The sequence below is a fragment of the Delphinus delphis genome, chromosome 11 (genome assembly GCF_949987515.2).
Source record: "Delphinus delphis chromosome 11, mDelDel1.2, whole genome shotgun sequence".
Taxonomy (NCBI): Eukaryota; Metazoa; Chordata; class Mammalia; order Artiodactyla; family Delphinidae; genus Delphinus; species Delphinus delphis.
Genome location: NC_082693.1, coordinates 41,688,030 through 41,759,338, shown reverse-complemented (window position 1 = coordinate 41,759,338; position 71,309 = coordinate 41,688,030). Strand labels below are relative to the sequence as shown.

The following is a 71,309-nucleotide window of genomic DNA, read 5'->3' as shown; positions in this document are numbered from 1 at the left end:
TCTATTTCTCCATTCCTCTTGCCTAAACTGATTTTCTTCATAGCACTTTCAGGGTGTAGCCACAAAGAAATCAGAAACTGCATTTAATAGACCTCTTTTTGGTAATAGTATTTGTACTGTTATTTTGACACTATCATAGGTTTGTTGTAGGATAAAGCAAATAAGTAATATGTCATTCAGAGCTCAGCTTTTCAGAGTGAGTAAAATAAATACAGGTATAAAATCATCCTGTATTCTATTTAAATGGAAATATCAGTATAAACTTCTGATGTGAGTACTTTTAAATTATATTTTTACATTTTTCTTAGCTCTATCCATTGAAAAGTCTTCAAAGCAAGAATAACCCAGTAACAATGAACACCCATAGCATGCAAGTTTTAGCTTGTGAATATCATTTCTCAATAAAAGGTACCAGAGCTACTCACAAAAATGGCTGATTCCATGTCTGTTGCAAGATAAGTACAAGGTAGCCTTGAGACATCTCCTCCCTGTCAACAAGGGAGCTTTCAAAGTCCAATGCGTTTCTGTCAAAAGGACACAGAAGCCAATCTGAGGAGCTTCCATTGGCCTGAAATGGACAGTTTAAGCACCAGAAGGATTAATGCCTGCAATGGACTCAAACATATCAAATATATTTTTTGAACTGTGAATTTATAATTATACAAACCCCAAAAAACAAACAAACAAAAAATAACTTTCTTTATTACATTTGGAAATTGCTGGGGTCCCAACCCACTATTCTAAAATTGCAAAATAAAGAAAAAAAAAGCACTTATTCTGCCTTTCCTGTATCAATTAACTACATATTAGGTTACCTAAAAAGGAAACAATGACAATTCCTTCCTTATAGATGACTCCCAGGTGATAAATGCAGAGGCAGGACGTTAAATTAATAAGTTACCAGTTTGCAACCCCTCATGAAATGTCAATCTGGGAATTGATCAATGAATATTAAAATATTACATGACAAATTTATTGGACACTTTTTCAGGGAGGGTTAAGACTGGAACTATAGATATACCTGGATCAGTCTTCACATCACTAAATTGAACAACTTGTGTTATATGCCTCATGATCTGATGCAACATGGGGCACACAGCACCAGCTGGGACATAATCTTGCCTGAAACAATGGAACTAAATCTAATCAACTCTAATATAACTAGTACCTAGGAAAAACCGGCGTTACAAGTTACGTGGCACCAACAGAAACAACGAGCCAAATCCAGAACGCAGACGTTCTAGAGAAAAAAAACAATTTCTCCACAAATCAGTGGTATATAAAAGAAAACAATGGAATCTATTACAGAATGAAAGAAGCTTAAGAGAACCAACAGTCCAATGCAATATGTGAATCTAGTTAGGCTGTTGCTTCAAGCAAACCAGCATAAAAAGACATCTTTGAGATTATCAGAGAAGTATGAACATAAAAGAGTATTAGGTTTCATTAAGAAGTGACTGTTGCTCATGATCGATATAAAACTGTTGTACAGTTAGATTTAAAAGTCCTTAAGAACTTAGACATGCGTGCAAATATTGACAAGTGAAATGACTTAATGTCTTAATTTCCTTGAAGATACATCAACAGAAGTAGAAGATTTCAGTATAAGAAGTAATGGAATTAGATGAGACATGCTGAGAAATATGGATAAGTGTTTAATCTGGGGGATTGGTACATGGTGGTTTACATACTATTCTCTTTCATTGTATCTGTTGGGCTTTCAATGATGCAAACTGTGATTAAGCAATAAAGGAGGTTCTTCCACTGAGGAGAACACAAATATATTTTGGGATTAAATTTCTGATTATGGTAAATATGATGGCTTGTAGAAAACTTTCAGGTGACTCTTATCATGGCTCAGGGAAGGGAGAGGCCCTGAGCACAATGATGTCTTCATTGAATCCAATAGTTTCCATGCAGCATGAGAAAGGAAAATTAATATGTTGAATTTCAATTATTGCTTAATATTTTAAATGCTATATGTATTTTAAATATAAATATATGAATGGGAGACTTCTGAATGTAGCCTAATGGAGGAAAGGGAGGCATTTCCCCTTCTCAGATATTATCTTAAAACAAACAAGGAGAACAAGAAATGTAAAAGTAATCTCCACACTCAATCCCCAAAAGGAAAACATCTTAAAGTCCTTCAATCAAAAAAAAAAATAAAAATAGAAAACTCTTCTCACAGAAAGAAAGAAATCAAACACAGTTATTGGGAAACTGAGAGAGAAGATGCCCTCAGTGCAGATCTCAGAAAATCCAGTGAAGAACACTCTTGAGAGCAAACAAATCAAAACTAAACAATGTGGTAACCACAGAGGGACAGCACACAAAGTTAACCCTGAGGTTTTCCTACTGCCAGGCACTGCTGACTCATGTAACTCCTACTGTATGAATGTGAAGAACATGTCCTCGGGTGCAAATCCAAGAATCGCTGGTTTGCAACAGTCAGAAGTGGGTGTGTGTGTTCCAGGGAGGACCCATTTGCCATGAAGTTTCAAGACCCAGTGAAGGCAGGGTTGAGTAAGTGATCAGAGGCAAGGCCTATTGGCAACAGGTTGTCGGGGAAGCAAAGAAGACTGAGACTGAACTGCGAGCCATGCTGCAGCCATCTTCCTTGGCTTCGTCTAATTAAAATTAAAAGAATTATTCACACAGCCTGTGCCATAATGAGAATTCCTGTTAGCCTGGTTGCAGCCTGGCCCCTCCTCCCAGAATGCTGTCTGCAAAAGACAGGTCCAGAAGGAGCTCGCCTCTTTCAAAGATGAGCCCTTGTTAGAAAGGAACAATTCCAGGCCCCACGAAGGATACTTTACATTGAAACAGAAAAACAAAAGTCACTTAGAAAACACTCCACAGAAAAAAGTGACAAAAATTATTACCGAAAGGACAATGAAATAAACACCACGGTGAAATAAGAGAACAAAGGGGCAGTAGAATGAGAAATAAAAGATTAAAATATGAGTTGATAGAGCTCAGAAAAGGAGCAGAGAAGAAAGATAAAGCCACAATAGAAATGAAGGCCAAGCTGAAAGCAGCATAAGACGTTGCTGATGCACAGCAATGGACCACAGGTAAAGGTGGAGAAAACAGCCTGTAGAAAATAGCATGAGAACCGAGTGAAAACATAGATATGGGAGCCAAAGTACATATACCATGAGTGCAACTTCAAAAGAAAATATATATGTGTGTTTCATATATATATGTATGTATATATTCAATATATATACTCGCATGCATCACACATACCCAAGGAAAAACACAGAAACATATCTAAGTGACGTGACTACAAGGGTACACAGGGAAGTGGCAACACTGCTTTGTCTTTCTAGACAGGAGTGGGGAATGATCTTGAGCATGTAATTTTTTCCTTAACCATGTATTACTTGTTTAATTTTTCAGTTAATAGGTAGGTGTGTAAATATCAATATTCAGTATATAAATAGGCATTCTATGACATCTGTATCTGTAATGTTTAAATAGATAGCTTATTAAGCTTCTAGTTTGAACTGTCAGTTTACAGGATACACAAAGGACACGAGATCATGGTAAGTAAGACAACATGACTATGCAAATGCACAGGACAAATAACCTGTTTTTTATTTTTTTCACAAATAAACTGCAAGTGGAAAAGCGGAGGAGGATTTAAGGACTTAAATGATTTTACAGATGTATTACTTTAAAGACATATCACCGAAATACAAAATGTATGGAACTTATTAGAATCCTGATTTGGACAACCCAAACATAAAATATAAATAACACAAACAGATTTAGTTCAAGATTGAATAGATACTCCTTAATGTTAATGAATACATAAATATTAAGGATATATAAATGGTATTTGGTTATGTATTTAAAAAGCACCTCATTTACAAAATAAATGTTGAATTCTATACTAAAGAAATGATATGACCTCTGGGATTTGCTTTTGAATATTTTAAGATTGATAGGGAATTGGGTGGGAGTATAGAAAAAATAAGGCTGACCATGAGTTAATACTTTGTATAAAATCCAGTGATAGATATACAGAGGCCCATTATATTGTAAATCTACATATCTACCTGTGGGAAATTTTTAATGAAAGCAAAAAAAAGTCATGTTTAACTTCTGTAATCAGTGAAAACACTAATAATTATAGGTAAGGGATAAGCAATAGGTTATTTTATATCTAGTATTTCTGCCTTGTGGGTGAAACACCAAGGCAGAGGAGCTTCAGTACATTTCATACACGAGCGTAACATGGAGAACCTCTGTGTGAGTCAGTGACTAACTCCCAGCTAAGTGAATTCAGACTAGTCTTACTGTACTGAGAGCAGTCAAAGCTGGAAGGCAGGAGAAATTTTCCCTGACTAAAGGAAATCTAAAATGCGATCTTCAGATTTCATAACTTTTCTAATAAACCACATGTGATCTCACTCTTTGTAAAGCCCAGCCTTCCCAACCTGCAGGCTCACCTTCCAGCACTGAGCCCAGCCCATTTTCCCCATATATAAGCCACTGCTGGGAACCTCATCTCACCGATCTGCTCCTCTCAGCTCTACCCTCCACCTCTCACACGCTCCTTAGCCTCTTCGACTTCAGGAACCATGACTTCCAGATCCACCGTGAGAAGCCAAAGCGGCAGCCGCCGTGTCTTCAGTGCCGGCTCAGCCAGAGTCCCTGGGGTCAACCGCTCTGGCTTCAGCAGCATGTCCGTGTCCCGCTCCAGGGGCAGTGGAGGCTTCACTGGAGTGGGTGGAGGAGCTAGCTTTGGCAGCCGCAGCCTCTATGGCATAGGGGGCTCCAAGAGGATCTCCCTCGGAGGGGGCAGCTGTGCCCTCGGTGGCGGATATGGCGGCAGAGCTGGAGGCGGCCTTGGCTTTGGAGTTGGAGCCGGGAGTGGATTTGGTTTCGGCAGTGGAGCTGTTGGTGGCATTGGGCTCGGTGGTGGAGCTGGTGGTGGCTTTGGGCTCGGTGGTGGAGCTGGCTTTAGTGGTGGCTATGGGGGCTCTGGCTTCTCCATCTGCCCCCCTGGAGGCATCCAAGAGGTCACCATCAACCAGAGTCTCCTGACTCCCCTCAACCTGAAAATCGACCCCACCATCCAGCGAATCAAGACTGAGGAGCGGGAGCAGATCAAGAACCTCAACAACAGGTTCGCCTCCTTCATCGACAAGGTGAGCCGGGAGCACCTGCCCTCCACTGGGATTTCAGAGTCCCCAGTCGAGAGACGCAACCAATGTCCTACCAGGGGGAGTCTCGGGAGAGAGGGAGGAGGGGACTCGGGCTAGCTCTCCACTGGGATGCAGGACAGGCTCCATGTGGGCCACAGGTAGAAGGTGATGGAAATCATTTACAGCTACTGATCCCTTAAATGTCTTCATTCCTGTCTGGGAAGCATTCTCCACTCTTGATAACCCTCAAGCAAAGGAAAGGAACTGAGAGAATGGAACGAGTTAGCTTGATCTTCTGAAGGGTCTAAGAAATTAAAAAGGGAATTACAGTGGAAACAGCACTTGAGCCTTAGCTGGGGTGGCGGCGGGGAAGGAAAGAAGATAAAAAACCAAAGGAAATTACAGGAAAAAAAGACTCAGAAACATGTATATGTGCATAGAAATACTTAACTTGTAGAACCAGATCATGAGCATTAAGGGAGCTTGTTTTAGAGGGACTCATACACTAGATGGGAAAGAAGATTAAATCCAATCATCAATAGGGTTGGAATTTAACCATTAGAATCTAAACATTTGACATCCCTTTAACTGAGATACACTCTATAAAATAACTCTGCGCAATATACGAGAGAAATACTATTTTAAAGTACATTTGTGATTGTGCTTATCAAGAGGAAGAAAAGAAATGTTGAAAGTCACTGATTGACAGGCTCCGTAATTGAGAAGAGGGACTATCTGATAGCTCCCTGGGGAAACTTGGCCAGTGAGATCTGTGTGGTGTGAAGGAAAACAGTCAGGGGAGCAGAGCTGTCAGCCTGAGCCTCTGTACATGCTCTGGAGTAGCCCAGCACCATGGGGACCATCAGATCTGCTTGGGGACAGTTAACTCACCTCTCTTCCTTCCTTCCTTCCTTCCTTCCTTCCTTCCTTCCTTCCTTCTTTCCTTTGTTGGACAAATAACCATCTTGTCTTTCTCCAGGTCCGATTCCTGGAGCAGCAGAACAAGGTCCTGGAAACCAAGTGGGCCCTGCTGCAGGAGCAGGGCACCAAGACCGTGAGGCAGAGCCTGGAGCCTTATTTCGAGCAGTACATCAACAATCTCAGGGGACAGCTGGACTACCTTGTCTCAGAGAGAAGCCGCCTGGACTCAGAGCTCAGGGGGATGCAGGACACGGTAGAGGACTTCAAGAAGAAGTGAGTTACAGGAGAGAAAAGGGCTCAGTTTCCTGAAGCCCACGCTTCAAGTCTATTAGATGACCAGGTCCAAATGAGGGCATGATTCTTAGTAAAACGTGTCCATGGAAATGAAACCACAATTCTTGCCTAAACACAAACCCCAAAGAACAAAAGGGCCATACAGGTGGATGGGGAGAGTAAAGATGTAAACAATTTAGGGACCACAGAATTCATCTTTTAGGCTTACTGGCAGGAAAGCTCCATTTGGATATATCCATTGTGGGAAGTTGGGATCCCAGGCTGCCTTTTCTGTATCATCTTCACCACTGACTCAATTAGGTTTTACCCTTTCTAATTCCAGATATGAAGATGAAATCAACAAGCGCACGTCAGCAGAGAATGAATTTGTGAATCTAAAGAAGGTGAGATGAGTAAGATCAGGGGTTCATGTTTCTTTGCCGAAGGAGAGGACTCTGAGAAAAGAGTAATCAGCGAGACTAAAGGAGGAGCAGACTGGGAAGGAGGGCTTGGCTCATCTGATCCCAAGTTTTTGGCTTCTTCCCTAGGATGTGGATGTTGCTTACATGACTAAGGTTGATCTACAAGCCAATGCAGATGCTCTCATAGATGAGATCAACTTCCTCAGAGCCCTCTATGAAGCAGTAAGCATCTTTCCACACTGTTTTATTGACTCTAAAGAGATTTGCAAAGGATGGAAAATCTTAGGTTTGGGTACCTCTGTAAATGTCATGGGAAAAGAGGATCTGACGACCTCATGTTCTGCAGGAACTGGCTCAGATGCAAACCCACGTGTCAGATACTTCTGTCGTCCTCTCCATGGACAACAACCGCACCCTGGACCTGGACAGCATCATCGCTGAAGTCAAAGCCCAATATGAGGAGATCGCTCGCAGGAGCCGGGAGGAGGCTGAGTCCTGGTACAAGTGCAAGGTGAGCAGTGAGGGGGAAGCTGTTGAAGAATCCCTGTACCTCCCCCCGGAAGACCAACAAGGCTTCCCGAGACTTCACTCGGGAAATCTACATCTAGGAAGCGGGGGTCCACTCAAAGAACGTGTACCCTGAACCAACAGAGTAGATCTTTACAGTATTTATGTCCAAGTCTAGTAAGTCAAAGAACCTAAATGTAGGACAAAAGCTACCATAGATAAAGGCCAAGGGATCTTTGCTTTAGCTTCATCCTGATGCTGGTTCTCAGAAACAGTACAGAGGATGTTCTTGTCCTGAAGAGAACGAGACAGTCAGTGGTCCTACCAAGGGTGGTGTGTGATGGGTGTACAGTGTCCATGACCTTGTAACACCAATTTTCTTAAAACGCCTTGTGGAGAAACCATTAGTTTCGATTTGTGAAAACCTTGATTAGTGTCCTGTGAAGCCCATGAACACCATCCTCTCTCCCTCTGGTTTACAGTACGAGGAGCTGCAGAGTTCAGCGTGCAGATATGGGGACGACCTGTGCAACACCAAACAGGAGATCGCTGAGATCAACCGCATGATCCAGAGGCTGAGATCTGAGATTGAACATGTCAAGAAGCAGGTATGGTGGGGACCATGGAGGAGAAAAGCATCCTTTCCTTCCTAGACCACCAGGGATCATCAACCACCATGTAGGGAACTCCTGGGCACTGAGGGAACAGCAGGGAGGGGAGGACATGTACTTCCTCCCTTAGTGAGTTCCCACAGTTTGGAGAGATGGATCCCAACCCAAGAGCAGGAAACAAATGCATGACAGGACCAATCCCGACTGGTCGACAGTACAAAGGTACAGTCTTGAGGCACTGAAATGAGATTCAATAAGAGGAATGATTGATTTAGGAACTCAAGACAGTAGTTGGCAAGGAAAAGTTCAGGCCAGAAAGTGTGAGGAAGAGTGCTGCAAATATGCTCAGATTTGATGTGAAAAAGAAGCTGAGTAAAGACACAGGACAAATGAGGGTTTTCCAAAAATGTGAAGTGGAAGGAAGGCAAGGTCGCAGCTGTTTAAAGTGAAATCATCTCCTCACTGTGGGTGTCTGTGGTTTTGTGTGAGTTAGCGTGCACGCACATGAACTTACCCAAACTGTCAACATTCAGAAGAAGCCAGTGGGTCCATTTCTTCCAATGTCCCCTGGTCTTGGGTCTGCTGTAGTATCTTCCAGCACTCACCACCTCCATCTTCATTAGGGTGATTAACACAGAGGCGTATAGGGAGCTCCTAGCCTAGTTCAGGGTTGCAGAATGGAAAAAGACTGGACAAAAAGAATCAAACCTCCTTTTCCATGGAATCTGGGCTCTAGAGCTCTTCCTCACTGGGAAAGAAGAACCATGGTTCATCTCCTCAGGAGTCCAGATTGCAGGTTCATCTGCCCATCTTCCCCTCTAGTGCACCAGCCTGCAATCCGCCATCGCCGATGCAGAGCAGCGTGGGGAGCTGGCCCTCAGGGATGCCAAGAACAAGCTGGCCGAGCTGGAGAACGCCCTGCAGAAGGCCAAGCAGGACATGGCGCAGCTACTGAAGGACTACCAGGAGCTCATGAATGTCAAGCTGGCCCTGGACGTGGAGATCGCCACCTACAGGAAGCTGCTGGAGGGCGAGGAGTGCAGGTGAGTAACTCACACAACCTCCTCAAACATCTGGGTCCATCTCCAAGGTGTCCAGCCAGTGAGCACCACTGGAAGGCACTCTAGTCGTGGCCATAATGCCACTCCCAGAAAACCACGTAGAAGGCACGTTCCCCATGGGCTCTCCTCACGCCAAAGCTTCCCACGCTGGTCCAGCTCTGGCTCTGAGGTCTCATAATGGCTGTGTCTCCTCTCTCCTAGGCTGTATGGGGAAGGCGCTGGACAAGTCAACATCTGTAAGTACCTTCACTTGCCTCCCTCCCTTGCCCTTGTGCTCTTCTGACTGGACTCTGTGTGGCAGAGTGAGCTCACCATGTCTTGTCATGGCCTTGTCCCCTTGCCTCTCCAGCCGTGGTACAGTCCACCACCTCCAGTGGCTATGGCAGTGCTGGCGGTGCTGGCGGTGTCAGCAGCGGCTACGGCATGGGCGGAGGCGGTGTCAGCAGCGGCTACGGCATGGGCGGAGGCAGTGGCTACTCCTACAGCAGTGGTCTCAGCGTTGGAGGTGGCTTCAGTTCCAGCAGTGGCAGAGCAATAGGTGGTGGCCTCAGCTCCTCCGGGGGCAGCAGTTCCACCGTCAAATTCAGCACCACCTCCTCCTCCGGCAGGAAGGGCTACAGGCCTTGAACACCTGCCACGGGCTCGTGGTCCCACAGCGTCTCAGGCTCCCTCTCTGGCTTCACTGCCCTTTCCTCCAGTTGCTTCCTCTCTCCTGCTTCTTTCTTCTCTTACTCCTTGAGTTAGAACTGAAGTTGCTGAGTGCCCTCATGTCCTCTCTGCCACACCTGCTGCATCTGAGCTTCCATTGCTCACCATCGGAAGGTCCCTGTCTGGGTCCTACTCCAGAACAGGGCAATCCCCCTAGCTTTCCACTGGCCCAGTATGTCCCATCTCACAGGTGTTGTGTTCCTCCCTTGCAGTGATCATGAAAGCACAAGTGACTAGTTCTATGATGTACGGGGGTCTGTATCCCTGTGATGCTTCCTCTGCTCTTTGCTCACTTGTATTGCTAAATAAAGCAGATTTGTACTATAATGCATGGTTTCATATTGCCTTGCTTTGTTACCAATGGTTCTTGCGGTTTTCATCGGGCAAATGCCTTTTCAGGAATGAAGCATACTCCCAATTGCCATGTGCGTCGCCCCCCTCCTTTAGAGAACTTCAACAAACAGCAGTTTGGCATCCTTATGCTCAGATTTCCTTCACAGATAAGATTTCATCTAAATGTTTGGCAAGTGTAATGGGAAGAATATGGTTCACCATATTGTATACTCTCCTTTTAATTGCCCATACCAAGAAGTAATTGTTGAGTTTCTCTTCCTTCTTCTCTAATATCACTCCAGCCATGCCCAAGGGGTCAACTCTCAATGTCCAGTAGGGGAAAGATATTTCTGGTCTAACATAGCAAAATGACATTTAACAAGAGAGTAAGATGTTTGATTTTTATTTAGACTTAACTTCATGACCAACATACTTGTCTGACAAGGTGTATCAAGGGTAGTTAAAGTGGATATACTGCTGAGCTGAAATTCTATTTCTAGAAATGTATTCTGAAGAAATACTACAAATGCAGGAAGGAGTATGTACATGGATGTGAATCCCATCTTCCCAGCAGGGAAAATTAAAAGCAGGAGAGCTGGTCAAATCACCACTAAACTCAGATTCTGGTTTTTAAAGTGTGAAGGCAAAATGAGAATGGGAATATCTACCTTCTCACACCTTAAGACTCTTGCAGAGATGGATGAAGCTGAATCCTTCATCTCTCTGGTGTGCTCTGGCTACTGTGACTTCTCTGAATGGGTAATGAAAACTCAGGATATGGTGCAAGGCTCATCATTCACTAGTGCTGCCTTTTGTCCACACCATTCCCTATTTCCTCATGAGTGACCAGTATCTCCCTTGCCCCCAGGCTCTTACAACACAAGCGAAAGTTTCTTGTATTCCATAATATAAAGAGGGTGAATCTGGATCCTTTTGTATCAGTATTCTGCTGTATTCACCTATAACCATTCCCCCAGCAAAGTGGGCAGCCTCTCACATTGGTACCTCCTCACTTTGCCCAGAACTTCCCCAACAGCTGGTATGTGATGATTTGGTTCCAAAATCTAAGCCCACTTAGTATTTATATTATTATGTACCCGTGAGGAATAATGGAAAGAAAATACTGACCAGGAAATATATATAGAATATATCAATGAATAATAAACAGGTTGCAAAATAATATGTACACATGGATTTATCTTATTAAAATCTTATGGTACACGTGCTGATAGCGAAACGGCAGACTGTAAACCATCAAGCTCTCCTTTTGCCAAAGAAACATCGAAAAAACAACCAGAAGCTGTCTGAACAAACTTTGCAGGAGCTCTGGAAGACACTCAAGAGTTTACAGCAAACAAGCAAATGCCCAATCAAGAAAATCCACCTTCAAAACGATAGCAAAGCTTTGTGACAATTTTCCTAGCACTTGCCCTGCCCTATACCTGGTGTAATTGTAGTCTTGAGAAAGCAGCAGCCTTATTCTAGAACTTTCCCCCACCCCTCTCCCACCCTCCAGTCCCCTCTCAAACCCATTTGCTCCTCTTGGTCACCCTCCACCACCCAGCACATGCATCTTGAACCAGAGAGCAGATGCAGATTATTTGCAAATTACTGTGCAAGTCTCTTCAAACACATCTGGGGCATTCCTGAAGAAATAATACAGGATTCTCACCTTTGTTCCACATAAATCCAAATGCAGGCAAGAGAAGCAGCAGGTATAGTTAGTAAAAACTGTAGGGCAGACTACAAACCCACAGAGGCCTGGGGCAAAAGACTACGGGAGAAGATATACAATAGACCCTCTGACCATCTAAGGTCTAGAGGCTAAGCTGGAGTGAGAGTCTGGGAAATGAGGACATTCAGGAGCAGCTGCGTATATGAGAGAATTTAGAAAACTGTGCCTAGGTCCAGACAAGACACCTGCTCAGAAAATTCTTGAGAAGGTCTTAAGCATTAACCTTGGGCTGATCTCTAGGTTCAGAGCAAGCCCCACTAAGTGGTGAAGGAGTATCCAGTCACAGGGAGAGTTGGTTGTTCTCAGTTTGTTATTTTGGCTTTTGGTTGTTGTTGTTTTTTTAGCTCCTGGTATACAAGAAAATCTTCATCAAGACAGTAGCTGAACACAAGCTATAGGAGCAGCCTGAAGTTGAGGTTTTACTGCATGCCAGGCACTGCTGACTCATTTAACACAACTAGGTCAATGTGAAGGACAGGTCCTCAGGTGCAAATCCAAGAATCCCTTGTTTGCAACAGTCAGAACTGGGAGTAGGACCTGAGGCAGGACCACATTAGTCATGATCTTTCTAGAAACTGGGAAGTAGAATTGAATAACAAATCAGAAACAAGGCCTATTGGCAACATTTTGTTAAAAAGAGGGACAAAAAGCAGAGAGAATGTGAATTTGTCACTCTGCAGTGATTTGTTGGGCAAGGTTTTTAAGGAATAAGAGAATTATTCACACAGCCTGTTAACCTGAATATGGCCCCAGCTCACTCCCCAGAATACTTTCTGCAAATGACTGGTCTAGAAGGAGTTCACGTCATTCAAAGATGAGCACTAGTCAGAAAGGAACTGGTCCAGGACTCACTAAAGAGAATACACATTCAAAAATGAAATGAACAGGAAAAACAAAAGGCAGATAATGATCACTCATCAGAACAAAGTCACTATAAAATATTGCCAAAATAAAACCCTCTACAAAATTAGAGAAGAAAAAGTATATAATGAGACAATAAGAGATAAGCCATTACTAACAGAAGTCAGATATGAGGCAGAGAGAAAAACAAAGCCAGCAGGGAAATGAAGGCCAAGTTGATGTCAGTACAAAGGACAATAGACGTGCTGAATGCACAACAAAGGGCGCATGGGAGAATATGGAGAAAAGAGAATCAGGGGTCATAGAGGGAGTTAACGAGGGGTTAAAGGAGGGTCAAGAGGATATATAGATAAAGAAGACAAAGTAGATTCAACACAAGAATAATTGAAACACCTAAAGGAGGAGTATACACCCTCATACGCAAACTCATACACACAAATTGTCCCCCCCAAAGCACAGAAACATCTTCAATTAGGTGGCTGGGGATTTGCCCTGAAATTTATTTTGATAGACAAATGTGCACAATTTAGGCATTTTTTAAATGTGTAAATATTGTATATGGCTATAAAGAATGAAATCTTGCCACTTGTGACAACATGGATGGATCTCTAGGGCATTATGTTAAGTGACATAAGTCAGACAGAGAAAGACAAGTACTGCAAAGTCTCTTATATGTGGAATCTACAAAAGAAATTTTCAAAAATTTAAAAACTAAGCTCATAGACACAGAGATCAGATTGATGGTTGCCAGAGGCGGGAGAAGGGATGGGAGTGGGAGAAATGGGTGAACTGTTTTCATGAGGTTTTTTTTTAAGTTTAAATAAATTAAATTTTAAAAGCCCACAGAGATAAAACCACATACTATTAGAATGGCTAACAAAGTAATTGAGGATACCAAGGCAACAATATGGAGCAAACAGAACACTCATACACTGCTGTTGGAAACTCAAAATGTTGCAACCAGGGCTTCCCTGGTGACGCAGTGGTTGAGAGTCCGCCTGCCAGTGAAGGGGACACGAGTTCGTGCCCTGGTACGGGAAGATCCTACATGCCGCGGAGCAGCTGGGCCCGTGAGCCATGGCCACTGGGCCTGCGAGTACGGAGACTGTGCTCTGCAACGGGAGAGGCCACAGCAGTGAGAGGCCCACGTACTTCAAAAAAAAAAAAAAAACAAAAAAAAACAGAAAAGAAAATGATGCAACCACTCTGCAAATATATATATTTATGGATGTATATAATGTAATACTCAATCTTATACACTTTCAACTACATCTACTTCTGGAAAATAAACTTATTATTCTTCCAGATTTAAGATTCCAGATTACAGGAATATAGAGGAGAGAGTAACATATGGAATGACATCAGAGGATGCAATCACAAAAGCCAAAGAATGGAAAACTCTACAGGACAGTTAACCTAGTCTATTTAACAAATAAATGGCCAAAAAGATGAACAGCTAAATGATGTAAAGGATGTATTATTTAAAGGATGTATCATCCAAATAAACATGTATGGACCTTATTTGGACCCTGAATTAAATTATAAAAATAAGTAAGAATAAAGGGAAATTTGAATGTTCACTAAACTTAGTGATGTTAAAGAATTACTGTTAAATTTTTAAGATATAAAAATAGCATTTTGGGGACTTCCCTGGCAGTCTGGTGGTTGAGACTCTGCACTTCCAATGCAGGGGACTAGGGCTCCATCCTTTGTTGGGGAGAACTAGGATCCCACATGCCGTGCATTGTGGCCAAAAATAATAATAATAAAAATAAATGTTTAAAAAAATAAAATAAAGTAAAAAAAGCATTTTGGTCATTTTCTAAAGAGTCTGTTATTTAGACATAAATACTGAATTGAATATGAAATCATATGACCTTTCTTCTGGAATTTCCTTTCAAATAACTTAAGGTGGATGAAGAAAGTAGGTGGAGCTATGGATAAAATAAAGTCGGCCTTAAGATAATAATTGCAAAATCTGGGTGATGTGTATCCATCCTTAATAGACAAATAGGGGTCTATTATGTTGTTCTACTTTTCTATCTGTTCAGATTTTTATATACAGAAAAAACAAGTCAACTTTAACATATTTGTAATCATTAGGGAAATGGTAATCTTTCTATTAGGGCATAAGCAATAGATTGCTGTTAGATTTCTAAATTCTCAGCTGTTACAAAAGATCAGATTGGAATTATGGATGAAATAAATCTGGCCTTGACATAATAATTGCAAAATTGGGATGATGGGCACGTTCATTCTGATACACAAGCAACCCATATTGAACCTTTGTTTGAGACAGTCTAACTCCCAGCCTCAGTGAATTGAGAATAGTCTTGTTGTATTGATATAAATCAAAGATCAAAGGCAGGAGAATTTTTCCCTGGCTAAAGGAAGCCAAAAAGCATTCTTCATATTTTATATCTTTTCTAATAACCCAGGTATGATCTCACTGTTTGTAAAGCCCAGTCCTTCCCAACCTGCAGGCTTACTTTCCAGCACTGAGCCAAGCGCATTCCTCCCTGTACACTGGCTGCTGGAAACCTATCTTATACTTTTCATCTCAGCTCTACCCTCCACCTCTCACGCCCTCCTCAGCCTCTTCGACTTCAGGAACCATGACTTCCAGATCCACCGTGAGAAGCCAAAGCGGCAGCCGCCGTGTCTTCAGTGCCGGCTCAGCCAGAGTCCCTGGGGTCAACCGCTCTGGCTTCAGCAGCATGTCCGTGTGCCGCTCCAGGGGCAGTGGAGGCTTCACTGGAGTGGGTGGAGGAGCTAGCTTTGGCAGCCGCAGCCTCTATGGCATAGGGGGCTCCAAGAGGATCTCCCTCGGAGGGGGCAGCTGTGCCCTCGGTGGCGGATATGGCGGCAGAGCTGGAGGCGGCCTTGGCTTTGGAGGTGGAGCCGGGAGTGGATTTGGTTTCGGCAGTGGAGCTGGTGGTGGCTTTGGGCTCGGTGGTGGAGCTGGCTTTGGTGGTGGCTATGGCTCCCTCACCTGCCCCCCTGGAGGCATCCAAGAGGTCACCATCAACCAGCGTCTCCTGACTCCCCTCAACCTGAAAATCGACCCCACCATCCAGCGAATCAAGACTGAGGAGCGGGAGCAGATCAAGACCCTCAACAACAGGTTCGCCTCCTTCATCGACAAGGTGAGCCGGGAGCACCTGCCCTCCACTGGGATTTCAGAGTCCCCAGTCAAGAGACGCAACCAATGTCCTACCAGGGGGAGTCTCGGGAGAGAGAGAGGAGGGGACTCGGGCTAGCTCTCCACTGGGATGCAGGACAGGCTCCATATGGACCACAGGCAAAAGGTGATGGAAATCATTTACAGCTACTGATCCCTTAAATGTCTTCATTCCTGCCTGGGAAGAATTCTCCACTCTTGATAACCCTGAAGCAAAGGAAAGGAAAAGAGAGAATGAAGTGGATTAACACTTACCACTAATGGGTCTACAATGGGATACAAAGAAAAGGCCAGTCACTACCTTCTCTGAGGTTCTGGCCTACCTTTCCAGCAGGAAGAAAAAAAAAGAAAAACAAAGAGAAGAAAATAAAAGTGGAATTATTTTCCATCCAGGTGAGAAAAAGAAACATTTGAGATGTGCAAATATTTATAATTTGTTGGTTTTGTGTGTGTGTGTGTGTGTGTGTGGTACGCGGGCCTCTCACTGCTGTGGCTTCTCCCGTTGCAGAGCACAGGCTCCGGACGCGCAGGTTCAGCGGCCATGGCTCACGTGCCTAGCCACTCCGCGGCATATGGGATCTTCCCGGACCAGGGCACGAACCCGTGTCCCCTGCATCAGCAGGCGGACTCTCAACCACTGCGCCACCAGGGAAGCCCCTATAATTTGTTTTTTTAAAAAAAAGTTATTCTAGAAACAGAGTACGACCATCTATCAAGAGTGTTTTAGAAGAGATATATGCACTAAATGGGAGTTTAGATTAGAATCTAATCATTAGATAACATTTAACATCCCTTTTATTTTAGAAAATAAAAGCTTTGTATAATACATCAGGTAAAAACTATTTTAAATTACATTTTTGATTCTGCTTCTCAAGAGAAAGAGAGGAAGTGATGAAAAAATCACTGATAGGCACAATAACTTATAGGGCAGGAACAGCTCAAAAGTCTATGGGGACATTTCATCAATGAGATCTGCCGGTTGAGAAGGAAGAATATCAGGGGAGCATACCGCCCAATCTGAGCCTCTGTATATTCCCTTAGTAGCCCAGCACCATGGACACCACCCCAGCCTACTTGGAAACCTGGTAATACAGACACTTGTTCCTTTCTTTCTATGTCTAGCAAACGACTCTCTTGCCTTCCTGCAGATGTGGTTCCTGGAGCAGCAGAACAAGGGCCTGGATACCAAGTGGACCCTCCTTCAGCAGCAGGGATCCAAGCCCATGAGGCTGACCCTGATGCCTACGTTTGAGCAGTACATCAACAACCTCAGGGGGTGGAAGGAATCTCTCCTCTTCTTTAGTGGCTTCCCGGATTCATAACTCAGACACATGCAGGATCTGGTGGAGGACTTCAAGAACAAGTGAGTTACAGGAGAGAAGTGAGCTCAGTTTTCTGAAAACCACACTTCAAGTCTACCGAGTGACTAGGTCCATTTGAGGGCATCATTGCTTAGGAAAAATATCCAATGGAAATGAAAATTTCCATTGGCTTTCAAAATCCTTTGCTCACTGGCTCAAGCGTCTTTCAGCAGCCTCTCCGGAAATGAAGAAGAAATCAATAGGCCTGCAACCGCACCGAATGAACCTGTAACACTGAAGGTGAGCTTAGCGATATTAGGTGTCCCCATTCCTTTGTCGAAGGCTGGAAGAGCCCACACATGGGAGGAGAAGATATTGGGTGGGCTGGGAGTAGGGGTCGGCTGACTCTGAGTTGTTCCTCCTTTCCCAGGACGAGGATGCCGCATGAATGAGGTTGAACTGCACACCAAGATAAATACCCTTAACGATCAAATTGATCACTTATATTCTTACTTTGAGATGGAGAGAACCTTACCCTGTTTGTTCATTGGTTTGTTCATTTTTCTACTTAAGAGTCTGAGTGGATGGAATGTTTGGGAGTTGGATCTCATAGATGTATCACTGGAAGCAGAGGTACTAACAATCCATATCTGGTAGGAGTGCTCTCAGATGCAATCCTACAGCTCAGACATTTCTGCGGTCCTCTCCGTGGACAACAACCATAATCTGGACCTGGACAGCACCATTTCTGAGGTCAAAGGCCTATATGGGGAGATTGCTCAAATGAGGCAGGCTGAGGCCAAGTCCTTACACCAGACCAAGGTGAGCAGTTGCCAGCAGCGGGAGAGAAATCCTGTGCCCGCGCCCCAGGTGGTTACACTCAGCTGCACCAGCCTACCGCAGTTTTTTGAGTGGAGTTTGAAATACAAAGACCCTGGATGATTTCATAGGAGGTCTGTCATTGCTCAGTTCATGTAGACAATTAAAGAATTTACAATTGGGCCTATTGAATAAAAAGAAAAAAGAGTTTAATGACATTGCCCTACTGAGTTTTGCCTTCAACCTCTTCCTGATTGTGAAATCCCGTAGATATCACTAAGAACATCACTAGTTTATTGAAAAACTAGGTGCTCAATGATCATACAGAACTATTCAGTTGTGCAGCAGCAAATAATCTTGTGCCATCTACTATTTCTAGAGATGTTGCATCGTTTGGTGTGAGTTTATTAGATGGCTGGGAATTGAAAGCCATTTTTGGCATGTGAAAGCCCATAAACACTGTATCTACCCCAATGCACACTGCTTCTCTATTCTTCTGGACTACAGTGTAAAGAGCTGCAGGTCAAGGTACATAGACAAAGGGATGTCATGTATAACACCAAGCAGGAGACTGCTGAGCTCAACCACATGATCCAGAGACTGATCTGAGACAGACCATGGCCACATGCAGTCTACCATCTCTAGTGGCTATGGCAGTGTCAGTGGTATCAGCAGTAGCTTAGGCCTGGGCAGAGGCAATGGCTATTCCTACAGCAGTGGTCACAGCGTTGGAGGTGGCTTCAGTTCCGGCAGTGGCAGAGCCATAGTGGGTGGCCTCAGCTCCTCCAGGGACAGCAGTTCCACCGTCAAATAAACCACCACCTCCTCCTCCAGCAGGAAGAACTACAAGCACTGAAGTCCTCCTGTTGGTACTTGGTCCCACATTGTCTCAACCCCCCATCCAGCTGCATTGCCCTCTTCTTGGGTTGCTGCTTCTCTCCTGTCTCCAACTTCTCTTGGCCTATGAGTTAGAGCAGAAGTGGTAAGTCCTCATTTCCTCTGTCTATACTGGCTTCACCCAAGCCTCCATTACTCACTATCAGAAGGTCACCAATCAGTGTCATGAACATATGTAGACATCCTATTGATGTTCCCATCTTATTATCAGTGTCATCAGTCTACCATGATTCTAGGAAGAAAATGACCTATGTCCTCCTTGAAAACTGACAATCGAGATCATGAAAACAGAGCAGGGAATCTTCCCTTTAACTGTCCTGCCCATTCTAGCTAGACTCAGGAGTTCCCCACAGAACAAATAAGTTATCTTCCCATGCAGTGTCCCTAAATGGTATTGACACCACCCTCTCAGCAGCAGTTATATCCCTACAATGTTTTTCTCTGCTCTCTTTGCTTTCTTTTGTTGTGTTGAATAAAGCATATTTCTAATATAAAGATTCTGTGTTAGATTGTAGTGTCGATCGTGTACTGGTTCTGAAACTTACTCATCCCATTCAGTGATCCTCATCTTTGGAGAACTACCTCTCAGCCCCACTGACAACTTACCCTGCTTCATACCCAACTCTATCAGTCAACATCATGTGATACTCAGTTATTCTGTGGGTGGATTACTACCAACTACTATTCAGCCCTCTTCCACTCAGGGTTTTTTCTCAAAATGGAGTCTTTGAGAGAGTCTCTTCAGCAAGTAGTGTTGGGAAAGCCGGACAGCTGCATGTAAATCAATGAGGTTAGAACACGCCCTCTCACCATACATAAAAACAAACTAAAAATGGCTTAAAGACTTAAACATAAGACATGACACCATAAAACTCCTATAGGAGAACATAGGCAAAACATTCTCTGACATAAATCATACCAATGTTTTCTTAGGTCAGTCTCCCAAGGCAATAGGAATAAAAACAAAAATAAACAAATGGGACCAAATCAAACTTACAAGCTTCTGCACAGCAAAGGAAAACATAAACAAAATGCAAATACAACCTACAGAATGGGAGAAAACACTTGCAAACGATGCGACTGACAAGGGCTTAATTTCCAAAATATGCAAACAACTCAACAACAAAGAAGCACACAACCCAATCAAAAAATGGACAGAAGACCTAAAGAGACATTTCTCCAAAGGAGAAATACAAATGGCCAATAGGCACATAAAAAGATGCTCAACATGGCTAATTACTAGAGAAATGCAAATCAAAACTGCAGTGAGGTACCACCTCACTCTGGTCAGAAGAGCCATCATTAAAAAGTCTACAAATAACAAATGCTGGAGAGGGTGTGGAGAAAAGGGAACTCTCCTACATTGTTGGTTAGAATGTGAGTTGGTGCAGCCACTGTGGAAAACAGTATGTACACTCCTCAGAAAACTAAAAATAGAATTATCATATGATCCAGCAATCCCACTCTTGGGAATATAGCCAAACAAAACTATAATTCAAAAAGATATAGGGTGACTGTGGCCTCATAGAACGAGTTTGGGAGTGTTCCTCCCTCTGAAATTTTTTGGAAGAGTTTGAGAAGGATAGTTGTTAACTCTTCTCTAAATGTTTGATAGAATTTGCCTATAAAGCCATCTGGTCCTGGACTTTTGTTTGTTGGAAGATTTTTAATTACAGTTTCAATTTCATTACTTGTGATTGGTCTGTTTATATTTTCTAATTCTTCTTGGTTCAGTCTTGGAAAGTTGTACCTTTCCAAGAATTTGTCCGTTTCTTCCAGGTTGTCCGCTTTATTGGCATATAGTTGCTTGTAGTAGTCTCTTATGATCCTTTGTATTTCTGTGGTGTCAGTTGTAATTTCTCCTTCCAGGATACAAAATTAATGCACAGAAATGTCTTGCATTCCTATACACTAACAATGAAAGGTCAGAAAGAGAAATTAAGGAAACAGTCCCACTTACTATTGCAACAAAAAGAATAAAATACCTAGGAATAAACCTACCTAAGGAGGCAAAAGTCCTGTATGCAGAAAACTATAAAACACTGGTGAAAGAAATCTAAGATGACACAACAGATGGAGAGATATACCGTGCTCCTGGAGTGGAAGAATCAATATTGTGAAAATGACTATGCTACCCAAAGCAATCTACAGTTTCATGAAATCCCTATCAAATTACCAATGGCATTTTTCACAGAATTAGAACAAAAAATTTTACAATTTGTATGGAAACACAAAAGACCCCAAATAGCCAAAGCAACCTTGATAAAGAAAAATGGAACTGGAGGAATCAGGCTCCCCAGCTTCAAACTATACTACAAAGCTACAGTAATCAAGACAGTACTGGCACAAAAACAGAAGTATAGATCAATGGTACAGGATAGAAAACCCAGAGATAAATCTATGCACCTATGGTCACCTAATCTATGATAAAGGAGGCAAGAATATACAATGGAGAAAAGACAGCCTCTTCAATAAATGGTGCTGGGAAAACTGGACAACTACATGTAAAAGAATGAAATTAGAACAATTCCTAACACCATACACAAAAATGAACTCAAAATGGATTAAAGATCTAAATGTAAGACTGGACACTATAAGACTCTTAGAGGAAAATATAGGAAAAACACTCTTTGACATAAATCACAGCAAGATCTTTTATGACTCACCTCCTAGTGTAATGGAAATAAAAACAAAAATAAACAAATGGGACCTAATGAAACTTAAAAGCTTTTGCACAGCAAAGGAAACCATAAACAAGACGAAAAGACAACACTTAAAAGGGGAGAAAATGTTTACAAATGAAGAAACTGACAAAGGATTAATCTCCAAAATATACAAACAGTTCATGCAACTCAATACCAAAAAAACAAACAACCCAATCAAAACATGGGTGGAAGACCTAAATAGACATTTCTCCAAAGAAGACATACAGATGGCCAACAAACACATGAAAAGATGCTCAAGATCACTAATTATTAGAAAAGTGCAAATCAAAACTACAATGAGGTGTCACCTCACACAAGTCAGAATGGCCATCAACAAATAATCTACAAACAATAAATGTTGGAGAGGGTGTGGAGAAAAGGGAACCCTCCTGCACTGTTGGTGGGAATGTAAATTGATACAACCACCATGGAGAACAGTATGCAGGTTCCTTAAAAAACTAAAATAGAACTACCATATGACCCAGCAATCCCACTACTGAGCATATACCCAGAGAAAACCGTAATTCAAAAAGACACATGCACCCCAGTGTTCACTGCAGCACTATTTACAATAGCCAGGACATGGAAGCAACCTAAATGTCCATCAACAGAGGAATGGATAAAGAAGCTGTGGTACATATATATAATGGAATATTACTCAGCCATAGAAAGAAACGATATTAGGTCATTTGTAGAGATGTGGATGGACCTAGAGCCTGTCATACAGAGTGAGATAAGTCAGAAATAGAAAAACAAATATTGTATATTAATGCATATATGTAGAATCTAGAAAAATTGTATAGATGATCTTATTTGCAAAGCAGAAATAGAGACACAAATATAGAACAACCATATGGATACCAAGGGGAAAAGGGGGGAGTGGGATGAATTGGGAGATTGGGATTGACATATATACACTATTGATACTATGTATAAAATAGATAACTAATGAGAACCTACTATATAGCACAGACAACTCTACTCAATGCTCTATAGTGACCTATATGGGAAGGAAATCAAAAAAAGAGGGGACATATGTATGAGTATAGCTGATTCACTTTGCTGTACAGTAGACAGTAACACAACAGTGTAAAACAACTATACTCCAATAAAAATTAATTTAAAAAAAAAAGAAAGATGGTCCCGGTTAACAGATGACACTCAGATTAGCATGGAGGCGGTTATGGCTGGGAACATTCTCCTTTTGTGATAGGATATCCAAAAACCATTTTCAGTGTAAAATTCTATACAAGTTTTGACAAGCAAAACAGACATTAGAGGTTTATTCACATCTTCCCAGATATCAGTGTCAGGGTTATGATTTTGACTTTTAGACAGAAACAGATTTTTAGGCCAAGTTTACACAAGCTTTTTGTAGAATTTGGCTCATCAGGCTTTCCAACCAGATCCTACCTGTATGCAGAAGAATAAAAAGCAAGGAAAAATTCCATAAGAACCACAATTACCAATTCAATTATAATAATTGTTGCTTATTTGGAGCCACAGCAGAGACCCTCTGCCCTGGATCATAGATCAAGTTGCAATCTAGCCTTATGCCATGGTGGTCCACAGGTGTGCAAGGGTCTTGCAGCTGAGCTGGTCACTAGGCAGAAGTTTTGGATCTGGGGAAGACTTCTGAGAATTAGTGACCTCCCTACCCTACTATTACGCAGCTGTAGGGTTTGAGTCAAGGGAATGATGGAAGCAGAGGTTAGCAACTACCAAGCTGTACAAAATCCCAAAAGCTGGTGGGGAAACATCCCAATGAGCCGGGCACAGACTCTGGTTCCCCCTCCCCATGTGAAAAGCTCCATGACAGCAGGTTACTTACAGGCTTCTCTCATCACCCTGGGATGAAGGCCAGATATGTCCCCAGTCCTGTGGAGGCCAGCTACATGCCAGCAGCTTGACCTTCAGGGCAGGCATTACTATGCCAGTCAGCTATGAATCGGGCCACCAGAAAAAATAGAGGCTGCCTAGTAGAACTTGAATTTCACATAAACAACAAAAACATTTTAACATAAGCATGCCCCAAATATTGTATGGAACCCAGCTATATTAAAAAATTATTTGTTGTTATATCTGAATTTAAAATTGAACTGCACATCTTATATTTTTATTTGCTGAATATGACAACCCTACCTATGAACTACAGATATACTGAATGACAGACATTGAACTACAGACAAGGGCACTGGTGGTTGGGCTGCTGCTCCGTATTTCTATTGTAAAGCGGCAGACAATGGGCAAGGACCAAACCCCCGCATAAGTCAGCTCAAACAGCCTTGAGATCCCCTGGAGTTTCTCAGAGTTATGTGTCATCACTGGTGATTCCTAGTATCCCTGACTTCCATGTTTCTATCATTTCTCAGGCTTGATCCTGGGAGAAGGAGACAGCAGTACACCTGGCTGGCCATTTTAGACAGAACATAAGCCATGGATTCTAAAGGACATTGTGCTTATTTATTACGTATGTGATTTATTAAACGATGTTAACACGGAGAAAAGGGTGAAAGCAAATACATGCGTCAAAATATTAATAGTGATTGATTCTGAGGAGTGGGAATTTGGGTCAATGTTCTTTTCCCTTTTGTACTTTTTTGCTGCATAAAAGTATATCCTCCTTTTCCCCCATTGGAATACTACTTTTATTACATTGAATTCATACATTCTCTGTCCTGATCCAGTCATCTCTTTGTGCGATCACACCATTGTCATTACTAAAGCTTTCTATTCCATGATGTTTTCTGATACAGTGATTTCTACTCATTGCTTGTTTGTTCTCAATGTTTTCTTCTTATTCTTGTGCATTTTGTTTTGTGGTTGCTGTTGCTATTAGGTTCCCCTAGGGATCTTACAGTTTTTTGTTGTGAATTAGAACCTCTTCTGTCATATTTTCTAATCACTGGAAGGTAGTGCACGAGAGTTACTGATTCCTGTACCAACCACCTTGCTAAACTTTATCCCAGTTCTAGTGATGAAGTGACAAGAAAGAGGCAGAGCCAGGATGCAAGGACCGACCTGCCTCCTTTCGTAATCTTCGCTCTTCCCCAGTGCTAGGGCGGTGCGATCTTACCCTTGGACTCTGGCTCCATCAGTTCCCCCTCTGGCCATGGGGAGAGGTGCAGGTGTGGACCAGGAGGGGCCGACCTGGTCTCCTCCATCACTCCAGCCCTTCCTGGCTGTGCTTGCCCTCCGGTGGAGATGCCATTGTGCTAGGGTGCTAAGAGTAAACACAGGAGTGGGCTCCTCTCCTCAGTGGGACATCTGCTGCCTCATGACATCAGCTGGTGTCACATACCCCACACCGAGGGCAAACACCAAGGAGTGTTGCCCTTGAGCCTGAGAATGCCAGCCCACACTGGGAGGATGAGGAATGACTGCTTTTGCCCAAGTTGGTACAGCATCCCCTTCTCTCCTCCCCCAGCTCTGGACTCCATCCAAGCTTTATTTTGTCTTTCCTCCTCCTGAGAACCTTACCAGTCTCTGCAGCCTTATTTTCCCCACTCTGACCTCTCGTCTATTCCTTGTTGATGTAGGAGTGATGAGTGGAGTATGACTGTCTTTAGCCTGTATTACCCTCATCTAAAAACATGTTTTCCAAACCTCATTATTTGCTCATATATGCTCTATGTCACTCAGCCACCCAGCAAAGTCACTCAGCAATACAGTGTCAGGTTACCTGTGGCAGAGCCAGCGTCTAGACACTGCAGATAATTGAAAGGCAGGTAGGTGCATTATTAAGCTCATGTTGGATTCAACTGAATGATGTGCCTACCCTTGAAGAAAAATCCCTCTCACTTGACAGAGCCAGAACTACACCCATAATCATACACACACACACACACGCGCATAAAGGTACGTGAACAGTGGCGGGTCCAACATCAGAGAGGCTGAGTGACTGTCAATTCCTGCAAGTGAAGGGCAGCTTTTTAAATGTAGGGAAACCACATTTTAGAACTAAATCCATAAAATACCATGATACCTAAACAACCTTATCAGGGTACAGCGTATAGGTACTAATCTCACAGAGACATTAAATGCTCCAGAAAAACAAAACAAAACAAGCAAACAAAAAGAACTCCATTTATTGCAGAATCACACCCTCTCAATCATTCCAGAAAGAATCAGAAATCTCATGACTTCCTGGAGAGAGGATTTCCTTGTTTACCATTGGACAGTAGAAGCGCTTTGTTACTGAGTTGAACTCCTCTTGCTGAGTTTAAGTGTATTCTATTCCCTGGTGGCTACAACAAAGCCAAAGAAACAGATTGGCCTCCTTGCATCATGCCTTTCCCCTCCCCTCACACCTCCTATTTCCCAATACCTTCATCATTTTCACCTCTGGGCTCACTCCAGGCTGGCCAGCTCTTGCTTAATAAACCAGCGCTCGGGGCAAGTGGAAAGCACATTGAAGCATTCCTTTAAAAGGAATTAGTGTCTCTCATTGGCCTGATGGGAGCATATCCAGAATGTCCACCGGAGGAGAATCATCAGAGGGCACTGAGGCGTCTGGCTGTGGGATCATACACCATTTTAGCCCTTATCCCGGAAGTAAGGTGAGAGCAGTGCCCTGGCCGCTCAGTGTAACCTGCAGCACAGACATGGCGCTGGTCGTTTCGTGAAAACGATTTCATCCCATCAGATCCCAGAAATACACGTGGTTTTGCAGAGGGCTTTTCCTAGAAGCCCTCCAGGGAAGCTGCGTATCAGTCAATCACACTTTGAGTGCACGCAAGAAGAGCTGACCAGTGGGAAGGGTCCTCTGCTGAGTCCTTCTTCAAAGAGAAAAATTCTTTTGCGGTAACAACTCACAGATCTTAATTTTTCATCCCTCTGTCTCTAGGCGTTTGAATATTTACCCTCTTAAAGCAGAGCATGGAGAGCTACCTGCTCTCCAGTTACCTGGGGCCAATCGCTCCCAGCTTAATGGCTCTTGGTTTCCCAACACCATCATCGTTGTCACCATCCTCATCAACAGCGTATGCTCACAGGGTGCCCGCAGGTCAGCTGGGTGTCAGGCAGTCCAGAATGAGACAGGGACTCCGAGGCCAAGGCGGAATGCTCCGCAGGCCCGGCCCTCCAGGGGATGGTGGAGAACACAGTCCCCCACCCATAAACTCCTGTCCGTAGAAATACCCAGGTAAATAATATGTCACCAAAAGGTTTTAGACAGAAATGCAACGTTACAGACAAGGTACGTGTGCGTTCAGCAGATCAATGCAATCCCATCTCAAGGATCTGTGAATGGAATCACTCTGATTTATCAGTGAGAAATGTTAAACCAACCCAGCTCCCCCAGACTCTCCTGCCACGCTCAGGAGGTTGCGTCCTCTTGTGTGCACCCAAAATGTGGTCCTCGGAGCCAGCAGGGAGAGCAAGGCTCGTCTGCAGCCTTCAACGTCTATCCTGCATTCAGTCATGCCGCTCACTGTCTGAATTTCACCTTTTTAAATTCTGTTGTATGCCACTTTATATGACTTTTATTGTTTCATATAAGTACGTCAATTTTATCTTCCTCACAGCCCAGCAAGCCCCTTGGGGTGGGAATCGTGCAGAACCTCTTATCCAGCAGGGATCAGGGTGACATGGGCACAAGTCCTGTGCTAGGGGACAGGGGACAAGAGTCCTAACTCCAGATTTACTCTCAACTTCCTGTGGGACTCTAGGCCTCACTCTCCTCATCCATAAAATAGGGACCTCTGTAGCACGTACTTCATGAACTTTTCTGGAGCTGAGGTGAAAGCAGGGGCCTGGGGTCTACACCCCAGTGTCATGGCCTGACTTCCTAGACACGTGGCAGCTATGTCAGAGCTCCTCGTGCACACCCTATGCCTACTCCTATCCATACGGTGGCACTATCCTCATGGTCTGTTCCCTGGATGGGTTGGTAATGGGACCCCCTTCACTCTGGTATCCCAGTGCTGAGTACACTGTAAGTTCCACAGATATTTGTTGAATGAAAACATGAACAACTGCATCTTGTCTGAAGGCTCAGGTCAAAATAACTGGGGCTGAGAGGATGAGACTAGAAAGCAGGAAGGAAGAAAGCGTTTCCATGACATCCAAGCCCACGAGACACTGGGCAGTGCCCAGCCCAGCACAAGGGTGAGGCTGACACATCTGGCTGTTTCTTCCCAGCTGGTGACACACACACCCACCCTCAACTGCTACCCCCAAGCCCAGTAACGAGCCAATGGGATGGTGTAAAGAGCCTCCCTGGGTGCTCGGGTATCGTCCAGCCCACCCAGCCTGTGCCCACAGACCATGACGATGTTGCACGTTTACCTCGCCGGGATTCCTAGGTAGTGTGTTCCTCTGTTCACAGATGGCCCAGGAAGAGCCCAGGGGCATCCCATTGCTCCCCCACTTTCCTCTCCCAGCAGCATCCCCGTTTGGCAGCTCCTCCTCAGCACCAACCAGAGAGACTTGGTGAAGCGCCCCCTCCTGGGGACACGGGAGGACATTAAGATGGTCAGAGGCAGATGGCCAAGACACATCTGAATCCTTCCAGATGCTTTCTGGGGGGGGGACACTGTGACAGCCCTTGAGACGCTGGCATCATACCACCCCCTCCCTCCAGGAAGAGCCCCAGCTGTGCTTCCCAGGCAAAGGCGGCTTTTCTCACTGGCTCTATGACCTGAGGGACGTCCGGGGCAAAAGGCATCAGAAGGGATCGGGAGCTCTGGCTTGTCTACCAGATGATTGTGTGGACTTCAGTGGTTCCTATCCTTGGTTTCGTCCTCTCTGAGCCTCCCTCAGCTCTAAAGATTGACTCTGCTCCTTTGCTTCACCTCTCTATCCTGATGCACCCAGTCAACACTACACTCGTGTAGATTATCGTCTCGTGAATGTCCTTAGGACGTGGGTGTCCATGTGTCCATCCACGCTTTGTACATGCACGTCTGCTGGGTGTGTCTGAAGCTCTTGATCACGGAGGGAAGGGGCTGCTCCATCTCGCTTCTCTTAAGCACAAGCTTGAATGGAAAGAGCACCCCAATTTGCTGCTAAAATTGAGGAAAGGGCCTTGAGGGCCACCTGCCCACCTGCACCAGGCTCTGTACCTGCCCATTGAATCTGGACCTGAGTGAAAGCCCTGGTTATGTGGGCAATGGAGTGAAGCAGATCAGGTAAGTTCTGGCCGTGTGCAAGTACACATCCCAAGTCCTGAATCTCGGTGGTTTCTTGTGGTCAATTGGCACGTTTAGTCCCTTTGGAGAGGAATTGTTGCCACTGAATGCAGGAGCAAAGGGGCCATGTGGTGGAAGGTCTGACCCCTGTACAGGCAGGCTGGGTGGTACCTGTTAGAGATGCCAAGTGTTGAGGAAGTCGGCTGCCCCGGCAGGAACAGTCAGGGTTGAAAAGTGTTTCTGGTGGGATGTCTCAGGTACCACTGCAACAGAATTATCATCACTGTACTCAGTCCCCAGAAGCTGTGAGACTCAGGTTGTGACTGAACCTCCAGATGGCCCCACCCCCTTTCTCTTTCAATGTGAGCTCCGGGAGGGAAGGGGTTGTCTGCCTTGTTCACTGCTATATCTCCTGTACCTCCATCAGTGAACACCTGGCGTATAGCAAGTGCTAATAAATAGTTTTTAACTACAAGCAGAACTCCTTGAGACAGTAGGAGAGGGCTGTCTGGGATGCATCTAGCATATTGAGGGATTGGGGGTGGGTGGCTGAGGCCTGGGGACTCGGACACTGTACCCAGGGACCCTGGCTCTGAGCATCAGCCAGCATGCTCTAGAGGATGACCCAATCCCCTCTGCCCCCTCCAGCCTGCCCTACTCTGGCCCTGGCCTGGTTGGAAGCCAAAACTCCTTGGTGTGCCCCCAACCCCCATGGCCTTGGGAGGTGCGCCTCCATGTTTTCCTCCCCTCTTCCCATGACTTCAAGCCCTGGTTGCCACCTCGGGTCAGTCTCCTTGAAGTCCACCACAACCAAAAGCCTCAGTATCCCTCTAAGGATGGGAGAGACCAACCCAAGCAGAAGGTGCAGGAACGGGGAAGTGGAGGAGTTTGAAACTTCCAGCCTTGGGCACCAGAGCCCATACTACAGCTTTTGCATCCATGACTCCTCAAACCTCAAGAAAACTCCTCCCAGACAGACCCAACAGTACAGTGTTGGAGAAACTCAGGAGATCTGGAGAACAGAAAGGAATATGTTCCTAAAGCTCTTCTTTAAATTAGACAACCTATGTCCAGTGAGCTGCAGTCACAATTCTCTGTAGGGTGCTACGAGGCAGGGCAGGGGAAAGGGGACACACCCCAACCCTCCAGACCACCAGGAAACCAAGGCAGGAGGAACAATACGCCGATGTGCAAGCCACACACAGGCCTGCTCAGGGAACAGGTGTGAAGGGGCTGGTCTTGGGCACAGTTTATCTGAGAAGGCTTCTTGCAGGGAGAGTTCAAAGCAGAATTATAAAGGAGGTTAAAAATCGAAAAAGAAACCTCGTTGGCAGGAAGGAAAGCAGAGATGTCATAGTCTCTAAGTTCTGAGGTTTTAAAGTGGGACGCCAGGGTGTCCTAGGCATTCAGGTAGACATTGTCCACCAGGGTAAAGGTCACAGTGAAGGTCAAAGGTCACAGGAGGGGGGAGTGAAGGAGAAAGAGAGGTAAGACATATCTGTTTCCATCTACTTCGCCAAAGTCAACGAGTAAGACAATCTAGCTTTGGAAACAACGGTCCAGGTAGGAAAATTAGAGAGAGGAGGGAGGGAAGGAAGGAAGTGGGAAACCCCAGACAAGAGGTGATGGCCAAGGGAAACAAGATTGGAAACAAGATGAGACGGCAATGCCTGGAATAGGGTCCCAGGAGAGGGTGTGGGAAAGAAAGGCATGACCCAGGAGGGAAAGCAGCCTGGAGCATCCTCCACACAGGAAGCTTAATGGGCAAGAGCTGCGGTGACCCCCATTCCCGTGGACGGGCCAACAAAGGCTCTCCCAGCCTTGACCCCTCACAAGCTTCTGTTCCCTGGAAAGCTCTGAAGAGTTTCCTCAGCATGGCTCAGGAAACAAGTGTCCCTTCTGGGAGAAAGATCATCATGCCATGAGTACAGAGAGCAAAGACGATTATTCTTTCCACTGCAGACGCATTCACCACGCCAGCTGGGATCTGGACGCGTTGGCAACCAGGCAAGAGAACTCCTGTGCTCCTCCTGGTCTGTATCAACAAAAGCTATGATTCACGGGTTCCCTGCGGAAAATGAGACTCTGAAGCAATTTCTCGATGGAGGAGAGGCCCGTTCCCTGGCCTCAGCCCCGAGGAGGAAATAGCCCAGAAAACAGAACTGCCGCTCCAAGGGCCAAGCTGCTGCTTGAGGCTGGCGAGCGTCTGCCAACCCATCACGTACACCTCTGAAAGGACCCCTATGTGGAGAGACCACGGAATGGGGCTCTGCTTCTCTCTAGCTCGGCAATGTTGGTCTCCTTCATTTACCAAGTGGGGACTCAGTTTCCTCATCAACAAAACAGAGAAGGAATACATTTCAGCTTCTCCCATCCTCCAAAACCACTGCAAGAAGCAAAAAGTCAGCAAGACAAAAGAAGATCTAAGGATTTCTCTGTCTGACTCCGCCCCCACCCCCGCCCCCGGGATGTGAGATGAAGACAAAAGGGAACGAGAAGCCTTGGAGACTCCTTATCAATTTAGATGGATAGGGGCTGGAGGACACAGTCAACAAGACCTACAGGGATCACTATAAACTTCCCTCTTAGAACGGCTTTTGCTTAAAACTGAATCACTTCGCTGTATATCTGAAATATTGTAAATCAACTATACTTCGATTTTTAAAGAATCAAAAAAAAAAAAGAAAAGAGAACTGCTTTTACTGCATCTCACAGGTTTTGGATCATCATGTTTTCATTTTCATTTGTCTTTAGGTATATTTTAAATATAAATTTATTTTTAATTTTTGGCTGCATTGGGTCTTCGGTGCTGCATGTGAGCTTTCTCTAGTTGCAGCGAGCGGGAGCTACTCTTCCTTGCGGTGTGCAGCCTTCTCATTGCAGTGGCTTCTGTTGGTGTGGAGCATGGGCTCTAGGTGTGCCAGCTTCAGTAGTTGTGGCACACAGGCTCAGGAGTTGTGGCTCCTGGGCTCTAGAGCTCAGGCTCAGTAGTTGTGGTGCACGGGCTTAGTTGCTCCGTGGCATGTGGGATCTTCCTGGACCAGAGCTCAAACCCATGTCCCCTGCATTGGCAGGCAGATTCTTAACCACTGCGCCACCAGGGAAGTCCCATGTCTCTAAGGAATTTTTGATTTCCTCTTTAATTTTTTCCATGATCCATTGATTGCTTAGTAGCATATTGTTTAACCTCCATGTGTTTATGTTCATTGCAGCATTATTTACAATTGCCAAAATATGGAAGCAACCTGAGTGTCCATCAACAGATGAATGGATAAAGAAGATATGGTACATATATGCACTGGAATACTACTCAGCCATAAAAAAGACTGAAATTTTGCCATTTGCAGCAACACGGATAGACTTGGAGGGCATTATGCTAAGTGAAATAAGTCAGAGAGAGAAAGACAAATACTGCATGATATCACTTATACATGGAATCTAAAAAATACAACAAACTAGTGACTATAACAAAAGAAGAAGCAGACTCACAGTTATAGAGAACAAAAACTGGTTACCAGTGAGGAGGGTCAATATAGGGGTAGGGGAGTGGGAGGTCCAAACTATTATTGAGTGTAAGATAGGCCACAAGGATGTATTTTACAGCATGAAGAATATAGCCAATATTTTGTAATAACTGTAAATGGAAGGTAACCTTTTAAAATTGTATAAAATATTTAAAAAAAATTTTTTAAGACTAACAGGGAAAAAAACCCAAAAAACAAAAAGCAAGTCCTCTACTCAGTGTAGCCACTGGGGCTTTTTGATGAAGGATTAAAGGGTCAGGATCCTTGGCCATCTATAGGAAAAGCGGCCAGTCAGGGAGACTTCTGGAATAAGGCGACCTGAAACAGAGCCAAGAGGTGGTGTTTTACCACGTACCACCTTTTCATAAGTTACTCAGTGTGTTTTCATTTTGTCTTCCCAACAGGACCACAAGCCTGTTATTAAGGAAAAAGAACGTGCATTGTGCTTCTCTCGAATCCCCACAGGACTCGCTCAGGACAGACGCCTTGATAGCACTTCCTTCACACATGCGTGATTATATCAGGAAAGAAGACACAACAAACATTGGCTCAGCATTTACATGTCCTCAGTGTTGCAGAAGCTGTTTTGCCATGAATAATCATCACAAACCCCACTTTACAGACACCCACACCGAGGCCCAGAGAAGTTTCATGACTGGCCCCATGTCTCACCACTAGGAAGCGGCAGGGCCGGGATTCAAACCCATCTTCCCACTCTCTCAACTGCTCTCCACGCAGGCAGAAGACCTGGCCTTGAGGGTCACGTTATACAGGAATGGACAGGACATACATGCGTGCACGGACGCACACACTGATGCCCCAGAATGTCGTGTGCGACCCATGCAATAGAGTTGGCAGCTTCGGAGTAAAATAAAGAGGCAATCAAAATGGCTGGATTCCTGATAAAGGTGAGTGTAGAGAAGGATTTTCAAGATCTGCAGGGACTGCTTGAGCTGGGGACGGGGTCGGGAGGGGGGATATTTGCCCAGAAAGTGCTCAGGAATAAGATGCACACCTAAGGGATAGGAAGGAATGGGAAACAGTGAACTGCAGTCACTGGGGTTGACACAAGATGTTTGGACAAGAGGGAGTTGGTCCCAGGCCTAAGAGAGCGGTTTAGAAATGAGGCAGTGTTTTCTGAGTCCATTATAAGATCATGATTAGGACGTGACTGAAAGCTATTTACGTGCTTCTCATTCATCTGCTGATCAAGTTGCGACTAGAAAGGAGTTTCCACATGCGGGAGGGATGTCAGGGAACCAACCAGTGGCTTTTACACTGTTTCCAGAGGGGAGCTGAGTGTGGGCTCAAGGTTGGTGGATGCCAAGGAGATGCCATCAGAGGCCTGCCTGAGCACACCCCGCCCCTCCCAGAGGCCCATAAAAGCCCAGGGGGCAGGGCGCCCCAGCTGCCCTGTCTCTTCCATCCCCCTCCACACGTACCCACATCAGGAGCTCTCCTCGCCAGGCTCTCCCAGCCACCATGTCCAGGCAGTCCACTCTCACCTTCCAGACAGGCAGCCGCAGGGGCTTCAGCATGGCCTCAGCCACCACCCTAGCCACCAGCCGCTCTCGCTTCAGCTCCGTCTCTGTGGCCCACTCCCCGGGGTGGGCAGTGGAGGGATGGGAAGGATCAGCGGTGCTGGGACCAGCTGTGGAAGCCTCAGCCTCTACAACCTGGGGGGGACCAAGCGGGTCTCCATCAGTGGGTGCAGCAGCTTCCGAAGTGGCTTTGATGGCAGGGCGAGCAGAGAGATTGAGGTCAGTGGTGGGTTCGGCTATGGGGGCAGAACTGGAGGGGGCTATGGGGGCCCCGGCTTCTCCGTCTGTCCCCCTGGAGGCATCCAAGTGGTCACCATCAACCAGTCTCCTGACTCCCCTCAACCTGCAAATTGACCCCACCATCCAGCGGGTACGGAAAGAAGAGCGGGAGCAGATCCAGACCCTCAATGACAAGTTTGCCTCTTTCATTGACAAGGTGAGCCGGGGGCTGCATCTCGTCCATGCGGTTGGGTTGGCAGGAAGTTTTGGAGAGGCCCCGGCCAGAGCGCAGCAGTCACCCAACGACCTCCCTGTGGGAAAGCACATCCGCTCGGCAATCCCGGGGGCAGAGGTATTTACAGGTGGGGCCCCGAGGGCCTGTGGGAATTCCCCCTCATCCTCCTTGGGAGCCATGCCAGCTGGTTCAGTCAACACAGAGGGAAGGGTGAAGCTGTTAAATTCCCTGGGCAAACTAACTTAACCCAGAGCAGGTGTTGTAGAGACACTTACCCCAGGAATGGAGGCCTCCAAGGCCCACTGCACTAGTTCTGTGGAGCCCCAGAGAACATCGGGGTGGCATGATGGGCTTTTCCATTTTGACGTGGAGTTGTCAGTTATATCACTGGCAGATGGGCATACTTTTCCTCTCTCCCGTATTAATTGGGGTGTCTGGCTCTGTCTCCCCAGTTTCTCCAGACTTCACTCTCTTCTTCCCCTATCCAGATGCGGTTCCTGGAGCAGCAGAACGAGGTCCTGGAGACCAAATGGAGCCTGCTGCAGGAGCAGGGCACCAAGACCGTGAGGCAGAGCCTGGAGCCCATCTTCAACACCTACATCAACCTCCAGTGGCAGTTGGACAGCGTCACCACCAAGAGGGGCAGGCTGGGTGCTGAGCTGAGAACCATGCAGGATGTCGTGGAAGATCTCAAAGTCAGGTGAGAGTGGGAGACCCTTAGATCACATGCAGTCATCCCAGAACTCCTCTTTATGAGGACCAGAGGGGTGCGAAGGAGCAGATGCCCATGTCAGGGAGGTTTGGACTTGCAGTCATTATCTCATGAGAAGAAGACAGCAAAGTATGGGGTAACCAAGGGACCCTCATCTCATGCATCACTATTAACAAGAAGCCTACTCTGTCTGTCTCCATGACTGCCAAGGGACATCTGCGTCATCTCACAAAAGATTCCGACTCTGGAAAGCAATATATTATTTTATAATCGGCTTATTATTTAACTCTGCTGGACATGGGCTCTGTTATTGAGACACCTGCATTTCCCAGATGCACACTAGAGTATAAACCAGTCCATCTGATCCTCCTCAGGGGAGGCAATTTTGACTTGCCATCACCCAGGCCACAGTAGGTGAGGTATCTAACAGAAAGGATGGTCCTCGCCAATCCCTTAGCTGGCTCACCCTTGGTTTCTGAGTTAGAGCAACACCTACTCACTAAAAGCACACTACTTAAATGACTGCCCTGAGGTTCAGTGAAAATATATCAAAATCGACCGGAACAGTGTCCTGAACAAAGTTTACCCCACAGTTCCAGCAGGCACTTGAGGCAGCAAAAATGTTTTTTCTTTTTTGTAAAGCAAGCATCTGCCTTTTTTTTTATTATTTTATTTTTATTTTTTGCTGTGTTGGGTCTTCGTTTCTTGTGCGAGGGCTTTCTCTAGTTGTGGCGAGCGGGGGCCACTTTTCATCGCGGTGCGCGGGCCTCTCACTGTCGCAGCCTTTCTTGTTGCAGAGCACAGGCTCCAGACACGCAGGCTCAGTAGTTGTGGCTCACGGGCCTAGTTGCTCCGCGGCATGTGGGATCTTCCCAGATCAGGGCTCGAACCCGTATCCCCTGCATTGGCAGGCAGATTCTCAACCACTGTGCCACCAGGGAAGCCCAGCAAAATTTTTTAAAGATTGGAATTGTGCATCTCTAAGAGGATGGAGTTGCATAAATATGCATTTCTATTCCTATCAGTTGCACGCTCACCTTCTAGTCTTACAAAAGAAAAAAGGGAAAAAGAAACTCTGGCAGAAGAAATTATTCCCCTTTTACAGGGGGAGAAATAGAGGTTAAGTGAATTACCCAAAGTCACACACAGGTCAGCGGAAGAGCTGGGAAGAACTTAAGGTTTCTTAGCTCCTGTTGCACCAGTACAGTCCTCCTCGGTCTGGGAAGAGTTCAATCAAACACTCACTCATAAATGCTGGAGAGGGTGTGGAGAAAAGGGAACACCCTTGCACTTTTGGTGGGAATGCAAATTGTTACAGCCACTATGGAGAACAGTATGGAGGTTCCTTAAAAAACTAAAAATAGAATTACCATATGACCCAGCAACCCCACTACTGGGCATAAAACCTGAGAAAACCATAATTCAAAAGGAGTCATGTACCAAAATGTTCATTGCAGCTCTATTTACAATAGCCAGGACATGGAAGCAACCTAAGTGTCCATCAACAGATGAATGGATAAAGAAGATGTGGCACATATATATAATGGAATATTACTCAGCCATAAGAAGAAATGAAATTGAGTTATTTGTAGTGAGGTGGATAGACCTAGAGTCTGTCATACAGAGGGAAGTAAGTCAGAAAGAGGGAAAAAATACCGTATGCTAACACAGGTATATGGAATCTAAGAAAAAAAAAGGTTATGAAGAACCTAGGGGTAACACGGGAATAAAGACACAGACCTACTAGAGAATGGACTTGAGGATATGGGGAGGGGGAAGGGTAAGCTGTGACAAAGTGAGAGAGTGGCATGGACATATATACACTACCAAACGTAAAATAGATAGCTAGTGGGAAGCAGCCACATAGAACAGGGAGATCAACTCAGTGCTTTGTGACCACCTAGAGGGGTGGGATAGGGAGGGTGGGAGAGAGGGAGATGCAAGAGGGAAGAGATATGGGAACATATGTATATGTATAACTGATTCACTTTGTTATAAAGCAGAAACTAACACACCATTGTAAAGCAATTATACTCCAATAAAAATGTTAAAAAATAAAACAAAAAATAACCCTTACTCACAAGCACGCCCTCTCTCCTCTGTGCTTACGGGGACGAGGATGAAGTTAACAAGCACACGGCTGCTGAGAATGAGTTTGCGGCTCTGAAGAAAGTGGTTGGGAATGTCTCTCAAAGGAGAAAATTCAAAACCGAATCCTGGAGTGTGGGGTGATGGACCCTTAGGCCGCCCAAGAAAAGTGACTTCAACCTTGAGAATATCTGGATAGCTCAAACCTGCCAAAATCCTCCCTCTGTATTTATGGCCCCAATGACCCTGCTTGGGTTTCGGTTAGCCCAGGAGATTCGAGCCTGCAGTTCCCAGCAATCACCCACCCCCAACCCCAAACTCCAGATACAGAGTTTGCTAAAATCCAAACTGTAAGGGCCATGGAGGAAGAGTCTGCCCAGCTTCTTTTGGACTTGCTGCCTGGTGCCAGGGTCTCAGAGGAGAATTCTGTGCCGTCTTTCCAGGACTTGGATGCCCCCTACATGAACAAGGTGGACCTGGAGGCCAAGGTCAACTCTCTGACCAACGGGACCAATTTCTTCCGGGTGCTCTTTGAGGCAGTAAGAGCCTGCAAGTGTGTTTGTCCCTCCTATGTCTGGACTCTGAAAAGAAAAGGATGTGGCAGGGTGTTATCCATATAGTGCCTCTACCCGGGATGGAGGGCTTAGGAGGTCATGGGTATTGGGAAGAACTGCTTGAAATCCTGCCACATTCAACCCCACCCCACCTCTGAGGCTTCTGCCCCCAACCCCATGGTCTAGCAAGGAGGGAGTGCTGATTCCTAAAATCCCATGTCGTTGGGTAACATTCCCAGGGAATTAAGACCCACGTCTCCCTTCTCCATCCCAGAAAGTTCATAAGGCAAGCTGCCCCTCAGCCTTTTGGTCAGGGTGTTTCTTGGCCCCTGAAGATGCCTCTGTCTGGGCACTGCCACTCTGATGGCAGAGACCTGGGTCTGTGGAAGGGGAGAGAGGGGTAGAGAGTGATGAACTCACACTGTGCAGGGGGAGGGGAGCAGGGTCCGAAAAATCACCCAATCCCGAAGAAACCTTTAATGTTGGCATATGAATCACATAAGTCGTATTCAACCTGATATAATTTGGATTCAGAGAACACTTACTCATCCTTCATACTCAGGGAAAATACACAGAAGGAAGCCCTGAGAAGGGATGCTGAGGACACACTCCCATCACACTGATCTATGACCCAGAAACTCCTCAGAGGTTGACATGGGACCTCGCCCTCCATCAAATGCCTGGCATAAGAAGAGCTGGGAAATCCCTGCCGGGGTTGCCAAAGGATTCCTGACTTAGATGGGAGGTCAACTGCATGATTTCGAGACCCCTTCTTTTTTTGCTGTAGTGATGCTGAGTTAACTGGCTCTGCAGGAACTGTCCCAATGCAGACCCGGGTCAGCGACACATCGGTGGTCCTGTCCATGGAAAACAACTGCAGCCTGGACCTGGATGGCATCATCGCCGAGGTCAAAGCCCAGTACGAGGACATCGCCAACCGCAGCCGGGCTGATGCTGTGTCCTGGTACCAGACCAAGGTGAGCGTGGGCACCTCCGTGATAGGCTCCAGGGCTAGTGTTCTCTGAAGCCCCAAATCATTGTTTAACTACTAGCCACAAGCCTCAGGAATCATGTGAGCACTCCTGTTTCTTTCAACTTGGCAGGAGCCAAGTTGAAAACTATGAAAACTAAGCTTGAAATGCATGCGGAAACCCTAATACACACACACTGATATGTGGTCAAGAAATGCTGGGTGCTCAAAAGGACAGCCACAACCCCCACACCACTTACAACTGGTTGGGGGTTGGATGAGACTCAAACAACCAAGAAACGGTCATAAAACTCTTTCTAAAGGGCTTGTTTATTTACGGAGCTCCTACTATATGACAAGCAGGGTTACAAAGTTGTAAATGAATGAGCTACAAAAGGAATCCAAGGTCTGGGAGGCCATGAAGTGAATGAACAGTCACAGAAAGGAAAAAGCACTAATAAAACACTTCCAGGAAGGGTGGGTTTTCAGTCTGTGTTGGAAGCAATGAGAGGAAAAGATTGCTAAGGAGCAGGGAGGGGTTCAAGGCTGAGCAAGCGGTCCCGTGGGGCTGCAAGGCAGAAATGAACACTGCTGAACAAAAGAGTTTGTACTGGGAAGAGGGAGGTTGGAATAACCACAGAGAGCTACTATCCAAAGACGCAGATGGCCAGAAGGTTTGGCTTTGGAGGGGTGTAGTAACATGGATGGTCCAACCCATGAGATCAATTCTCTGCCAAATGCAGGTGCTTTTCTGGGGCAGCTGCTCACCTACAAACTGGCTCCCATCCCTTGCCCTGATCTGGGCATGGACTTAGTCCCTACCACTGCAACGTGGTAGAAAGGAAGCAGGGTGTCAGGTGCCAGGGGTGCAAGGGCGAGGCAGCCCCTTGGTGGTAAGTGGAGGTGGGATGCACTTAACTCCAGGTGGGATGGTTGAAATGTATAGCGAACGATTCCCTTTGCTGGCAAGGCTGCTGTTCCCTTTAACTGTGTGTGTCTAGAAACGAAGAAGATGAACTATTCAGCACTTTCAAAACTGGACAGATCTTCACTCAGGCAGGGGCTCTTCTTCTGTTGGGCAAGGGCGTGGGTTTTCTTCAGGCTGCTGGAGGACATTGGGTGCATTTATTTCTCCTAAATGAGTGTGTCCTGGATACGCACTATTAGACAGAGAGCCACCTGAGATGGAGGATTCTGTTACAAAGTCTTCAGAATGGGGTACTCTACAGTCTGGACACCGTCCAACACCGTTCCCCTGCATCTCCTCCCTGTTTCCCCAACACCTGTGTCAGGAGGGCCACCAAAATTCATGGTCACAGTTGGTCTGGACGTATGCCCCGTGACCAAGAACCACCCCCACAAGGACAATGCCAAGTCACCTGTTACTCCTAGAGCTCTGCGTGCGCTTTCCTATCCCAGGGTGTTCGCACACAGGCTGTTTCCCGGTCTGGAATATTCTCCCCCAAGCCGGTCACTTAAGTCAATCCTTCCCAGCCTTCAGCGCCCGGCTCAAGTATCCCCATCTCTTGAAGGACTTCCCTGCCCATCCCCGCAGCCACTCCCATATCTAGGTCAGATTCCTTTATCACACCCCCATAGCCACAGTTCAATTCCTAAGGGACTCATCTCAGTTCGGAACCATAAACTCGATAATATGCTGGTTTGACTGTTGCCAGAAAACTGTAGGCAGGGCTCTGATTATGCTCTTCATGATATTCCCAGAGCCCAGGACACACCTGGCGAGTAGATGTGCTCAAGAAACAAGCGAGGGAATGTGCGAACGATCAGTGAATGGATGGGCCCGCTCAGGGCACCGAGGGCCAGGCTGGGTGCACAGTGCCCTTGCCAGTGTTTGATGGAGTGACTGACTCTACTCTGGTGGCATCAGTATGAGGAGCTGCAGGTCACGGCAGGCCGGCCCGGCGATGATCTCCGCAACACCAAACGAGAGATCTCTGAGACGGACCGGATGATCCAGAGGCTGAGAGCCGGGATCGACAACGTCAAGATGCAGGTACATTCTGGCAGGGCCCAGAGCTCCCCACACACTCATTTCTTCCGGGTCATTCTGCCACTCTTACAGGACTCCTACCCAAGAAGCACCAGATCTCCAGAGGTTAGCAGTAAGGCTCACGGCTTCCTCCTTTCCTTACAGTGTGCCAGCCTGCACACAGCCATCGCCGACACGGAACAGCACGGAGAACTGGCCCTCAAGGATGCACGGGCCAAGCTGGTGGACCTGGAGGAGGCCCTGCAGAAGGCCAAGCAGGACATGGCACAGCTGCTGCGTGAGTACAGGAGCTCATGAACATCAAGCTGGCCTTGGACATGGAGGTCGCCACTTACAGGAAGCTGCTGGAGGGCGAGGAGTGCAAGTGAGGGCAGATGCACCAACTCCATCCCAGCTGCCTGGGCATTCCTAGGGGCTCAGGTGCTGCAGGCCCCTCCTTGCCTGGAAAAGGGAGCAAAATGCAGGTGGAATTGGACTATGACAAAGAATACAGGTGCAATTTCTTTCCAGGGAAATCATGAGCAGATTCCCACATTTGAGGTGTAACTTCTTTTAGCACCCCATAGAAATTTAGGAGCTGATTGGATCTCCGTAATCAACTTCTATCAAAGGAGAAAGTTGGTTACACGGTGAGTCTGGATATGTGGTATGAACTGAGAATAAATTGTCCTAGGATTTGGGCTGACAGGTCTACCACTAACTAGCTATGTAAGCTTAGGAAACTCAGCATCCCCTCCCCTGCCCAACCCCAGCCTTCAATTTCTTTAGTGATGGAATAAAGAGGCCAGGTCACATGATCCCCAAAGCCCCATGGGAGCTTTGTGCTCACCAGTTACCAGCTGTGTGACCAAGGGCCAATTACTTCATCTCTCCAGTCCTCACCTGTAAAATGGGGATAACCACAGTTTCTATCTTATATGTTATTAAGGGGGCCAAAGTGAGGGACTATATATGAAGCTCTTAGGACAATGCATGGGACACAGCAAATGGTCAATAAATGTTAGCTATCTTTCAGTTTAATGGCCAAAGATATGCGCTTTGGAGTCAAATGAATCTGACCTCAAATCCAGCTTTGTGATCATGGGCAAGTTAATTAACCTCTCTGATCTTCAATTTCGCCATCTGTAAAACTGAGATAATAAAACCTACTTAATGGGGTTGTTGAGAGAATTAAGTGGCATAATGTAGGTAGTAGGTAGGTAGCCCTTTTTAGTGTTCTGTCTGTGTTTATAATGAATGCCACTTCTGTCCTCAAGATGCTAAAGCGAAACTACTCTACTTGCTACAATGATAGACTTATTATTGTTATCGTTACACTTATGACTCAGACTCCTCTCCACACCTGTAACAGCCTCAGTGCCTGACAAGAGTCCATTATTGAAAGAGAGCTCTTCTTGTTCTATGACAGCCCTACCTTTCCAGCTGACAGTAGCATATGATTAGCTTTAATTTTCTTAAGGTGTCTACCTCATTTACACCAAAAAATGTGTTTCTGAGATTACAGGTTTGACTCCTATGAACCCCAAACTCTGCATTATTTCATTCATTAGATTATTATTTTTAATACTACTAGTATTTAAATAATTTCAACCTCCATTACTTCTGCAATAAAAAATAATTCAGGTTTTTCTAAATACATTTAAAACAATTGCAAAAACGTCGCTTCCAATGGCTGTAAGCTGCTGGACACCACAGTAACCTTCCTTCTCCCCCCTCCCCCCCAATCAGGCCGAGCGGAGAGGGTGTTTCTCCAGTTAACATCTGTGAGTATGACATCCTCTTGTATCGTTTGGAGTGTATGTGGCTGGGGTCTGGGGAGCTGGTGGGCATGCTGGAGGGTGGCAGGGATACATGGGGCATTGGAGGGGACCCCACCTATAGGGGGTTCATTTTGAGAAGGTTTGAGGTTCTGAGTTCGTTAAAAAGAGCTGTATTAGGAGGGTCTTTGAAGTCACCATTCTTACCTCTTTGCAAGTGAGAGAGGGGCCACAGAGGGGGCAATGGGAGGTTTGATGTAATCCTTCTGCATGGGTTTGGAAGAGCCATCGGCTGCACCTCCCACCTCCCCGAATTCCACACCTTTCTTTTTTTTTAACATCTTTATTAGAGTATAAATGCTTTACAATGTTGTGTTAGTTTCTGCTGTACAAAAAAGTGAATCGGCTATATGTACACATATATCCCCATATCCCATCCCTCTTGCGTTTCCCTCCCAGCCTCCCTATCCCACCCTTCTAAGTGGTCACAAACCACTGAGCTGATCTCCCTGTGAGATGCAGCTGCTTCCCACTAGCTATCTGTTTTACATTTGGTAGCGTATATATGTCATTGCTACTCTCTCATTTCGTTCCAGCTTACCCTTCCCCCTCCCCGTGTCCTCAAGTCCATTCTCTACGTCTGCGTCTTTATTCCTGTCCTGCCCCTAGGTTTGTCAGAAACTTTTTTTTTTTAGATTCCATATATATGTGTTAGCATATGGTATTTTTTCTCTTTCTGACTTACTTCACTCTGTATGACAGACTCTAAGTCTATCCACCTCACTATAAATAACTCAGTTTCATTTCTTTTTATGGCTGAGTAATGTTCCATTACATATATGTGCCACATCTTCTTTATCCATTCATCTGTCGATGGACACTTAGTTTCCTTCCATGTTCTGGCCACTGTAAATAGAGCTGCAGTGAACATTGGGGTACGTGACTCTTTTTTTTTTTTTTTTTTTGCGGTACTCGGGCCTCTCACTGTTGTGGCCTCTCCCGTTGCGGAGCACAGGCTCCGGACGCGCAGGCTCAGTGGCCATGGCTCACGGGTCCAGCCGCTCCGCAGCATGTGGGATCTTCCCAGACCGGGGCGTGAACCCGTGTCCCCTGCATCGGCAGGCGGACTCTCAACCACTGCGCCACCAGGGAAGCCAAGGACTTTTGATTTTAAAAGTGGGGCAATGGGAGAAGGATGAGACCAGATGGTATTTTAACAATAATAGCAAATACACAGTACCCTGTGCCAGGCATAGGCGTGGTGCTTTGCAGACGTTAACTAGTGTGATATTTGTAACACAGCAGCTCTGTGAGGCAGGACCAGTGTTATCCTCATTCTACAGATGATGAAACTGAGGCCCAGAGAGGCCCAGTCACTTACCCAAAGTCACATGACTAGCACAGGACAGAGCTGGGGTTGAAACCCAGGTGGCAGGCTCAGTGTCCTGAGCCTGCGCAGCGCCAGAGTTATGCTGGAAAACGGAAGGACAGGCATTAGGAAGCATGGGGAAGCTTTAAATGCATCGATGTCACTCATCAAAGTGAGTCATTCGGCCAGACTAAATCCCTGACCCTGATTCCGTTGCCTTCGGGGGCAGTGAGTGGGTGAGGAGCTCCTTGGGGGCCTAGAGGAAATAGGCGGGCTGTCTCTGAGGATCTGGTAGAGTGAGTAATTGCTGTCTCTGCAAGTGAGCTGCAGGCAGAGGCCAGGCTCAGAACTCTCTTGGTGAGGAGGGGCTCGGGGTCAGCTGGGATTTCAGTGACTACAGCCAACTCTCAGAACAACTCAGAAAAGACAGCTGCGCCAGCAGCAGGCAGCCAACTCTTCACTGCCCTCCAAGAGGGAACGCCTAGATGACGTAAGCTTCCTCAGCAGCAAGATAGAATAAAGGTAGCTTTAAGAAGGACTTCCCAGAGAATGATTCGACACAGGAACAGGCTACTGGGCAGTGGCATGGAAGGTAAACTTGCTAATGAGAAGCAATGATAAAAGTCATCTGTGTTGAGTGGATGGAGGAGCCAGACGTGTCCAGAGATGGGGCTGGACCTGGTGCCTCCCTAGGGCATTCAGTCGGTGAGACACGGATTTGCCCCCAGAGGTTCCTACCCTCAGGCCTGATACCAACTCCCTTCCAAACCCCACAAGCCCAACTAAAACATTTTCCCCTGCCCATTCCGCCAGATATGAAGAGGAGCTCTCCCTGCAGCCCTCTGCTGAGAATGAGTTTGTTGCCTTGAAGAAGGTGAGGGAGGATGGCCCAGGGAAGGAGAAGGCCCCCTGAGCTGGCCCACTGGGCCTGGGGACACTCAGCCCCTGGACCGTGTCCGAATGTGCCTGCAGCCCGCCCACCCCACAGACCCTGGGAGAGAGGAAGGCCAGCCTCCCCCGCCCCTTGCAGAAGGACAGGGACTGACCTGGCCTCCACCTCCCAACTCATGTTAAGGGTTGTATTTACACCTGCCCAAGAAGCTGGAGATGTTGCAAACGCCAAATCAAAGCCAAAACAAAGACTCTGACTCAAACTCCCAGAGATGAAAATCATCTTGTTGATCCCTCACATAGATAGCGATGTATTTTCTGGCCTGAGGTCCATAGGGAGCTCTGAGGAATGCATTCAAGGCTCCTTTAACCCCTTTGTCTTCAGATGCTTCCCCATCAGAATGCCAGGCCCAGGCACGGGGTCCTGGTGCTGGGGACCCCTCACTCCATCCTTGGCTTTGTCACCCCTTCCCTTCCACATAGGCCTAAGTGAGGAAAGGTGGGTCCCACACCCGCCACCTGCTACCACCTTGCCTCGTGGCCCAGCTGGCAGAGGGGTGGCCCCAGGTTACGACTGTCACTTCTCTGGCTGCAGGATATGGACACAGCCTTCCTGATAAAGGCTGACCTGGAGACCAATGTGGAGGTCTGGTCCAGGAGATCGACTTCCTGAAAAGCTTATATGAGGAGGTACCTGCAGCCATGCTGCCCACAGGTGGTCAGCCAGGGGCCAATCTCCCAGGATCCCCACACCCAGGAGATCAGCCTGCTGCAGTCTCAGATCTCAGAGACCTCCATCATTGTGAAGGTGGACAAAAGCCAGGAGCTGCAGGCGGGCGGCATCGTTTCCCAGATCGAAGCCCAGTACGACAAAATCGCCAGCCGCAGCAAAGCGCAAGCAGAGGCCTGGTACCAGAGCCGGGGGAGGCCCAGACGGGGCCCGGGGGACCCCAGGCCCACTATCCCCCAGGAAGCGGGTGAGGAGAGACTGAGGGCCATGCCACACCCAGGCCCTGGTGTGGCAAGGAATGCTAACTGGCAAGGAATGCTAATTGGCAATGATGACAAAGAGGACTCTGGGCTTCCGGGCATGGGAGGAGGCTAATGGCATGGGGTGGTTACTAATAGTGGAGCAGAAACCGTGATTCAGGTGGCCCCAGACTTAGGTAATTAGGGCCTTGCTGGGAGGGCAGTTGGTGTCCCTGAGTGCAATTTGATTTAACAAATATTATCATCTCAGTCTTGCCCACCTTATCTGTGAAAGGCACCATTATTATTCACTCATTCATTCATTCATTTATTGAGCATCCGTCGTTTGCCAAGCACCGTTCTAGGTGCTGGAGGTCCAGCAGGGAACAGCACAAACAATCCCTGCCTTCGTGTCACTTTCATTCCGGAGGCAGGGGCAGGGGCGGGACAGGCAAGACGAATAAGTACAGTGGATGTATGTTAGATGGACACGTGTTATGGAGAAAATAAATCAGGGTGAAGCGTAGGGAGTGTGGTGTGAATACGGTTTACAACAGGGTGGCCAGGGAAGGAGGGCCTTACTGGGGTGTGTGGAACCATGAGGATACTAAGAGTCACAGCATCCCCATCCTCAAGGAAATTACAGTCCACGGGAGAGAAACGTGTAACCAGCCAAACTGAGATACGAGGTAGCATGAAGTGACCGCTAAGGTCAAGCTGCAGGCCAAGGGAATAGGATGATGATGCAAGTAACAAATTGTGTCTGGAAAGGCGGAGGCGCTGGGGTGTGGTCTGGATCTCGAAGGCCAAGTATGATTTCCATAAGCATGGGGGAAAGGACGTCTGGCTGAGGTGAGGCATGAAAGGAAGCACCATGAAAGAAATGCAGCTGGAGACACAGGGCCAGATCACAGCAGATCTGCAGAGCTGCACTGAGGCCTTTGGACTTTTTTCTGAGGGCAATGGGCACCAATCTCCAGGGAGTGTCCCAAGCAATGCTCTACCCTTTTTCTGGAGATCATGGTGATCAAGGTATCAAACCCCGGCCTGGCGTCAGCTCCCTGTGACTCAGTCTGTGGCTCACCCACGGCCAGGTTTTGCTCTGGCCGGCCCCTCCTCCAGTTGCTCTCCCAGGCCATTCATCAGTCAGGTGGGCTCAGGAAAGATAACCACAGTTTCCCATCCTCCTAAGTTAGAACCAGAAAGATAACTCTATTATTTAAAAATTGTATTTAGCCATGAGGATCAGAAATCAATAATAATAATGACAGTTGAAACAAATTTGATTTTTACTTTTTTCTCAAATAATTTGAAAGTAAAGAAGTAGACTGCCCACAGATGACTCTGGGGTTCTGTGTCACCATCAGGAACACAGGCTCCTTCTAGCTTTCTTTTCTGTCATTCTTAGCATAGTGCTTTAATCCTCATGGTTGCCCCATGTCCCAAGATGGCTGCGACACCACCAATCTCACATGTTCATTCCAAGCAGGCAGAAGAAGAGAGGGCAAAAGGAACATGACAACTGAATCATCTCTGACTTTAAACAGCTTTCCTAGAAGCCCTACCCAGCAACGGCCGTGCACCTCGTTGATGAGAAAGCTGAGAAATATTCTCTTATCTGGGCTTCTGTTTGAAGAAGAGGAGAATGGGTATTGATTGGGCAACTACAGGCTTTTTCACAATAACCAAAGAGAGTGACTTGCGCTTATCTTGTTTTGCATTTTCTATGCAAAACGCTCCCATCCATTATGTGCAGAAAATACAAAGTTGGCTAAATGTTTAATCTATTAATGTAATCTATAACACACTATTCAGAAATCAGATTCAATGTACAAAAGTTTAATAAAAAAGTGTTAAACCAAGATCGGAAATAATATTGCATTTTGTTTTCAATTGTTTTGAAGGAGAATATACAAACATATTCACCCTGGTGGGGGCAGATGTGCTGTGTCCTCAGTCCTTGGTCTGTTACGTACCCCAGGCTGAGCACAGATCTCTTTCCAAGGTCCAGAGCAGGGATGGAGAAAAAAAGGAGGGAAATCCCAGGGCGGAGAGAAAAGGACAAGACACAGAATCACTAAACAGAGAGGAGGGGAGTTTGGAGCTTAGAGGAGAATTTAATAAGCCTCAAGATTCAGGGCTGGAATATGAGAAAGGAATAAGGAATAGCCCAGAAAAGGACCAGAAATGGATAGGGGATGGGGAACAGAACAAGTATAAGAATCCAAAAGCACCTGACCCAGGAAGTTAGGAGAGGAGACACGGGGGACAGTGGGAAAGGGGGCTGGGAGGGACAACAGTGTGGGTGCCCAGGTTCTGACCTCCCTGTGTGGTAGTATGAGGAGCTGCGGCTGACAGCCGGGACCCACTGTGACAACCTCCACAACTGCAAGAACGAGATTCTGGAAATAAACAAGCTGATTCAGTGGTTGCAGCAAGACATTGAGAATGTCAAAGCCCAGATGAGGCCATCACAGGGTAACCCGCCATCTGGTCTTGGTCGTGATGGGGGAGTCCATCCTCCCTGGGGGCCCAGTCGAGGAGGGAATAAACTTGCGCTGTTTCCCACGAGAGGGAGCGAGCCCTTTCTACAGAAGAGCTGACCCACAGCAGGAGGAGCAGGCTCAGGAAACAGTGAGGCCCCCAACAGAAGCTAGGCAACCTACTGCATCAAGATGGAATAGCAAGGATTCTTCACTAGATGGGAGTATAGAAAAGATGTTCTCCAAGGCCCCTTCCAACCAAAGACTCTAATTCTATGATCCTGAAATTCAAGGTGACCCCGCAGAGTTCATAAACTCAGACTCACTCTCTTCTCCTAGGCTAGTGAAGACCAGGCAGACACTTAAAATCTATTAGTCACAAAGAAATTGTTTGGCTTATCTAGAGGAAACTCACAGATCTCCTTGAGGTGTTATAGACAAGAGAACTGGTCCCCATCCCCCAGAGGAACCAGATGTCGCAATCCTAGGATGAAACCCACAGCAGATTTGAATCTGACACATAACCATGACTGTAGGAAAAACTCACTCTTCCTCCTGTGTCCCTCCTTTACCCTCCCACTATCACATTCACAGCACTTTCTGATACCAGATATGGGGGAAGGGTGTTTCCATACTAACCAGTTCTGCAACACCAGCTGGGCGTTCTGCAACTTAACGCACTTCTGACACTACCTACCTGGAGATAGCATCAGATCCCACAGGTTAGGGACTGCCCCCCAAGTCCCACAAGGCTGCCCCCAGTTCAGATGCTAATCACAAGTCCAGGTTGTGTTTCTGAGCAATCGGCTATATATTGGAGGTCTCCATGACCCCCCTCCTCAGGTTCGATTAATTTGCTGGAGTTGCTCACAGAACTCAGGAAAATAGATTCCTTTACATCTACTGCTTTATTATAAAAGCATATGATGAGGGATACGGATGAACACCCAGGTGGAAGAGATGGATAAGGCAAGGTATGTGGGAGGGGCGTGGAGCTTCCTGCCCTCTCCAGGCGTGCCATTCTCTCCACACCTCCGCCTGGTCGCCAGCCTGGAGGCTCTCTGAATCCTCTACTGTTGGGATTTTATGGAGGCTTCCTCTCCTAGGCATGATCAATTATTACCTCCGTTCCCAGCCTCTCTCCCCTCTCGGGAGATGTGCGGGGTGGGCTGAAAATTCCCAGCTTCTAATCATGGCTTGGTCTTTCTGGTGACCAGCCCCCATCCAGGAGCCTACCTAGAGCCACCTTAATTAAACAAAAGACATTGCCAATACCCAGGAAGTTCTAAGGGGTTTAGGGACTCTGTGTCAGAAACCAGGGTCAAAGACCAAACGTTAGAACAAAGGATGATCTTAGTGTGCTTATCACTTAGGAAATTACAAGGTTTGGGGGCGTTCTGTCCAGAAACTGGGGGAAGAGACCAATATATATTGTTTCTAATTGCCTCACAACGACCGTGGTCTCTGTTCTTCTAAGAGTCAGCCCAGGGCTCCAGGGCGCCCCGTAATGCCTTTCTGTGCCCTCTCCTCCCAGCGCTGCAAACTGGAGGGTGCGCCATGCCCGAGGCAGAGCAGCAGGGGGAGGCGGCCCTCAACGACGCCAAGTGCAAGCTGGCTGGGCTGGAGCAGGCCCTGCAGAAGGCCAAGCAGGACATGGCCTGCCTGCTCAAGGAGTTCCAGGAGGTGATGAACTCCAAGCTGGGCCTGAACATCGAGATCGCCACCTACAGGCGCCTGCTGGAGGGCGAGGAGCACATGTCAGTCAAGGATGGGCACCAGGTATGTCTGTTCTCCTGCCCTCTGCCTGCTGTTGCTGCCATTGCCCATCCCACAGTCGTGGAAAATCTAAAACAGCACGCAGACCACAGGCCCTCCTCGCTGACAGGGTCCATGGAGCAGGCAGAAGCGGTGGGGTGCCGCGTGCCTCTTGGCCTCATTCTCTGATGCAGTTCCCTTGTGTCTCCTTTGCCTCCCACCCCCAGCCTGCATGAAGGTGTTGGGCCCGTGAATATCTGTGAGTAGATGAGCCCTCCCCAGCGGTTCTGGGGTCTTGGGAGCTGATCGACCCATAATAGACCACACTGGCCTCTGCCCAAACCTCAGCGTGCTTCCCCCACCCCAAAGGAAGAGTTCTGTTTGCCTGGAGCTCCTGGAAGATGGAAAGGCTCTCCCTCAGACCACCCAAGTCTATGGGAGTGAGAATCAGGGGCAGACATGCAGCGTGGTCCCAGTGCTTCAGGGCCCAGAAGCTGCAAGGAACCATATAGACAAGGGGATGCTTTTCTGGAGAAAGAGGATTTGAGGTAGGCTCAGACAAATAGAAACAGAGAGGGTGAAGCAGAAGATACGGCTCTGGGGCAAGAGGAGAGACACGTGGGGAACTGCTAAGCACTTTATGTGGCCAGAGTGAGAGACATGGAAGTTGGTAGCTGGGATGGGAATGTCCTTGGAAGTGAGCTGCAGCAGGTGGGGGCCTGGCCTGGCCGAGATGTTTCAGGGCAGGGCCCTGAGTATCCTTTCCTGTTCCCGCAGCTGTGAAAAGCTCCAAAGGCACATCCTCTACGAGCCAAGTGTGGTCAGCACACCCGTGTACTGTCCAGGGGACACCAGCGTCCTCAAGAGCAGCAGGGGCTGCAGCATCATGGGTACGGAGAAATCTTCATCCCCTGTGAGCCCCAGGGGCTACCGGGCTGTGGAAGCAGGTGGAGCTCCAGCGTGAAGCTAGGGGCTGGGGGTGGCTCCTCCTGCCACAAGTGTTAGTACAGCCCCAGAGGCTAGAAGCCCAGGGGACGGGGCACCAGCCCCCAGCCTGGATGTTGTCCCCCTGCCACCAGGGTTGAAGACAAGGCTGTTCCAAAATCCCACCTTCCTATACTGATCGAAGTTTTCCCTTGGGTTTTCTCCGTGAGCCGCCCGTCAGGTATCTTCAAGAGTCACCTTTCACTTAGCTGTGTGCAGACCCTGCGCTAGGTCCTGGGGTGGGGGTGGGACGCAAAGAACGAAAATGCATCCGCCGTATATCTGGACCACTGACAGTCAGGCTCTAGTGCGGCCAAGAGAATGGCAATGGCCCCCAAACACTTCTCTTCCCCATGAGAAGGCCAAATGGGCACATCACAGCTCTGCTTTGTGGATCGTCCCATGGAACCTTCCCCACAAAGCCAGCCTCCCCCGACCCCGGGACATTCCCCTCCTCTCTTACCTCGGTCTGTCATGCGCCTAAAAAGTGAACTTTTAACACCCACCTAATCCACGCACTATTACAAATATCAAAATACCCCCAAATCCCATTCCAAATTCCCAAGCCAAGTGCCAGGATTTCAGCTTCGCTCGGGACCTGTCCATGCTCCTCTCAGTTAGCACACAGAATCAAGAGGTGGTCTTTGGGCAGTAGAGTTACCTGCTCAGGTGTGTTGAACTGGCGCTATAAAAATACATTTTTTCCTGAGCTCACAGTGGCAGCTGACGGCTAAGAAATGCCTAGCACAAAGGCAAGGGGACATGAAGTGTTTACTGAACAAAGGGACAATGGAATCAGCCCCACCCCTACCCTCTGCACGTAGCCAGCCCTGCCCTGCTCCCTCTCCTTTGAGTTCCTCTTGCTTTGGGTCGGATATGAATGTGCTCTCCTGGCTGCAGCGATACGGGGCTGCCTCAGCACACTTGGAGGCCCTGACTCAGGGGCTGCGAGGGGAGGGGAGGTGCTGAGCTGACCCCACCTCCCCAGAGCACAGCCCCTCCTCCCGAATTGTGCTGCATCTGCAGAAGCCCTGCCCACCCAGGGATCCACGTCTCTGCCGTGAGCCTCTGGGCTTGTCTATTGCCAATCAACTGACTGTTCCCAGGCTACGGGAATCAGGATTATTGGCCCTGCTCTGTGGAGGGCAACGAGGCTGAAGGGGAACTGATGGGCAGCTTTGGGGAACTGGGGGCTGGTGCGGAGTGCGGGGTTGGGAGTGGAAAGAGAGGTTATTATACAAAAGGGAAAACTACATATGAATGATTGGCAAGTGGCCTGTGGAGTGAGTGCGGAGCCATACAAATTCCCCTTAAAACCTGCACATCACACCCCAATAGTTTGCAAGTCACCTGCCACGTTAAAAACCACAGCCCTATTCCCCACAGACCTCCTCACCACATGGTCCCCTGCATATGTCCTAGAGAAAGTCTGTCATGTCTGTACTCGGCAGCCTCAAAGCCTGGGCTCTGCCTCCCCAGCCAGGTCCCCAGGCAGGGCAGGTGCAGACCTGGGGAAAGCAGGGAAGATAGGCAGCAGACTGGCTAGGGCGGGGCACCCCCTAGCCTCCTCTCCCTCTTGGGAGCCCCAAGACCTGGAAATGAGACTTGGTGGCAGCGGTTCCACCCTCTGCCTGACCGTGATACCCTCCCTGTTGCCTCACTGATCCCCTGTAACAATCCCCCCACTACAGATGTCCCCTTGTGGCTCCCCTCTCCTGAGCACTGGGGTGCATCTCCTCTTCCCCCACAGCCCCGTGTAGGGCATCTCTTCTGTGCCAAGCCCTGCATTAGAAGCTGGTGATACAGAGGTGACTACAACATGCTCGGAAACCTAGAGTGACTCTCAGCCTCACAGAGGAGTCATGAGCAGTGACAGCCAGAGAGAATGGAAACGACAAGGAGAAGCAACTTGTGATTATGCCAGGCAAGGAGATCAGAGAGAAGCTCACAGAGAAGATTATGAGGACAGGGTCTGAACGGACAAGGGTTACTGACTTATGGGCAGCATATTAAAAAGAACCCACCCACTTGCTTTTTCATTCACTCAATATAATATTTATCAAGCACCTGTCATGGGTCAGACCACCCAGGGGCTGGTGTCTCTGTGGTGAACAAGGCAGCCCCAGTCAGGGCTGACCTACCAGGAGGGACAGTAGACACAGTTCCTAGAGCCCATGGTAGGGACCATAAACTGGTGCAGCCACTTTGGAAAACAGTCCAGCAGTTCTTCAAAATGTTAAACACAGAGTTACCATGTGACCCAGCAATTCCACTCCTAGGTAGATACCCAAGAGAAATGAAAACATGTCCACACAAAAACTCGTACGTGAATGTTCATGGCATCACTATTCACAAGAGCCAAGAGGTGGAAACAACCAAAATGTCCATCAGTGGATGAATGGATAATCAAAATTTGGTCTCTCCATACAATGAAATATTATTTGGCCATAAAAAGGAGTGAAGTACTAATACGTGCTCCAACATGGATGAACCTTGAAAACATGAGGGAGAGAAAAGAAGCCAGACACAGAGACCACATATTCTATGATTCCATTCATATGAAATTCCAGATTAGGGCAATCTACAGAGACAGAAAGCAGATCTGTGGCTGCCCAGTGGGCTGGAGGGAAGAGGAGATGGGGTGGCGGGGACAGCCAAAGGTTTCTTTTGAGGCGATGAGAACATTCTAAAAGGGACTGGAGTGACGGTTGCACTTATCTGGGAATATACTAAAACCGCTGAATTGTAATTTTCAATGAGCGAATTATATGATATGTGAATTATATCTTAATAAAGCTATTTTTAAAAAATGAGGCCCTGGCCCCAATCCATGCCCCTGGGGTTTACAGCCTACCTGAGAGTACAGACCTGGAACAGGAAATTACAGATGTCAGGCTTGTTGTGAAGGAGGACATAACTGAGGGTCCTACCCTGGTCACGGGCCTCGGAAAGATCCCCAGGGGAGGGGGCAGGCAAGCTGGATCCCAAAGGCCAGCAGGACTGAGGGGAAGCAAGGAAGCCCAGCAGGGGCTCCAGGCTGAGGGATCAGCAGCCGTGAACCAGAGTGTGCGGCGTCAGAAGGGTGAGGGCCGGTGGCTTTAGGGATGCACATCCACACCCGGGAAGGAGGGGATGGGACAACGGGGGCCTCATGGCCTCCATTCCCACTTGAAGCCCTGTCACTCTGGATCTGGCCCTAGAGCCAGCTAAGCTCCTTGCTGATTAAGCACTCAAAGCTCTGAAAACTACAGGAATGCTCGGCCTGCAGTCAGCAGAAACAGAGATGACAACAGGCCACCCACCTCTGTCCCAAAGATGACTACCCAAGGCCCAGGAGGCACCCCAGTGGAGTAAAGGAGGAGGAGGAGAGAAGATTCCCCCACCCTCACAATGAGGTGGGCTTGAGCCTGGCGACCATCCCTTTGGGAATTCCCATCCTAGAGTGGCCCAGGCCCCAGGGGAAGGGAGACTTGTCTGGAACCGTCCACTAGGCAGACTCATCCCAGTAGTGAGGGCACCCCAGCTCAGTCCTGGACACGAGCTACAGGCCCCGGCGCATCCCCCTCAGTGCTGTGCAGCCATGCCCCCCTTCTCCCCCTCTCTCCAGGGAGGAGGTGACTCTAGGCAGGCAGGACAAAAGTGCCTCCCGGTAGTTCCCTGGGCGGTTCACCTCCATTACCTGGGCAAACAGCTGAGTTTCTCCCAGGACCCACCCTGCACCTATAGGGAGGATCAGGCCCCGCCCTGCCCTCGGAAGGAAGGGGGAGCTGACTGCTGGAAGCCAGAGCCTCCCTGCATTCCACTCGGCCTCGGGAATCCAAATCCCAGCCCTTCCCAGAGCGCCCCCGTGAGGACAGGTGGGGAACAGCCCAAAGAGGCCTGGCGCAGGTGGGAGGACCCTGAATGAAGCCCCTTGTTTTTGTGTCTGTCCCCCCGAATGTCTCCCATTTCTTGTCCCTCTTCTCTCTAGGAGAGCCTTCCTTGCCCCACTGTGCCCTCCCTCAGATGCCCTCTGCCCTTCCCCTGGGTCCCCCAGGATCCCTTGCTCATCCAAGTCCCATCAGCGGCCCCAGGTGGACCCACTACTGCCTCTCTCCCCTTGGGGCTCGGATTGGGGGAAATGGCTGCAGAAATGGAACTGGGGGCAGAGAAGGGGAACTTAGGATCACTGAGTCTGGTAAAAGGAAGAGGGCTGCACCCAGCAAGCATCCCAGCACCTAATCTTGATGTCGGCTCACATCACACCCAATAAAGGTTTGTTGAAGCAAACCGACCTGCACGCCTGCGAGCAGGTCACCTGTCACATTTCACCCTCACAGGTGATAACTGTGGGCAAGTGAAGAATTTGGGCTAAACCTGAAAAAAGTCATTCTGCCTGAAAGGGTGGGGACGGGCTCAAGCAAGAGGGGTGCTTTGACTCTCCTCGGAGGTGTTTAGATTCTATCCAAACATCACTAGTCTGACAGGGCAGAGGGCTCTCTCCTCATCGCCCCCCTCCTTCTGCTGGGGGACCCCTGAGCTTCCCTTCCCACCAGGGCAGGTCTCAGCGTGAACACCTCCCGGTGAGTGCCTCTCTCCTGTGCAAACTTGTCCCTAGGCAAAACGGAAACATCTGAAGAAGATGGCTTTAGCAAAGCCTTCTCACCATCTGGATTTCCCTGTCACCCTCCACCGCTCCCACAGGCATGCGCGCACACACACACAATCACACACACACACACACACACACACACACACAGTGCAGTCACTGTGCACCCAGGGTTCACAGGCTCTGCTCAGCCAATCAGGATGGCCCCTTCCCCTCCCAACCCCTCCTCCCTGCCAAGCCCTCATCAGCAGTTCCCCCTCCGCCCCAGGCAGTTAGCATCGAGATGAGCCAGCAAACTGCCTACACTAGCTCAGCCAGCAGATCTCAGGATTACATCCAGACCAGCTCCCAACAGGAAGCAGAAACTGTCAGAGCAGCAAAAGCCCCAGCCCGGAGTTTCCAGGACAACTCCCCTCTCCCCACCTGCTGAGGACTGTGTTTTGCATTGTCTGATGAAATAATGCCTCAGAAGTATAAACTGCTGATGGCAACAGCCCATCTCAGAAAAGGGGTTATGCGTGACTGGTCTCAATTACTGCCACCCCGCCTGGGCTGTTAAGGTTGAAGGAAGCTGCTGAACCACAGGACAGCCCCGGGAATGGCTGGTGGGGTAATGATGCCACAGCCACTGGAGTGGGAAGCAGGTGGGGTGCTGGACGGGAACAGAAATGACGGCTTACCAGTGAAAGGAGGATTGTGCAAAAGAGAGGGGAAGGGGGCAGAGAGAAAAAGAGGGGGACGGAGGGGGGAAAGAAATGGATGACAATAACCACACCAGGCTCCACACAGCATACACCCCAAACATTTTCACATGTAACCCGCACGTACTGTGCAGTAGGTATAATTCCATTTTACAGATGAAGAACCTGAGGCTTAGAGAGGTTAAACAATTTCCCCAGCTCATTTGTATACCATGGAGGGCGAATGTTGCACAGTGATAATAAAAGGCAAGCAGACTTTTAGTTGGGTGTATTGTTGTTTTTAAGTTCTCTACAGACACGCACCCCTGACTGCCTGCATCCAGGGTGTGCCACTACCGTGCCCTTCCCATGCCACTGCCCAAGGTCACACTGCTGACTGATGGCAAAATTGGGACTGAACCCAGTTCCATTTGACTCCAAGGGCTGTGTCAAGTCTTCTGTTCCCGGCCTGGCACACTCACTGGTGTCCTCTATGCCATCCCTCCTGCTCCCCTCCCCTTTTCTCCTCCACAGGGGTCCCCCATCCCCTTCCCAGTCACCTGGATCCCCTTGCCTGGCCTCAGTGGAGGGGGATGCCCTTTCCTCCAAGCAGCCAGGCTCACACCCCAAGAGGCTGGAGCTGGAGGGCAAACTGAGCTCTTGGATTTCTGCACCATCCTCCTCAGGGTCATTCCTGTCCATTTTGGAGACTAGAGTCTCCTCTTCCTGAAATACTTACAAAGCCAAATGCCCAAATTCCTCTTCTTTCACCCCCTGTCCTTTCTCCCTTTTTCCTCCTGCTTTTAATCTTTGCGGTGTCTTCATTCATTCAACAAAACCATATAGCATGCCTCCCACATGTCCCCGCTATCCTAAGCAGGAGACACAGAGGAGGAAAAAAACACACAACAGTGCCTGCCTCCTGGAGCTTATATTCCAGCCTGGGAAGACAGGTGATAAACAGGCAAACCCATGCAGGAAAGGACCTCAGACTGTAAGCACTGCTAAGGAGAAGAGGAAGCGGGGAGGGGGAATAGAGAGTACACAGGGGAGGGGGCTTTAAGGAGGGGGCAACCCATGAGCAAAGAACTGGAAGAGTTGAGGGACCCGGCCATGTAGCCATTTGCAGGAAAAGAGTTCCCAGCAGAAAAACAACAACAACAACAACAACAACAACAAATGGGAAGGCCTCTGAGTAGGAGTTTTCCTGCCTGTCTGATGGACACACAGGAGGCCAGGGTGGCTGGAGCAGGGTAAGCAGTAGGACGGATACAGGGAAGTGAGGTCAGTGAAAGAGGAGAGCAGACTAGGTAGAGTCCTGTATGGCATTTACTCTGAGTGGGATGGGAAACCACCAGAGGCATATGAGCTTAGAAATGGCATGATCTGACATGTTTTTAAAGGACCCTTCTGACTACGGTGTTAAGGAAAGTCAGAGGGGGCAAAGGAGGAAGCAGGGTGACTAGCTGGAAGGAGACTTCAATAGACCCTGTGAGGAGTGATGGGCTCGGACCAATATGGTAGCAGTGGGGTGATGAGAAGTAGTAGGAGTCCAGGTATATTTTGCAGGTAGGACTTGCCAATGGATTGAATGTGCGATATGGAAAAAGCTGAGGAATAAAGGATGACTCCCACATTTTTGGCCTGAGCCACTACAGGGATAGTGAGCCTGGCAAGTGGAACATATTTCATAGGAACAATCAATCGGGAGAACAGCTTTGGATAGATGAAGGCTGAGATACTAATCGATATCCAAGTAGAGATGTGGGGGCTTCCCTGGTGGCGCAGTGGTTGAGAGTCCGCCTGCCGAGGTAGGGGACGCGGGTTCGTGCCCCGGTCCGGGAGGATCCCACATGCCGTGGAGCGGCTGGGCCCGTGAGCCATGGCCGCTGAGCCTGCGCCTCCGGAGTCTGTGCTCCGCAAAGGTAGAGGCCACAACAGTGAGAGGCCCACGTACCATAAATATATATATATATGTGTGTGTGTATATATATATATATATACATGTGGGGCACAGAAGGGATGCCCGGGATAGAGATACACCTTGGCAGTCATCAGTGCAAAGATGGTATTTAAGGCATGAGGCTGTATGCTGTCATGAAGTGAACAAGTATAGATAAAGACATGAACAGGTACAAGGGCTGAGCCCAATGATGCTGTGGTGTGTAGAGGTCGGGGATATGAGGATAAACTGGTTGAGAAAACTGAAAAGAAGCAGTCAGTAATATGTATAGAAAATCAGGAGAATGTGGTGTCTGGAAACCAAAAGAAGAAATTGTTTTAAGGAAAAGGGAATGATCAACTATGTCAAATCCTGCTAAGTGAAATGAGAGCTGGGAATGGACCAGTGATTTTAGCAACCTGGAGGTCACTTGCAACCTTCACAAGAAGTATTGTGTTATTATTATTTTTCTGCTTCTCCCTTTAGACATACACCTGATAGCTGGGTCTGTATAAAACAGTAGTAAACTAGGAACAGAGGAAAACTTCCTCAACTTGACAAAAAATATATATATCTACAAAAAAACTACAGCTAACATTGTACTTAATGGTAAGAAACTTGAAGATTTCCCACCAAAAATCAGGAATAAGGCAAAGATGCCCCCTCTCACCACTGCTTTTCAACATCAAACTGGAAGTCCTAGCTAATGCAGTAAGACAAGAAAAAGAAATCAAAGATATAGAGATTGGGAAGGAAGAAAATAGTGAAGACCTGAGATGGTTAGCTCCAGAGAAAAGCACATATCCCCTTCCAAGTAGAATCCCAAGTGAGCATGTAGTCAAGCACAAGTTTCCCCAGGCACAGACGAGTAGGACAAATCATGTCACTCTCTAGAATAGAAAAGGCAAACATCTGTCTCTGGGTCCTGAAATACCTGCGATATTGATTAACAATGATAATGATAGCCAGTGACTTAGAACTTTTCATTTCCTACCCAGATGCTTATTGCTTGGTTTCTCTCCCTCCTAACCAAAGATTCATCAATAATGCAAGGAACCCGCATAGGCAGGACTATAGATCAGCCCTAATGTGTATTGTGGGGGCTCAAAATCATGTGGTTAACTTTCCACACAGATACACGGCCAAATCATACATAATTTTGGCCTCAAACTATGCCACAAAAGTATTGGTTGGTAGAAGTCCTCAAGATTAATCTCCCCCCAACACCAGGAGGATAGAGACCGTCTTTTTATCTCTGTACCCTCGGCACCAAGCACATTACCTGAGCGAGAGTAACTGGTAATTGTCAAATGAATAAATGAACGTATGAATGAATGGATCTCCTTTGAGTGTCTCAAATCAGACATGTATCTACACTACCCCAAATGAGCTTTAGTGACGATTCAATTTTTATGTAAACGGTCAAATCAGATCATAAAGGTTAGATAAAACACTGCAAAATGTTTTTGGACTATTTAATCCATCTACAGGAATGCAACAAACTGTATTCTCACCATATCATTTCTTACTTAGGGCTATGAAAACCCTGCCTGTCTTCTGCACACCCCCATCTATTGAGGGGGTTATCTGTATAGCTGCATCCCTTGCAGCCTCTTGCTGGAGCAGTTACCATCCTAACTTTCTGGTGGTTAGCCACGCTTACTGTGGAAATTCTATTGGATTTATGACCAAAGCAAATTAAGGTCCCCATAATGGCAATAGTGGTGGACTTGTGGAAAAAGTAGGACCATAATGTTTACGTGTTTATATGTTTTTAATGTTTATAGGTTTGATGTTATGGCCCTGATTCTGAGGAAAATAGGTGTGTCTGAGACTAGCTCATTGGGAAGGAGGTTACAGGCTGGAAGATTTTCTGCTAACTACCCAAGCTCATAAATGCTTCCAAATGGCTTTTTCCATTTTTAGGGGGCCAATCCTCAGATCCCCACACACATAAAGTGCTTAGAGGGCTCCACCGGCCTCAGAGGGCCTCCCAGCTCCGGCTCCCCCTGCTCTGCAGTCGCTGCTCGCCTCTCACCCAGGACACCGTTACACCTTGCCGCTCCGACAGTCAGCTCTGGTCGCCGTGTGGGCAGCTTCAGCTCTTGCTCAGCAATGCCCCCCCAGAACCTGAACCACTTCCGGGCCAGCTCTGTCTCCTGCAGGAGTGGGCCCCGCTTCCAGGGTCTTAGCAGCTTCGGCAGTCGGAGTGTCATCAGGTTTGGATCGTGCTCACCCCGGATAGTAGCTGTGTGCCCTCGGCCCATCCGCTACGGAGTTGGCCTTGGTTCTGGCAGTGGGATGGCCTTTGGCTTTGGTGATGGGAGTGGTGCTGGTCTGGAGTTTGGAGCTGGCAGTGGCCTCGGCCATGGCTTCGGCGGCCCTGGCTTTGGCTACCAAGTTGGAGGAGCTGGAGGGCCAGCAGCCCCGTCCATCACAGCAGTGACTGTTAACCAGAGCCTGCTGACCCACCTCAGCCTGGAGGTTGACCCTAATGCCCAGAGGGTGAAGAGGGATGAGAAGGAGCAAATTGAGACCCTCAACAACAAATTTGCCTCCTTCATCGACAAGGTACTTATGACAGCTCAACCTCTGGGTCTGGGAGGATGCGAGCTAAATGCATTGAGATGTTCTTTCCCTTAAGAAGAACGGGTCCAGACCTAGGGCGTCGACCTTGAGCCCAGATCCTTCAGGCACCAGCCAAAAGCATGGCGGTATGATTTCTGGGTCACTCTGCTGCGGAGCCAGGACGAGCCCAAGGAAGCACTGCATAGAGGGATAGATTAAGACAGTGGTGGTGTCTTCTGGGGGAAGGAGGAACATCCAGCCAAATCTGAAGACATCTGAACAAACTAAGACCTACCACCTAGTCGCTTAGAAATGTCTCCCAAACAGGCTAGAAACACTAACACCTCCACCAGCTGTTGGCTGGTACAGGTTTAAGAGGTTTTATCCTTTGAGATCCTCATGCTCTCTTTCAAGTTTCCATGGTTTCTGAGGCTGAGTGGCCACACCTACTCAGGCTTAAAGAAATGGAGAATGGAGTTGAGTAATTTTTGTACAAAGCAAAGAATTCATACCCTTCCCCCACCTGGGATATCCAGATTCAGCTGAGTCACCTAGATTGAGGGAAACAGTAGGGAATGACCACTGGTGGTCACTGGTCTTCAGGCTGATGAGAAGAACAGAGAGGTGGAACTGACACAGCCCCAAACCCCAGACCATGTCTCCATGAAGTGGGGATGCTCTATTGTGTCTGAGATTGGAAACTCACCTCTGTGAGCTTCATTTCACTCCGAAATGAGGGGTTGGAGCAAATGGCCTCTATGTTCCCCTCCAGCTCTATAAGTCTCAGCTGATGGAATTTCTGAGGTGATGGGTATGAATTATGACCTGAGAATTCCCACCTCCTAATACCACATCCCAGCCCAATGTACTTTACTCTGCTCCTCATTCCCTGCTAGGGATGGCTGAAATCAGTTTTCAGATATAGGCAAACCCCAGCTCAGGTAGAATCGATCTCCAGCTTACCAGTGAACCAGCCCTCACCTTTCTCAGAGGGTTGAAAGGGAAATGGTTGAAGAGCTTTGGTTCCAAAGCTTCTGTTTGTAGATAAGCCTGGTTGAGCACGAGGAGGGGTCGCAGACCTGCTCTGCAGATTCTACTGAGTTAGAGGAGGAGCTAAATTCAACAGAGGGGGGAACGATGTCACCACAGGTTTAAGTCACCTCTGGCCATCTGAGCAACGTTGACATACAGGTGACTATATCAAGCACTTCAATTGCCATGTCTTTGCCCCTGTGGATTTAGGTGCGGTTCCTGGAACAGCAGAATAAGCTCCTAGAGACCAAGTGGAACTTCCTCCAAGATCAGAAATATGCCAGGAGCAACCTGGAACCCCTCTTCAAGAACTACATCACCAACCTGCAGAGACAGCTGGACGTAGTGAACAGCGAACGGGCCCGGCTGGAGGCTGAGAGGAACAACGTGCAGGATGTCCCTGAGGGTTTCAAGAAGAAGTGAGTGGCTGCTGGACTGCACTGACCTAGGATGGACACGGGCTGGTCCCCAGAGCAGCAGCCAATCTTGGATGAGAGCTGCCGGAAGGATCAGGGTTGAATGCTGGTTTCAATTCCCAGCCTGAAGACAGGGGTGGGGATGTGATATGTATGGGAGGAGGAGGCCCTCCATGGGTCCTGAGGAGAAAGGAGACTTGGAATTGGGCATGGTTGTCCCTAATCCTGTCTGTGAGCATGGGTGAGTTGACCCCAGGAAAAGAAACTCTCTGATTTTGAGAACAGTGCCTAAGTCCAGCCACAAATAAGGTCCTACTTCCTCTAAGTGCAATGACCCTAAGGCTTTTCCAGCAGAGGAGCACAGCAAAGGACCAGATTTTCAGACCCCACATCCAATTTGAGAAAGTAAAAGGGATTCGGAGAAACCAAGGGCTGTGGACTCATAAAAGGTCTTAAAGATGGGACAGAGTGGATGAAAACATGCAGGGAGCCAGGCTCCTGGACGGAGCAGAGAGGTCACAAGAGGTGATAACTGGGGAGCTGGGAGTAATCGGCTCTCAGTTCAGAGTGAGAACTCACCCTCTTCATCCTTATCATCCACATATGAAGAGGAGGTGGAACTCCTGGCCAACGCTGAGAATGAGTCTGTGGCTCTGAAGAAGGTAAGGAGAGCAACAGGCCCAGGCAAACTTCTCCTCCAGACAGACAAATGTTCTCGCAACTCCAGGACACTGCCCGGACAGCCCTGTGAATACTCGCACACAGTGGACCCCCTAAGGTCACAACCGCTTCCCTTCGAAGTTCTGACTTGGCTTCCAGTGACTTAGGATTGGGTCTTCATGAGAGCAGAGGTCTGAAGGGACGACATTTGAAGAGTCTTGGATTATCCAGACTCTTCTTGCCTCTAAATAAGCATCAGAAAATGTCCAGCATCCCTGGGGGTTTCATGCTATATAAGGGAGAAGAACAAGAGTCACTAAGCTGTATTTCCACCCAATGACTTTCCCATCTGTCCCACTTGGCCTGGCCCTGTGGGAACTGGCCTGGTCTTCCCACCCACCTCCAGAACCCGCCAAGGCGGTGAGGTTAAACAGTGCGCAAATAATGAGCATTTTATCCTTCTCTCTTTGATACAGGATGTGGATACAGCTTTCTCAAATAAGTCTGATCTAGAGGCCAACGTGAATACCTTAACTCAGGATATCAACTTCCTGAAAACCCTACACATGGCGGTAAGGGGTCATCCCCTCTGAGCTATCCAAGGAGCTCAGTGTGTGGTCTGGACTCCCTGGGGGATTCACTGAACTAGTGTATTTTCTAACCTTTGGTATCATACCTCTTTCCTCCCATCAAATCTATATCCTCTATAGTTGATGCATGTACAAGCGGAGAAGGTAAGGGGAGCAGGCTTCTCGGCAGCCTGACTCAGGTCTGTGAATCAGCTCCTTGGATCCATGAGCCAACTTCTGTTGACCAATCTAAAGACTGGGGTCTAGGAATGTCACTTCCTATCTACTGATGAGAAGACCCTGGAAAACTGATTTTCTAGGAGATGTAAGAAAAATTGTGTTACCTAATTAGTCAAATGAACTAGCGATCTTTTGCTTCTGTTTGGTCTGGAACGATCCCAATCAGAGCTAAATGGCTGGCTCTGAGTGGAAAGGCTGAAGAAAGCTCTCTCTGGGGCCCTCACCTTGCAGGCCAGTTCCCAGCCCTCCCCCAGCCCCACCCCTGGTTCTATTAAGGACGTGGGATATAGGAATTCCTAGACCACCACGTCCTAGACCAGCTCTCAATGATCCAGACTGGCACAGCCACTGTGTGGATAAACCAAAGAAAGTCTAAGCTTTAGCATGGTCTCGCTCCTCTCCGCCAAGTCCTTAGGCTCCCATGGTTTTAATAGTCACCTAAGAAGTTAAGATGTTAAAGGAATGTCTCCTAGTGTATAACAAGGGTTTAAAGTCAAACTGAAACGGTTCTGGGCCACCTCTTTTTCTTTGCTTTTGGTTTGGATGATCTGCCCCATCGCTGTGCTCTGAACAAACAAGCAATGCTCTCTCCCCCGACTCCACATCCTGGGGACCCTGTGGCAGAGCCCCAGCCACTGACGGGACTCTGAACCCATCTGTCTCGCTGATCCTACAACACAGGAAATCCAGTTGCTGCAGTCACACATCTCTGAGACCTCGGTCATCGTGAAGATAGACAACAGCCGGGACCTGAACTTTGATGGGATCATCGCCGATATCAAGGCCCAGTATGAAGAGACTGCCAGGCGCAGTCGGGCTGATGCAGAGGCCTGGTACCAGACCAAGGTGGGCAGGAGGGCACTGGGGAAAGGGTGTAGGCAGCCCTGGGGTCAGACTCATGGATGACAAAGTGGGCTGTGATCTTGACCCAATCTTCAAGCCCTCGGAATACCCCTTTCTCCCCCACCCGCCAGTATGAGGAGATGCGGGTGACAGCTGGCCAACACTGTGACAACCTGCGTAACACTCGGGATGAGATCAATGAGCTGACCCACCTGATCCAGAGGCTGAAGGCAGAGATCGAGCACGCCAAGGCTCAGGTGGGCGAAAGAAAGGAGAGAAAGCCCCACAGGGAGGACAGGCAGGGCCCCAAGCTTTGGGGAGCCCAAGTCTGAAGATGTGGGGGAGGCCACCAGGACCCAGAAACAGAGGAATAAAAGAATTAGTCCAGGAAGACTTCCTGGGGGAGGAAAATGTGGAACCAGGGAAAGAGTCTCCCATGTAGAAGGAAAGACCTGGGGCTGACTTAGAGGGGCAGGTGAGGCAGAAAGAACGGCTTTACTCTCTGGACCCCATTGGTCTTAGAGCAGCAGAAATCAGTAAGTGCAAAATCAGTGAGGATAGAAATGGAAGATAAGCAATGTTCTGCTCCCTGCTGACGTCAAACTACAGGATGACAATCCCTGGGGAAGCATCCCCCACAGGCTCCACCCCTGGCTTAGCACCATGCCATGTGCCCACTCACAGGGGGCAGAGTTTCTAGTCTGACCTGAGGATCCCCTAGTCCCTGCCAAAGCCCACCTGCAAACTGCCCTCCCCCCAGCACTGCAAGCTGGAGGCCGCTGTGGCCGAGGCAGAGCAGTGGGGCGAGGCAGCCCTCAGCGACGCCAAGTGCAAGCTGGCGGAGCTGGAGGCTGCCCTGCAGCAGGCCAAGCAGGACATGGCACGGCAGCTGAAGGAGTACCAGGAGGAGATGAATGTCAAGCTGGCCCTGGACATCGAGGTCGCCACCTATAAGCGCCTGCTGGAAGGCGAGGAGAGCCACTAAGTGCTCTCAGTGCAGCAGGTGGGAGTGGGTCAGGAGGAACGAAGGACTACCTTTTTTTTTTTTTTTTTTTTTGCGGTAGGCGGGCCTCTCACTGTTGTGGCATCTCCCGCTGTGGAGCACAGGCTCCGGACGCGCAGGCCCAGCGGCCACGGCTCACGGGCCCAGCCGCTCCGCGGCATGCGGGATCCTCCCGGACCGGGGCACGAACCCGTGTCCCCTGCATTGGCAGGGGGACTCTCAACCACTGCGCCACCAGGGGAGCCCAGGACTACCTTTTTGATGGGCAATGTGGGGACCGCCAAGGAGCATGATATCATTGGAAGAGAGAAGCCCTGTGGCTTCATGCAAGCTACTGACGCAGCTGCTGGGTAATCCAGATCGCTACCCGCCTCACTCAACCCAACCTGACTTTGGCCGTATATAAATGGTGGTGGACTTATGGCTATAGGCCAACACCTGGGGAACTGGCTGAATTCTTCCATTTTAGTCCGAATGTTTGACTTCAGTGGAGTCACAGCCTTTGAGACACCCAGACAAGAGAAGGGAAAAGTGGGTACTGACTATGTAGACAGTAGGAACTACTCGGACCCAGGCCACTTCCCCTGATGCCACCGCCCGTCCCTCCCCCCACCCCCAGTGGGAGGGGGAGGATGAGGCAGCCTCACTGAGGGTTTCATCCTCCCACAGCGGTGAGCAGCTCCCGGGGCGGCCCGGTGTGCGGGCCCGAGCCTCTGGTCACCACCTGCAGCCTCTCCGGCGGCGGGGTCACCATCTCGGGCCGCAGCAGCAACCGGTCCAGCGGCTTCTGCAGCTCGAACGTGGGCGGGGCCCAGGTCGTGGGCGGTGGGGACCCGCTGAGCGCGGGCTTCCAGGGAGAGGAGCTCCGTGCTTGTGGGCGAGACCTGCGCCCCCAGCGTCCCCTGCCCGCTGCCCACCGAGGGCGGCTTCAGCAGCCGCGGTTGCAGCGTCCGCTTCGTGTCCACCACCACCTCGAGCCGAGCGCCGACCAGCCACCAACCAGGAAGAACCATCTCCACGGCTTCTGCTTCTGTCCCCAAAGTGCCCGGACTCTGGGCCGAGGGCGCTCTAGGTACCCATCCTGCCAAGAAGCCGAGGGCTGCTCTGCCTGGCCTGTGTCCTCTGGGGGGATTTTTTTTCACCACCTAAACGCTCCATCCACAGCCCCAGCGGACTGGCCTCTCCCTGACTCCCAATTTCCTTCCTTTGGGTCACTCCTCACCACCCAGCCCAAAGACCTCAAGAAATGCAGATTCAATACAATTACAAAAATCAGCATGTTGGTCCTAGCTTTGGATTAACTTAGAGAATGGAGAGCTGGCTGTCCACACAGCAGGTGTCCTCAAGCCACCGTCTTCTGCTTCCCTCCCCTTCCTTTCCCTGGCAGGAGAAGGTCCTTTCCTTCTCTTCCTGACCCAGAAGGATCCACCGTTTTGGGTGGGCCAAGCGATCCCAGAGATGGTTCTTCTCTGAGCGGCATAGGTCCTAGCTGCTTCTCTTCCTGGGGTGTTGGTGTAACCCTGGCATGCGAGTCCACGAGGTGGGTGAGTGCTGGTAGAGAGATGGACCCTGCAACACTCCACGCCCCTGCTGGTGGTGTGAGGGAGGCCCAGCTCTGTTCACTGCAGGGGGGTTTATGTCTGCATGCTCCAGGGAGTCCTGGGCTGGGGTGGGTGCCTGTCTGTACTGCTCTTTGTGTTGCTGGGATTTCAATAAACTTGCCAAGCTAGCATCACTAGGACTCTGGCCTTTCTTTCCCAATCACACTGGGGACGGGGGAGCTTGCCTCCACAGTGATGCACAACACCGGTTGCTACTGTTTTGATGGTGATGGTGGTGGTGGTTCTAGTTTTACTACTAATGGAGAAGAGCTGTGTTCAGCAGCTCAACCACTCCAGGACCAAACAAGGGTGGATACCGAAGTGTCAGCGGACTGTTTCCTGCGTCTGCACTGAAGCGCCAGCTCTGATCCGCAGGCAGGCGACTCCCTAGCCTCTCCAGCTCCGGCAACCAGGACTGAGCCTCTGCGGGGCTGCCTGTGGGGCTTTGCTGCCCTCTGCTGGCCACCAACTTCCCTGGAGACACCGCACCAGGGCATTTTCAAAGCACTCCCGCAATAGGATTTTGCGGAGGGAGAGGGGAGTTTTTTGTTTCGTTTTTTTTCCTTTTTTTTTTTAAATCAATTTCCCTAAGTTTTTTTTTTAATTGACGTATAGTTGATTTACAATATCGTGTTAGTTTCAGGTGTACAGCACAGAGACTCATTTCTATATACAAATATATATATAAATATTCCTTTTCAGATTATTTTCCCTTATAGTTTATTACAAAATATTGAGTACAGTTCCCTGTGCTATGAGAGGGGAGTCTTTTAAAAACAAATTGTTTTCTCCAAAACTGTGTTTAGGACACAAACATTGCAACACTGAATAGCAACTTTAGGAAAAGAAATCCACCCCCTCACTCACCAGCCCAGCACAGCACTGTTTTCACCATCCTGTGTCTCTGTCAGCCTGGGTTCCCACAGATGCTCAGAAAACCACAGGCTTGAATCAGGAAAGAGCCATGGAGGGCTCTGAGCGCCATGGTTCTCAAACTAAGTGCGCTTCTCAGGACTCAAGGGCCAGAGTTTCCCATCAGTGGCATTTAATGCCACACATAAAACATTTAAAGTATCCAAGACATCCATTCATTTACACAGTCATTCAGTCAGCAAGTATTTACTGGGCACTTACTCTATCCCCAACACTGTTCCAAGTGCTTGGGAACCATCAATGAACAAGATGGACAAAAATCCTGCTTCCATGGAGTTTATTTTGGGGTGAGAGGAAAGACTGATAATCATCAAGAAATAGAACAGACAGGCCAATTATAGGGTGTGCTAGAAGGTGTTGAGTGTTATGGAACAAAGAAATAGATCAGAGCAGGATAAGCTGGATGGAGAACGCTCTGGGAGGGAGAAGGCAGGTTGCCATTTTTAAAAGAAATGCCAGAGAAGACTGTTTGAGTAGTGACGTTTGGGCAAAGAGCCACAGGTGGCAACGGAGCAGGCCATGTGGCGGAGGGAACAGCATTCAGGGCAGAAGGGCCAGTCAGTGCAAAGGCCCTGAGTCAGGAGTGGGCCAGGTGTGTCTGAGGAGCAGAGGGAGGCCGGTGTGGGTGACGAGAGCAAGGGGATAAGGTAAGAACTGTAACAACAGGGACAGGCGGTGCATCATTAGGACTTTTTTTTTTCTTTCTTTTTTTACTTTGAGTGAAATGGAGAATTATCGGGGCATTTGAGCAGAGGAGTGACACAGCTCAGTGTCTTAAGGGGATCACTGGAGTGGGGGTGGGCAGGGCAAGCAGAGACCAGCATGTCCATCTTTTTTTTTTTAATAAATTTATTTATTTATTTTTGGCTGCTGTTGGGTCTTAATTGCTGTGCGCAGGCCCTCTCTAGTTGTGGCAAGCAGGGACTACTTTTCCTTGCTGCGCGCGAGCCTCTCATTGTGGGGGCCCCTCCCACCGCAGAGCACGGGCTGTAGGCACGCCGGCTCAGCAGCTGTGGCTCGTGGGCTCCAGAGCTCAGGCTCAGTAGTTGTGGCGCACGGGCCCAGCCGCTCCGCAGCACGTGGGATCCTCCCAGACCAGGGCCCGAACCCGTGTCCCCTGCACCGGCAGGCGGGCTCCCAACCACTGCACCACCAGAGAAGCCCCATCATGTCCATCTTATCTGTTTGTATAGCTGGATAGATAGACAGACAGACAGACAGACAGACAGATAGACAGATAGACAGGCAGGTTTATATAGCTGTTTTCCTCCTAAGATTTAGGGAAATGGTTCTACTGCTAAAGAAGAAGAGAAGGAGATGAAGGAAGAGAAGAAGATGAGGGAGGGTAAGGGAGGGGGAGGAGGTAGAGGAGGAGGAGAGGAAGAAAATTTCAAAACCATTAATATGGTCCAATTTTGAAATTTGAGGCTCTGTATTTACTGAGCATCTGCTCTGGCCCAGAATAGCCACAGGAAACAGCAAAGCCATGAGAGAAAGCTGCCTGCAGGAAGGCATGTGGACAGGGTTCGGGAGGAGAGTCTAGAGTTCCTGGCAGGGAAGCCCGTGAGAGGAAAGATGGGGTGGCCCAGGGAGCGGCTTTGCCATCTGGATGAGGGGCCCAGCCCCAGATGCGCTTGGGAGGGTCTGGTGTTCATCCAACGCCTCTCTGTGGCTCTGACCTCACTCCTCTCACATAGGGTCTCTGAGTCACACCCAAGTCTTGCAAAAGCCAGAGGAAGTGTCACGGGGCTAAAAGACCCTTCAAGAACTGTGTCCCAGCATCAGGAGGTGGCGTAGATCTGGACGCATAATAAAATTGTGGAAAAGACCGGCAGAGATGAGGGCAGATGCCCAAATTGAATGAACTGTGTGGGCAGCTACCAAGGCCCTGATCAGGACAGGCCCATGGGAGCTCTCAGGGTCAATCCCAGAGAACTAGTCAGCCGGGTCAACAGGCAGCTCTAAGGACACGTAGGGCAAGACGAGAAGGTATCAGCGCTCTCCCATCTTTGGACAAATCCAGGAAGCCCTCCTAGGGGCAGGGGGATTTTAAGCACAGTAGAGAGAGCAGAAGGGAAGGCAGGTAGTGAGTGCCTGGTGGGTGGAAGAGCACGTGTGCCCCCAGCAGGCATCCCAGCTTAGGCAACATGCGGGAGGAGGATGGAGCATCAGCCGTGGGTGTGAGTATGAGCGGTGAGGCCTCTGGGGAGCCGCAGGAGAGGGACTCCAGGAATGGAGCAGATTCAAAGGGAGTCATGGAAGCTGCCAGGGTGGAGTAGGAAACCTCTCTCAGCCAATTAGCGCTTGAAGACTTCCTGGAAAAAGTGGCCTCTCGGGAGTATTTTAAATTATGGGAGGGCCACGGGTTTTCGAGTGGACATTCTGACACTGGGTGTGGCTTTCAAAAGGTGGGGGGAGCACAATGGGACAGGACCAAAGAGCATGATGAATGCCAGCACCCAGGACAAGCGGGTGTGGAGGAGGCGAATTGCAGTTAACCGGGCAGCCCTGGAAAGGGCATTTAGCGAGCTGCCTGCTGAGCCAGAGGAGGAGAAATCACAGCTTTCCTCTGACTAGTCCAAAAAGACTTCCTGGAAGAGGTGGCCGGCTGTTCCGGGACATTCCAGGCAAAGGTGTGACCAGGGAGAAGCCTTGGGGATAGGGAGAGGGGGCCGGAGAACCCACAGGGCACATGTGGGCAGTAAATGAGGAGAAGGCCAGTGAAGAGAGATCCAGCTCCCACCCCAGCACCCAGACAAGGATCTGGTCTCACTAAGCAGTGTGCTTGGGTGATGGGTAGAGATGGGCGTGGCTCTATGGGTTCTCTGTGCCTCCCTTGGGTAGAACCAGACGGCAAAGACCCAGGTCCCATAGGTCTACACAAACCCCCCAGGGTGTTGTGCCAGATTGGCCTGATCTGTGAGTTTCTCACTTGCCCAGGATGACCTGGGAACAGCCCCATAAGGACTCAGCCTCCTGCTCCAGCCCAGCCCCTTCCATCCGAAGCACCACGTGGACGGTCTTCCTGAGCATTCCCCACCGGCCCTGGGCTCTGCTGCCACCTGCAGTGATGCAAACTTCACCCAGCACCCACGAGCACATCCCTGTGCTGGGTGGGGCCTGCCCTCACTCCCGGCAGACCCGCCCAGGGGCTCACACCCCGGTTCTGAATAGTCCTGCTGGTCCTGGATGGGTCTTTCATTTCTGAAGGCAGTGGGGTATCTCCAGGTCTCCTGAGCCCCCTGGCTCTCCTTCCCCATCCTCAGTGCCTAGGCCCAATTTGAGGTGGAGGCTTGCGGGGGGGGTGTGTGTGTGTGTGTGTGTGTGTGTGTGTGTGTGTGTGTGTGCTGGGGGCCTGAGGGGACAGCTGACACAAGAACCTCCCTCTGGGGCTAAGCCTCCGCTCCCTCCTGCTACCAAGAGGCAGACATGGGTTTTCCATCCTCTTCAATCAGCTGAAGGAGAGCAGAGGCTCACAGGAGTTAAGAAACGGATGAGGTTTTATGGGCTTTCCAGGCTGGCAGAGCGGAGGGCCCGTCCCTCCTCCA

General features: G+C 48.3%; 3 protein-coding genes across 3 annotated transcripts; all 3 read left to right on the top strand.

Annotated features, from left to right (window-relative positions):
* Window positions 1–4,524: 4,524 nt before the first annotated feature.
* On the top strand, window positions 4,525–9,989 carry LOC132433703 (keratin, type II cytoskeletal 6A-like). The gene is made up of 9 exons (XM_060024819.1): window positions 4,525–5,162; window positions 6,139–6,353; window positions 6,697–6,757; window positions 6,902–6,997; window positions 7,122–7,286; window positions 7,765–7,890; window positions 8,716–8,936; window positions 9,156–9,190; window positions 9,304–9,989. Exons 1-9 carry the CDS (start codon window positions 4,593–4,595, stop codon window positions 9,579–9,581), a joined length of 1,767 nt encoding a protein of 588 aa, XP_059880802.1. The 5' UTR covers window positions 4,525–4,592; the 3' UTR covers window positions 9,582–9,989.
* Window positions 9,990–15,155: 5,166 nt separating this feature from the next.
* Window positions 15,156–52,492, top strand: LOC132433702 (keratin, type II cytoskeletal 6A-like). Its single transcript, XM_060024818.1, is given in 12 exon segments — window positions 15,156–15,737; window positions 34,632–34,843; window positions 44,418–44,478; window positions 45,091–45,139; window positions 45,142–45,185; window positions 45,253–45,416; window positions 47,800–47,942; window positions 49,497–49,704; window positions 49,930–49,961; window positions 50,480–50,497; window positions 50,500–50,592; window positions 52,437–52,492. Coding segments are annotated over 12 exon segments (1,596 nt in total). The 5' UTR covers window positions 15,156–15,206; the 3' UTR covers window positions 52,478–52,492.
* Window positions 52,493–59,608: 7,116 nt separating this feature from the next.
* Window positions 59,609–66,376, top strand: KRT84 (keratin 84). Its single transcript, XM_060025969.1, is given in 10 exon segments — window positions 59,609–59,637; window positions 59,939–60,467; window positions 61,707–61,915; window positions 62,514–62,574; window positions 63,049–63,144; window positions 64,063–64,227; window positions 64,356–64,481; window positions 64,985–65,237; window positions 65,897–66,087; window positions 66,089–66,376. Coding segments are annotated over 10 exon segments (1,947 nt in total).
* Window positions 66,377–71,309: the final 4,933 nt, after the last annotated feature.

Excerpts from the sequence above, each read along its gene's own strand:
- LOC132433703 (XM_060024819.1), top strand. The coding sequence starts at position 4,593 with ATGACTTCCAGATCCACCGTGAGAAGCCAAAGCGGCAGCCGCCGTGTC. Across the intron at positions 6,998-7,121 it reads TCAGAGCCCTCTATGAAGCA|GAACTGGCTCAGATGCAAAC; the intron begins GTAAGCATCTTT and ends CATGTTCTGCAG. Across the intron at positions 7,287-7,764 it reads AGTCCTGGTACAAGTGCAAG|TACGAGGAGCTGCAGAGTTC; the intron begins GTGAGCAGTGAG and ends TCTGGTTTACAG.